At 44.7% G+C, this 63296-nt stretch overlaps 1 protein-coding gene across 1 annotated transcript; it reads right to left on the minus strand.

Annotated features, from left to right (window-relative positions):
- Positions 1 to 218: 218 nt before the first annotated feature.
- pla1a (phospholipase A1 member A) lies at positions 219 to 30646 on the minus strand. Its single transcript, XM_080204322.1, has 10 exons — positions 30414 to 30646; positions 29384 to 29561; positions 27271 to 27379; positions 26095 to 26196; positions 24688 to 24780; positions 20468 to 20635; positions 16495 to 16584; positions 5865 to 5979; positions 4164 to 4328; positions 219 to 297 (listed from the first exon to the last, which is right to left on the minus strand). Exons 1-10 carry the CDS (start codon positions 30644 to 30646, stop codon positions 219 to 221), a joined length of 1332 nt encoding a protein of 443 aa, XP_080060448.1.
- Between the last annotated feature and the right edge of the window lie 32650 nt (positions 30647 to 63296).

A 63296-nucleotide genomic window follows, 5' to 3' on the forward strand; every position in this document is an offset into this window, starting at 1 on the left:
TCTAGTATGTTATAATAAATTCTAACAAACTTCATATTCAATTCAAATGTCCAAATTCAGGATTCTTCCTTGCTCGTAATCTACCCAATAAACTTGGGTAGATGTGATAGCCTGTTTCTTTTCCCTCGGAAGGAATACTTCAAGTATTTCACCCAACTGTGTTCATCTTTAAAGTGTTGTCTGGCAGCTTTGTTCTCGAAGTAAAGGCAATTCTGCTCCTAAAGACAGCTAGCAAACATCGCAAAAAATGCTTTTTTGTCGATGACAATATTATGGATACAGCTGGGTGGCCTCTCCCTAAAAGGGAAAGAAGATTTCCGTTAGACAGGACAACACTGTGCATTACCATTGATCATTTAACAGTCACAAGTAAGGCTTACATTAACACTGCAATGAAGTTACTGTGAAATTCCCCTAGCTGCCACCTGTTCAGGTTACTGCACCTAACCAGCATGTCTTTCAGACTGTGGGAGCAAACTGGAGAAAACCCATGCAGACACAGGGAGAACGTGCAAACCCCACTCAGACAGTGACTCCAGCCAGGAATGAAACCCGGGTCCCTGCCTCTGTGCGGCAGCAGTGCTAACCACTGTGCCACCCTAGCTGCTCATAGCTTGCCACAGCTGTTCAATGTACAACCAGAGTATAACTAAAAGTTAATTCGAAAGCAAAAGAGATGGACGCCGGAAAGATGAAATATAAATGGGAAATGCTGGAATTGTTCAGAGCATCTGGTAGCCTCTAGAAAGGTAGACCTTTTGTTTGAAGGACAGAAAATTAGAGCCAGTACAGAAATGGGGAAATATGGGAGGGGTGATAGAATAAGAAAATAGCTTGTGATAAGAGAGGAGAGAGTAGAGATTAATTAACAAAATAAGAACATAAGAACATAAGAAATAGGAGCAGGAGTAGGCCACCTAGCCCTTCGAGCCTGCCCCGCCATTCAATAAGATCATGGCTGATCTGTCGTGGCTCAGTTCCACATTCCCGCCCTCTCCCCATAAACCTTAATCCCCTCTCTTATCAAAAACCCATCAACCCGCGTCTTAAATATATTTAGCAAGGCAGCCTCTGCCACTTCAACGGGCAGAGAATTCCAGAGATTCACCACCCTTTGAGTGAAGAAGTTCCTCCTCAACTCCGTTCTAAACCGCCCCCCCCTTTATCTTGAGGCTATGCCCCCTAGTCCTACTATTCTTTCTGAGTGGGAAGAGTCTCTCTACCTCTATCCTATCCATCCCATTCATCATCTTATACGTCTGAATGAGATCTCCCCTCATTCTTCTAAACTCTAACGAGTACAAGCCTAGTTTATTCAGCCTCTCCTCATAGCTCAACCCCCTCAACTCCGGCATCAGCCTAGTAAACCTCCTCTGCACTCCCTCCAAGGCCAAAATATCCTTGCATAAGTACGGCACCCAAAACTGCACACTGTACTCCAGCTGCGGCCTCACCAATGCCCTATATAGCCGCAGCAAGACCTCCCTACTTTTATATTCAATCCCCCTCGCTATGAAGGCCAGCATCCCATTAGCCTTCCTGACCACCTGCTGCACAAAAAATGGCTGGTGTTGGAAGACAAAAAGGACTGATTAAGGGACAAACAATTGCTGATTATTTCCAGCATGTTGTGTTACATAAAAACTGCCTTTTAAATATGCAGTGGGTATTAGTATCCACTTAGTGTTGGGGGACTAGCTAAGTAAATGCATGGGGTTATGGGGATAGAGTCTCGATAGGTTTGTGGTCAGCGCAGACTCAATGGGCCAAATGGCCTCCTTCTGCACAGTAGAATTCTATGAGGTTTCTATAACCTCTTCATTTTGCATGTCCTCTGCTTTTGTGGGAACTGTATGTAATTCTACTCACCAAATCCGACAACAAGCTGCTTGAGATTGAGAATTATTTGCGTATGTAGATGTGTGTAATTTCCCAAATTCATGACATGCAGGATTGATTGCCCATGATCTGCTTTTCTATGACTAATATCAGATCAGATTTCAATAACAACAACAACAGTTTGCATTTATATAACACCTTTAAAACGATTAAAGATGCTAAGGCACTTCACCAGGACTTTATCACACAAAATTTGACACCATGTCGCTTAAAGGGACATTAGGACATTGGTCAAAGAGATAGGTTTAAAACTGCGTCTTAAAGGAAGAGATAGAAATAGAGGAGTTTCAGGCACTTTCAGAGTTTAACAATGATGCAGCTAAAGGCATGATTCCCAGTGGTAGAACAATGGAGGTTGGAGAGGTGGGGGGGTGGGTGGAAGGTGGTAGGAACGAGAGAGGTGCTGAGATGCAGAGAGTAGTAAGCTCAAGGATGTGGAGTTGCTGGTGTTGGACTGGGGTAGGCAGGGTAAGTAGTCTCACAACACCAGGTTAAAGTCTGACAGCACGAGCGTTGCCCCTTCATCAGGTGAGTGAAGAGTTTGGTTCACAAACGGGGCATATATAGACACAAACTCAATTACAAGATAATGGTTGGAATGTAAATCTCAAAAGGTAATCAAATCTTTACAGGTGTAGACAGTGTGAGTAGAGAGAGGGTTAAGCACAGGTTAAAGAAGGTGACAAGGCTGGGGAGGGACTTATAAACAAGGATCAGAGTGATATATTCCAAATGTTGTTTGACCACATGTTGGTCAGTTGTTGGTCTGCAAACACTGGGGTATTGGATAAATGGAATTTGGTTTGGATCTGCGAATGGGCTTTTGGTTGAATTCAATATCATGTCAAGTTGAATGCGGTAATACAACCCAGGAGAGCACTGAAATAGTCAGGCCCAGAAATAACAAAAACATGGGCAAGGGTTTCAAGTGAGCTGAGACAGCGTTGGAGGAAAGTACAAATAAATGGTCTAGGCAACAGAGCAAATATGTCGTGAGAAACTCAACTTGGAGTTAAATTGTATTGACCTGATTCATCTCCTATAGAAAAACCAACTTTTCAAAATATTGCTTTGGTCAGGGAGGCACATTTGTTAGGGTACAGAGGAGATTTACAAGGATGTTGCCTGGACTGGGAGGCATGCCTTATGAAGTTAGGTTGAGGGAGCTGGGACTCTTTTCCCTGGAGAGACAAAGGTTGAGAGGCGACCTGATAGAGGTTTATAAAATGTTGAGAGGAATAGACAGGGTGGATTCTCAGAGGCTATTTCCCCGGGTTGAAATGGTCGCTACGAGAGGACACAGGTTTAAGGTGCGGGGAGGAAAGTACAGAAGTGATGTTAGGGGTAAGTTTTTCACTCAGAGGGTGGTGAGTGAATGGAATCGGCTGACGTCAGTGGTGGTGGAGGCGAACTCGCTGGGGTCTTTTAAAAGACTTCTGGATGAGTATATGGGGTTTTATGGGATTGGGGGTTATAGATAGGTGTTGATGTGATCGGCGCAACTTGTGGGCCGAAGGGCCTGTTTGTGCTGTAGTGTTCTATGTTCTATGTTCCACAAAATCTCCCCTTAGCCACAACGGTGCCAAACTACAAAGAACTTCAGTATGAGCCCCACAGTGGCACAGTGGTTAGCACTGCTGTCTTACAGCACTGGGGACCTGGGTTCCATTCCCAGCTTGGGCTACTGTCTGTACATTCTCCCTGTGTCTGCATGGGTTTCCTTTGGGTGCTTTGGTTCCCTCCCACAGTCCAAAGATATGTAGCTTACATGAATTGGCCATGCTAAACTCTCCCTCAGTGTACCTGAACAGGTGGCGACTGGGGAATTTTCACAGTAACTTCATTGCAATATGAATGTAAGTCTACTTGTGACTAATAAATAAACTTTACTCCCTAAGAGCTCAATGAGCAAATTCACTCAGTGGTGCAATATGGCACTTTAAAGACCATTATTGGGGCAACAATATCCTTAGTGTCCTTAAGCTAGGAAGAGGAAAACATAACTGAGTTCCATTCAACGAATACTATCCAATGATTCCTATGGGATAACAGACAGGTATAGGTGTTGGAGGAGAAGAGGATTGGATCTCCAAATTAGAATTCCTATTCTAGTCAAACAGATACCAATTTTCACATAACAAGTGTGGCCACTTAGTTGAGAGCTGCCTGTCCCATGTGGAATCAGGTCCCCGAGTTAGTCAACTTGGGACAAGAAAGCTTACACCGTGATAATATCTTACCTAGCAACAGACAAAACTGTTTACCTGTCATTCAAAGGGAGCTCGCTAACGCGTAATTTCTCAATGTGAATTTCATATCTTTTTCTTCGCCAGCTGGACAGCTGTTCAATAGTGATGGCATCCATGTTCCCAAAGCGGGCGTACGGTATGACTTTTCTCAATGTCCTTTCATTCGATTCCTTATTAGGTCTGTAAGGAAAACATGACAGTGAGAGGGCTGGGAACGTTTAAGAGAGCTACTTCAGCAAAGCATTTTCCTCACCTTTCTTTATAGTTACCCAAAGTGGGCTGTGAGGTAAGAAATGCACAAACTATTTTTCAGTTGTTTTCCAATTATAACTTTGATTTGGCTGAAACGCTGGGTGTACCAATTTCCTCGGAGCAACTTCTGCTCCGTCATTGTAACCTGGCCAGAATTGTGGTGGAAACCCCGTCCACACTACACTTCCAATGAACTTATGTCATGGTAGGATAGCTTATCTACCCCAATATAGGAATCAAATTTATGTGAGTCAGATGAGTGCCTTAACTATGCAAGGAAACAGTTAAAATGGCTGCCGAGTGATAAATGAGGAGGAAATTTTAATTCCTTCTCTGCCAGTTTCCTTTGGGTGAGGGAGTTCCAAACACACTTCTCAATGATGAGCTTCACTCACTATAGTTAGCACCGCTGCCTCATAGTTCCAGGGACTGGAGTTTGATCCCCAGCTTGGGTCACTGTCTGTGCAGAGTCTGCATGTTCTCTCCATGTCTGTGTGGGTTTCCTGTGGGTGCTCTGGTTTCCTCCCACCTTCTGAAAGACGTGCTGGTTAGGTGTGCATTGGCCATACTAAGTTCTCCCTCAGTGTACCCGAACAAGCACCAGATTGTGGCAATTAGGGGATTTTCACAGTAACTTAATTGCAGTGCTAAAGTAAGCTTACTTGTGACAGTATAAATAAACGTTAAGTTTTGTCACTTCATCTGAACCATTTCACTTCTTTGGGTCAACAAGGGAGTCAAAGGTAATATGTGATAGGCAGGAAAGTGGGCCAAGATATTATTGAATGGCAGAGTAAGCTTGAAGGGCCAAATGGCCTACTCTGCTCCTTTTTTTTATGTCCTTTTGTTTTTATTGTATTACATCCCTGTCATTACATTTCACTATGAAGTTATGCGTGTTTCAGTTCCAACACGACTACTAAAATAACTATCACACCATAGCAAAAACCTGGTGAAAAATGAATTGATATTTGTTGCAGATTTGCATATCAGTGGCACTCTGTCCAAAACTGCTGCATTTAAATTCATTTATTCTGTGGAGCTGCCTGGTTAACGTCCAAAGACTCAAATACATTGGAAACCCTTTACAAGGAGAGATTACCATTAAAGTTTATTTATTAGTCACAAGTAAGGCTTACATTAACACTACAATGAAGTTACTGTGAAATTCCCCTAGTCGTCACAGTTCAGCACCTGTTCAGGTTAATACACCTAACTAGCAAGTCTTTCAGAATGTGGGAAGAAACCAGAGCACCCAGAGGAAACCCACACAGACACAGGGAGAACATGCAAACTCCACACAGACAGTGACCCAAGCTGGGAATCGAACCCGCGTCTCTGGTGCTGTGAGGCAGCAGTGATTGCACTGATTGCAGCTCAAATCAAGCTTCTTCAGCTTTCCAGCAAACAGGCCAATAACAAAGTGTGCAATCTATGTTAAAACAGGATAGACTAAACACTTACATTGTTAGATGAAGATGTGATATGTTGGATCGATTGCTGCTCAGGAATGTTAGTTCAATAGACTGGTCATATGGTCCGAGCTGTTTAAAAAATATTTCTACCAGGAAATGTTTCACTGGTTAAAGAAAAAACAAAAAATTTAGTCAGTCAGACACGTGGAAGGGTTTTCTTTTGATCTTTCTGCCTTTTGTTCACATTCTGAGGCGCATTTTGGTTTTTATACTTTGCGATTGTTTACGCTATGACTTCCTATCAATGTTACATTTTGGTGATGGGGTGGACCTGTCAGGATCTTTGTTATACTGTCTAGTCAGTTTTCCAGAACCATCGAGTACAATCCCATAGAATCCATACAGTGCAGAAGGATACCCATCCCATCTGCACTGACTCTCTAAAAGCGCAGCTAACTCAATGTCACCCTCCCCTTGCCCATCCCTGTAATCCTGTGCATTTACCATGACTAATCCACCTAACCTACACATCACTGGACACTAAGAGGCAATTTAGCATGGCCAATCCACCTAACCCTCACATCTTTGGATTGTGGGAGGAAACCAGAACACATGGAGGAAACCCAGACAGATGTGGGGAGAAGGTACAAACTCCACACAGTCACCAAGGCCAGAATCAAGCCCAGGTCCCTGGCACTGTGAGGCAGCAGTGATAACCACCGTGCCACCCATTGAAAGTGCACTGAGGCCATGGATTTTCCATGGGATCTATCTATGCCCACGCTATGAAGGGTAAGGAAGGCTGAGAAATGGAAGGGGCTCAAGTGTTGAAAGTTAGACTGAGACATCAGAGGTGGTTGCTGCCCCCTGCACACAGGTACCAACCTACCTGGGTTTTCAGATCAAGAACGCATTACTTCAATTTCTCTGTACTTGGCTTCTTCAGAAAGCAGTGCTGCCCCAAAGAGGTCATTGCATGACTTGTCAATAACTAGCTGAAGGCCTGTGGCCCACTTCCACCAGGAATAGTTCCCTGCTGCTTTGTATTTCTTTGAAACTAGATCATGGTGGACAGCACCTGGTGGTCTTGAGTTAGGCAGTAATACACTGCTGCACATAGACTAATGCTGTACAAATAGCTATGAAATCCATTTCTTTCCCAGTGAGAGCAGGAAAACCAAAAACAAGCTCTGCAGTCCCACAGGGTATTTACAGATGCAAAGGACATGTGAGAGAATGCACGAGTGCAAAAATATGAACAGGTAAAGCTTACATTTGATCAATGTGCAGCAAATCCAGTCACTTTCTCTAGTATATGAATGCATGTTACATAATTGTAACATTTAACTTTTAACATGTGACGATCTATAATACAGTAAGAAGTCTGACAACACCAGGTTTAAGACAATCCATAATGCCAGTTCTCATGATATTCGTTTATGATGATGATTGATTTCTGTCCTCTCTGCCCTTTTTTCTGAAAGTAAAGTTTATTTATGAATCACAAATAAGGTTTACATTAACACTGCAATGAAGTTAGTGTGAAAATCCCCTAGTTGCCACACTCCACACTTGTTCGGGTACATTGAGGGAGAATTTAGCATGGCCAACGCACCCAACCAGCACATCTTTGGACTTTGGGATGAAACCGGGGTACCTGGAGGAAACCCTCACAGACACAGGGAGAACGTGCAAACTCCACACATACAGTGACCCAAGCTTGGAATCGAACCCTGGCACTGTGAGGCAGTAAAAAGTCTGACAACACCAGGTTTTAGTCCAACCTATTTATTTGAGGCAGCAGTGCTAACCACTGTGCCACCGTGCCGCCCCTGCAATGCCAATAAGGTTTCCATGGACGGACAGATCTAATGACACTCATGCCACTATAGAGCATTCTGAAGTGTTTTGTCAATAAATCTGGTGGAGCCCTGAAATACAACCACCGAGACTCTCCAAAATCTCTGTAACCTGCTGCAGCAAGAGAAGAGTCAATGACGGAAGATTTACTGTTTCAAGGAACACGGATGGGATAATGATGAAGACAGAGCACTGCTTAAGGAGCATCCACAAACCGGAGGGGATATTGAAAAGGATCATCAACAGTGAAAGGACGGAAGATGTAATTTATAGCACAGTGCCTTCATATCCATTTCTTCCCACACCCTCACAAAATCACCCCCTGTCAGCGACCTGCCAATCTCCTTCTTAAGATGGATGTTTACATTTTCCCTGCTATCATCTAGCTCACAAAATTTGCAGGCGTACGCAAACCCTAATTCAACGTTCTACGTGATGGAGCTGTATTTACAGAACGACGGTCACTAAAAGGTGCCAGTCAATCCATTCACCTTATCTACATCTTAAAGCGATGTTTACCCTCTTTGTGCAAGCTATTTGTTTTTGCTCCTAGCCCATTTCTTCCATCAGATGTTTTCTGCGTGAGAGTTTTTTTTTAGTGCTGGATGGCTGAGGAAGTTCCCTTGGATGCACAAAGGCTCGAGGCAGCTGCTCTGCAATCTGCTTTTTACCTGGAAGTGTGAAGGGCTGCTGGATACTGAAGCTTCATTGGAGGGAGTGAGGGTACAGGCTGACTATTAGCTCCCACGGATAAGGCAGCAATATCTATGACCCTTCCTTGTTGTACACTAGTGCAGGGCTCAGGCTCAAAAGGATCACTGCTCTGCTGTCAGCACAGAGCCAGTAGCCTCAAGCAGGTTTTGGAGGTCCTGTGAAAGTGCCCCCTTCAGTTGAAGCAGTGGTCGTCATGTGGTCACTCAAGGTGAATATCGCTTTCTCAGCAGCAAGGACTGTAGCTTCAGGAGACAAGGAGTTAGCAGCAAAAAGGACTCCGAGATTCACAGACCCATATACATATATAGGTATTGCTGTCTTATGTTCGGGCAAGATGCAATCATCCATTGGATCAGGTATTGGACATTGAAGACAGGAAGCCCCTGAAGAAGGTGGCTCGGGCTTTTTGGAGGGAAGTTACAAAAGGCGTCTGTGCAACCATCCCCTCCCACCACAGCAAGGGAGGGACCACATACACTGTGCTGGCCTACTTGAGGGAATGTTGTGAGCCTGAACCAAGCTTCCCAGACTAACTGAGATCCCTGAACTCTCTCTGCCCCGAATCAATGAGCTCCTTGGGGAATTATTATGTACAATAATGTGGATTGTTACCTCCTCCCATTTACTACAGCTGACTTTCAAGCTGCTTTTGTAGCACAGCAGGCCAGAAGACTGTAGCAAAGGCTGTATCGCGGGCTTCCTGCTGGGCTAGTGAGCCCAGAGAGTTCAGTCCCGGACCCACTAATGATATTTAAATATATTAACATTCTCATTTAAATAAATTATGCGGTTTCGCATCGAATTCCGTCACAGAGCTGATGGTGCCGGAAATCCGACTGCCAGAGATGCACGGTGGCTGTGGTGCCCAGCAGGAAGCCCGGGGGTCATGGGGCTGGCCAGTGATCAGGAGGCCGGCAGTGCACATACACCGTTCTCAGTGCTGCCAGATTGGCGCATGCGCAATGGCGCTCTCAGCACTATGCTGCAGGCTTTTCCATCAGGAATAGGCCCCATCTACAGATTTCTGGAGTGATTGACGCTAGGGCACTCTTCAGTGCTCAGAGTGTGGGAAATTCATTTTAAAACTCCACTGAACAAACAAGGCGATTTACTCCAGATTTTACGTGAATTCAACCTCCTGAGACACATCAGCTCTAACAGTGACAACAATCTGGAATCTTGGAACTTGCCATATCCTTTCTTCAGCCTCCTCCATAAAATGCACATCTGAAAAAAGTCCAGGTACAGTCTTTCAAACTCTCCAGGATGCTGGATTCCAATACATGTATTGTATTAGAGAGCTCATCCAACTGTTAAGCAAAGAAATGAACATTGCACCCAAAAAGCATGCTTTTTTTCCAATTTAATCATCTAGCTGAGAAAAGACTCATGCAAGTGTCTTACCTTCAGAAAACCTGATTAGTATGCCCCTCACAACACTATGTATCAAATTGTCCTCATATACTGATCAGAAAACACCATCACTTTGCTTGTACGCCAGACATAAGCAGGCTCTGAAAATGTCAGGCTGATTGAAAGTGGTCTAGAAGACAATGAAATATATCACAGCACGGTGGCACAGTGGTTAGCACTACTGCCTCATAGTACTAGGGATCTGGGTTTGATACCCAGCTTGGGTCTGTGTGGAGTTTACACATCCTCCCCATGTCTGATGGGTTTGCTCTGGTTTCCTCCCCCAGTCTGAAAGACAAGCAGGTTAGGGCGCATTGACCTGAACAGGTGCCGGACTGTGGCGACGAGGGGAATTTCACAGTAACTTCATTGCAGTGTTAACGTGAGCCTTACACGTGACTGATAAATAAACTTTAATTTAATCGAACGTCTTAGCTATGAGGAGAGATTGGATAAACTGGGGTTGTTCCCTCTGGAAAGGCGGAGAATGAGGGGAGACCTAATAGAGGTGTATAAAATTATGAGGGGTATGGATAGGGTGAACAGTGGGAAGGTTTTTCCCAGGTCGGAGGTGACAAACACGAGGGGTCACAGGTTCAAGGTGAGGGGGGGCGAGGTTTAACTCAGATATCAGAGGGACGTATTTTACACTGAGGGTGGTGGGGGCCTGGAATGCGCTGCCAAGCAGGGTAGCGGAGGCAAACACGTTGGGATCGTTTAAGGCTTATCTGGTTAGGCACATGAGCATACTGGGAATGGAGGGATACAGAGGAATGGTCTAGTTGGACCAATGAGCGGTGCAGGCTCGGAGGGCCGAAGGGCCTGTTTCCTGTGCTGTATTGTTCTTTGTTCTTTGGATTGCAAATAGAAACATAATCAGATTGCACACATCTAAGTGTGACCCCCTAACTGCAGAACCACACCATTAAGTAAGAAAACAATGGGCTACATTTTCACCTGGGTCTGGAGGTACGATTTGCTGCATGGATGGCCACACTTAGCTTATTTTCTGGAGGAAATCTAATCTTCCTCCACATTCCCTACCTCGCACTGTTTTCCGCTGGACTTTATTGTGTGGCAGGAATACCCAGCGTGCAAAAACACACGCCCAACTCCACAGAGGTCTGGCTCCCCATTTCAAAACCGGGATAAAAATTTCAGAGGACATGGAGTTGGGGGTAGGGTGTTAGCGTGGATAGAGGATTGGTTGTCAAATAGGAGGCAGAGAGTGGGGGTCAATGGGTGCTATTCGGATTGGCGGTTGGTGACTAGTGGGGTGCCCCAGGGGTCGGTGCTGGGGCCTCAGCTATTTACCATTTATATAGATGATCTGGAGGAGGGAACCGAGTGCAGGGTGTCGAAATTTGCTGATGACACCAAGATTGGGGGAAAGGCAAATTGTGCGGAGGGTGTGGAGAGTCTGCAGAAGGATCTAGATAGGCTGGGCGAATGGGCCAGGAAATGGCAAATGGAATTTAATGTTGGCAAGTGTGAGGTGGTCCACTTTGGTAGGAAGAATGGTAGGAAGGACTATTACTTACGTGGCGAAAAACTGCAGCAGGCGACGGTGCAGAGGGACCTCGGGGTCCTTGTGCATGAGTCGCAAAAACCCAGCCTGCAGGTGCAGCAGGTGGTCAGGAAGGCGAATGGGATGCTGGCCTTCATAGCGAGGGGGATTGAATATAAAAGTAGGGAGGTCTTGCTGCAGCTGTATAGGGCATTGGTGAGGCCGCAGCTGGAGTACTGTGTGCAGTTTTGGGCGCCGCACCTGCGCAAGGATATTTTGGCCTTGGAGGGAGTGCAGAGGAGGTTTACTAGGCTGATACCGGAGTTGAGGGGGTTGAGCTATGAGGAGAGGCTGAATAAACTAGGCTTGTACTCGTTAGAGTTTAGAAGAATGAGGGGAGATCTCATTGAGACGTATAAGATGATGAATGGGATGGATAGGATAGAGGTGGAAAGACTCTTCCCGCTCAAAAAAGACAGTAGGACTAGGGGGCACAGCCTCAAGATAAAGGGGGGGCAGTTCAGAACGGAGTTGAGGAGGAACTTCTTCACTCAAAGGGTGGTGAATCTCTGGAATTCTCTGCCCGTTGAAGTGGTGGAGGCTGCCTCGCTAAATATTTTTAAGAAGCGGGTTGATGGGTTTTTGATAAGAGAGGGGATTAAGGGTTATGGGGAGAGGGCGGGAAAGTGGAACTGAGCCACGACAGATCAGCCATGATCTTATTGAATGGCGGGGCAGGCTCGAAGGGCCAGATGGCCTACTCCTGCTCCTATTTCTTATGTTCTTATGTTCTTATGATGGCGTGAGATTTTGGCAGTTCACCAAGTGCCACGCCAGGTTTGAGATTTTGTGGAGAAAATGGAAAGCTTGCTGAGGAGTCTGGAACAATTTGAAAGGAGAAGTGTTTTCATTGCCGTGAGAGCTCACTGTCTTCATCACGTACAGGTCCTTGTTACGATTTCCACAGAGACTGATAACTATTCAAAAAGATTCACGTTTCCAGTTACTACCTGAAGTAATGGCCTTATAGGATTTCACATTTAGTCTTACAAAAATTACTAAAAAAAATTGACTAAACACTATTTTCTTTTTGTCGGCAACATATACTTTAACTACAGAAAAAGGCATTACTGTTGTATGCTCAGCATCCATCATACTCCCAAATAGATACACTCCTTTAACAAGCTATCCACAGTTGCTTCCAATTTCCAAAGGGCTCCTGTATCCCTGTTTCCCTGACTAGTGACTTTGAGTGACCATCCCCAGGCTTTCCTCAGTTTTCCAAGAGTTCCCTAAATCCACCATCAGCAGCAAGGACCATTTCAATGCCTTTCCCTTCTTTGGCTATGCCAGGACAAATCGCCTGAATCCTGAGGTAGCTGGAGGCTGCATCTTTTCGACCGGAGACCATGTTCCTCCCGCAACCTCAAGCAACCTTTTTTCTCTGTTGACCACACAGAACATTTGCAGACCGACTGTGGTATTCATCGATTTATAGGGAAGCCTGTAACCTGATCACAAAAAGTGACTTTCTCTGCCTGCTTCCAGATGACCAAGTGAAACACATTGGGTGGAACTCCTCCCTCCATTCTGCGGTGGGTTTGGTGGCAGGCAGGGTGGAAAATCTAGCAGGAGCCAAGAAAATTGGAAATCTGCTGGTGTAAAATCGTGATGCAATTCTCCTAGTGAAGGGCAGGTCAGTCTTCCCACTGACTGGTGGTATGAAAGACATTAGTATTCATATGCATCTCATGAATGCTAATGAAAACAGCTATCTGCTGGCATCCCACCAGGCTGCCAATCTTTGTGTCATGCCAGCAGGAAACTGTGTCGGTCTAAAGTCTAATTGCTAAAGAGTGGCGTGCACAAGGTGGTCCTCAGCTTACAAGGGACTGCATAGTGAGTGCAACATCTGTGCTGCTCCTGCTGTGCTGTCTGTCGCTCTGCCGGGACACACTGGTTCCTGTTCTCTATTTCCATGCTGAGCTGGTCTTCATGGACAGCACTGTGCTGCCAGGCCCATGGACCCTCCTGTGTCACCGTCTCAGGTCAGTACTGCGCTAGGGTTGGGAAGTATAGGGATCTCCTTCACCTGGACACACGAGTGTCCACCTGGACAGCACTGTGCCACTGCACCATGCAGCACTGCAACAAAGGTCTGAAGTTCAACCGGGGATGAGTGTGAGGTATGGCTGTTGGCAGGGGTTGGCGGGGGTTGGCGGGGGGGGAAGGAGAATGGCCTGATGGAGAAAAAGGGGGGCAATGTGAAAGGAGGACTCTGCAAAGCGGGAGAAGAGAGAGAGTTCACAGTGACAAGCAAAGAGAAAAGGAGGTGAATGAAAAGATGAGTCATTAAGGGGTAACAGGGGCATGGACAGAACAGATAATCAGAAGCTATTTCCCAGGGTGGAAGAGTCAATTACTAGGGGGCATAGGTTAAGGTGCGAGAGGGAAGGTTTAAAGGCGATGTACAAGGCAAGTTTTTTTACACAGAGGGTGGTGGGTACCTGGAACTCACTGCCGGGGGAGGCAGTGGAAACAGATACAGTAGTGACTTTTTAGGGGCATCTGGACAAATACATGAACAGGATGGGAATAGAGGGATATGGTCCCCAGAAGGGTAGGGGGGTTAGCTAAATCAGGCAGCATGGTTGGTGCAGCTTGGAGGGCCAAAGGGCCTGTTCCTGTGCTGTCATTCTCTTCGCTCTTTGGAAGGGGTGGAAAGCTGGATTCTGATGAGGCTACATGAAGAGCTCACACACAAGAAGGTCAGTGATGTGGAAGCCTATATTTGATGATGAAAAGTTTATTTTGCATAAAATATTTTCCATTTCCATGAAATCATAGTGTGTACTGGGTGTAACTATGAAAGAATTGCGAAGGGACATAGAGTGGCTCAGGGTGCCCATGCAAGTTTGGTGGGGGTGAGGTTTAGGGGCTTTTAAAAAAGTATTGGAAGCTGGGATACGTTTTGTTCCAGAAGTGAGGCAGGCTTTTTAACTGAGCCACCTCTACACACCACTCCTCATACGCTCCATGGAGCCTCACAAGCTGCAAGCTTGGTGTGCAAAGTTATGAGTGGCGTGCAAAATTAAAAGTGGATTGGGTGTGCTGATTGCGAGCTGTAAAAATGCCATTGGGTTTTCTCAAGTCCACCGCCAACATCTCCACATCCTATCTTTTAACCGGCTCAGTTGCAATTGCTACTCCTTTTCCTCCAACAGTCCCTTCCCTCCCAGTGGAACTGGCAATGATAGTAGCCAATGTGTTTACTGAAGGTATAGAAGGAAAATAAGAAGAATCAATGTGGAAGCTGGACATTCTCCTTGTAATTCAGACAGTACAATGATATACCGATCCTGCCAGCCATTTATCCATTACGTGAGTACACTTCAAATCCTGCTACAGTGCTCCTGAAAGACCAGTCTTGTTTTACTGGGGTCTGCGTGAGATCTGCAAGATCAAGTGACATTGGGGTCCTCACTGCGCTCACCAAGCTCACGCCTGCCTCAGCCTTGCCTGACCAAAAGAAAAATTCCGTGGTTAAAATGGTCACTGGCAGGAATGGTTTTGTAAATACTGTTTCACGACTTTAACCTGTTAGCCAGACAGGGTTAAAATCGAACGGGGCCCGGATTCTCCAATCTCATTCGCCTCGCCACTCTTACTGGTGAGAAGGAGGAACTTGGCGCTCAGCCGAAACTCCATTCGTCGTGGCGGGATCGGAGAATCCCAGCCGCGGGCAAGTTTGGAGAAATCCAGCCCTAGAGTCACAGGAAACCGATGGGATCTATAAACAGAAAGCAGCCAGGTTCAGCAACAGCATGTGGGAGTAAGGTTGGAATTATTTAATTCATGTAAAGCAACCCACTGACATGCTGCCATTACTCTGTCTTACAACACGAGGAGAGTTCTACTGATTTAGGGGAGATGTATGGAGAAAACTTCTCACGCAGAACACACTGCCAGGGGAGGTGGTGGAATCAGACCCATTGGTAACATTCAAGTGGTATATTAATAGACTCGTGAAAGGGAGGCAAACAGAAGGATAGAAAGTGCGTATGGGAGATAAGTAGTGGGTCTAAATAAGGATTATGAATCAGAGCAGGCTTGGTGGGCCGAAGGGCCTGTTCCTGTGCCGCATTACTCTTTGTTATTTGATTTTAGTGAGTGTATTCAATCTCTTTGTTCATATGCTGTTAAATGATTGATATCTGCCTTCCACTTAACAGATATTTTAGGCATGGTAGCACAGTGGTTAGCACTGCTGCCTCCCAGCACCAGGGACCTGGGTTTAATTACCGTTTGGGTCACTCTATGGAGTTTGCACATTCTCCCCGTGTGTGCGGATTTCCTCCGGGTACTCCAGTTTCCTTGCGCAGTCTGAAAGATGTGCTGGTTAGATGCATTGACCCGAATAAGCGCTGGAGTGCGGCGACTAGGGGGAATTTCACAATAACTTCATTGCAGTGTTAATATAAGCCTTACTTGTGATTAATAAATTAAATATTTTCTCAGTCCATCTTTGACGCAACAGCAAGAGGACACGTAGAGCAGGCACAAATATCCAGGTTAGATTACAAGAAGACCTTCTTGTTACAACTCTGGGTGAGCTACTCGGTGTTAGAAAGTACAGGCACATCGCGAGATGTACAATGTTTGAGCATTTATGCGAGTGACTTGCCCCACTGTGCCGATAAAATCCTAAATTTGTAACATTTATACATGCACCAGCTATTAAAAAATAAATATTATGAATAATGCCCTCAGCCACTTCTTACAGTCAGGAAGCAAAACAGCTTTCAAAAAAATGATGGAAATTTTGATTTCTTCTGATGTGTCTCAAATTGAGTTGTTTGAGATTCTACTCTGCGGGTATAATAAATAAAGGACTACTCGCCAGTCATGGTGTATTACGAATCAATAAGTCCCAAAGCTACCTCTGAGTTGTATATGGATTAATAAATTGCTGGGACTACGTTACAATGTTGTAACACAATCAAGAGTTCAAATGACACCATAGATCATGAAAGGAAAGCTTATTGAGTTCACGCTGGCTCCAGGGCAATCCAGCATCATAATGACCTCTGCGAGGCACCATTATCCATCCATTATTAAAATGGATTCATGCTTGGAATGACAGAACACGCATACATCTGTGTGGAGGAACGATGCGCTCACTTACCACAGAACGGAGAGTCGCTTGATGTCATCAGGTATACTTTAACTTCCTTTGGCTGCTCATCTGCACTCAAGCCCGCGCGCTCCAGAAGTCCTATATCATGAACACATCTTAGCATTATATCTCACACAAATTTCCTATCGGAATTACATAAAATGTATAGATGTTAGAAATGGGTCAAAAAAGGAGCAATTTCAACTCTGCACAACCGTGGAAACTGGTGACAGCAAAATGATAGCCTGTTTTACTTCTTTCCTGATATTATGGGCGGCACAGTGGTTAGCACTGCTGCCTCACAGCGCCAGGGACCCAGGTTTGATGCTCGGTTTGGGTTGGTGTCTGTGTGGACTCTGCACATTTTCCACATGGGGTTCCTCCAGTTGCTCTGGTTTCTGCCCACTGTCAGAAAGCAGTGCGCATAAATTCTCCCTCAGTGTTCCGAACAGGCGCCCGTGTGTGGCAACTAGGGGAATTTCACAGTAACTTCATTGCAGTGTTAATGTAAGCCAACTTGCGACACTAATAAATTAACTTAAACTATTATCTTCACTGAATTCTGTGGAAATAAAAACAATTGACAGAGATGTGAAACATCTCTTGTCCATTTTAACCTACTGTATTGTCAAAATCTAGCCCCAAATTCTCAGCCCTATCCATTTCCAGCAAGGATTTTATTTAATTCTCTCCCACATCAACAATATGAAAACCTAAGAAAATTAATATTGCTGTCCTGACATTTCTGAGTGGTAAGCACTGCATTTAAAACATGTAATGGTCTAAAATGCTTTGAATCATGCAACATCCAGGCCAAGGGCCCACTCTTAGTAAGGGAATGTCTTGAAAAACGAGTAAAGTTTATTTATTACTCACAAGTAAGGCTTACATTAACACTGCAATGAAGTTACTGTGAAATTCCCCTAGTCGCCACATTCCGATGCCTGTTCGGGTCAGTGCATCTAACTGGCACGTCTTTCAGACTGTGGGAGGAAACTGGAGCACCCGGAGGAAATCCACGCAGACACGGGGAGAATGTGCAAACTCCACACAGACAGTGACCCAAGCCGGTAATTAAACCCAGGTCCCTGGTGCTGTGAAGCAGCAGTGCTAACCACTGTGCTACAGAAGTTCAGTTCCAGTTTCTAGAATCAGATGGAAACGGTGATTTCTGTTTCATACTGGAATTTGCATAAAATATTAACAGGAAAAACAGAAAAATGTTGTAGACATTTAGTTTTAGCTATGTATAAATTAAGTGCAACAAGTGATTGTCTCAGTAGAAGAGAGAGCAATCACAGAGTTTTTTTAAATAATTAACTCTATGCCTGTATAATAACGCTAATTATTGTATAGTGAGATGTAATAACATTCTCAGCTTGCATCAATGGAATGGGCTCCCAGGAGTGCCTTTTCTGACCATTTGCTGCTTTGTTACGAAAGGTTCATTGCCCTATTTTTACTCTACCCTCTGGGTGGAAGCTCAAATCTTTGGTTTTTTAACACAGATGCTAATTTGCTCATGTTAAGTAATTTCACATTTCTGCAAAAGCACAGAGGGATATCGTTTGAAAATGTTTATTCCTGTGGGAACACCAGATGGTCACTCTGTTCGAAGCATCCTCCAGTATCTCTCATGCGCGTTCTGTAAGAGTCAGTTTTAGAGGCAGCAGGAGAGGGCAGCTGGGCACTTCAGGAAACACGAGGCGGGATTATATATTCGCCACCTCAACAGGAGCACTCAGTCACGGATCAGTGTCAGCTGTACCCCATATGCAGCATCTGGATGGCACTCAGGCGAAGCAAAAATGACCAGTCCACTAAATTGCTCCATCATCTGGCACATTCAACCAATAACAGGAGGCATCACTCAGTTCAGTCAACATGCAGGTCACTGCTGCATGGCTGAAGGAGCAGGCCCCTCCATTATGTAGCTGTAGACATTGTGCAGCTCCACCTGGGGCAGAGTAATAGGCAGGGTTTCTGCTTTCTGAACATTTATTAGTCATGGTGCCTGCAAAGACAGTGCTCAATTTTTTTATTCCCCAACCCGCTGCCTGCCACTTCTCAAATCCTCAATCCAAGCAGGGCTAAATCCAGGGCGTAGTTGTCTTTAACGTCACTAAGTGCACTGAGTGTAAAATAAAGCAGGTGGTACCTTTACATTCACCTTTCCTCTTCTCATAGAACCCCGACAGTGCAGAAAGAGGCCATTCAGCCTATCAAGTCTGCACTGGCTCTCCAACACAGCAGTTCACCCAGGCCCTACTCCTGTAACCCCACACAGTTACCCTGTTAATCCCCCTAACCTACACATCGTGTGACACTAATGGGCACTTTAGTATGATCAATCAAACTAACCTGCATATTGAGTCATAGAAGTTTAAATCATGGAAACAGGCCCTTGAGCCCAACTTGTTCATGCCACCCAGTTTCTACCACTAAGCTAGTCCCAACTGCCCACATTTGGTGCATATCTTTCCATATCCATCTTACCCATGTGTCTTTGGAGTGTGGGAGGAAACTGGAGAAACTGGAAGAGACCCACACAGACACAGAGAGAATGTGCAAACTCGCTCAATCACCCGAGGCCAGACTTGAACCTGGGTCCCTGGCGCTGTGAAGCATCGGTGCTCACCACTGTGCTATCACACCACGCTTAAGTGGGAGCTCCAAGCTGGTTGTGTCCGGAACAAGGGAGTACCTCATCAAACAATGCGAGTGTCCTTTGATGACCTTAGGATGTCTATTCAGTTTTTGAGCCCCAGTAAAAGGGGCATTTTCCATGCATACACCAGGTATTGGTGCTTGGATAGAGCAGCCTAACTAGTGATTCTTAAATGGGATCCACACAGGCAGTTCAGAAGCAGGTAAATTAAATACCGCGAATGCTGGAGCTCTGAAATAATAACAGAAAGTGCTGGAAAAACTCAGCAGGCCTAGCAATGTCTGTAGGAAGAGAAACAGAGTTAATATATCCAACATGACTCTTCTTCTGAACACAGGTTAAGTAAGTACTTTGAATGATTTCTGTGAGGGAGAATGAACGATATTATTAGTAAACATGTTGGGCGGAATCTTACCAAAAGTTCTTCTAGGTCTCAGGCTCAGACAGAAAATGGATATGAAGCTCTCTGGTGCCACAAACCAGTTTTCTCTCCAGATTTAAAGAGCCTTAGCCTTTAAAAAAATGGGTGGATGTGGTTTACTGTGGCAAGGTGGGGCTTCTCAGAGCTGGCAAGACCGACTGTAGAGATATTGGGGCAAACTTTTTAACTCAGAGCAAAATATAACCTCCCCCCCCCAACCTCCGCCACGACAGAAGTATCGGAGGCTCTCCCCCCACCCCACAATCATTGCTGGCATCCACACCCTCACCCGTCCCACGGTCATCGCTGGCATTTCCATCCTCCTTCGGTGTTCGCATTCACCCCTGCCACCACCAGGCAGTGCCAACCTGTGCCAGGGGGGAGTGTCAGGTCACTGCCAGGCCACGTGTCTCCCCCTCCAACCGCCCCCCCCCCCCCAGGGGTTATATTTCCCTTGGTGCCCCTGGGGGAACCTCCTTGGTAGGTTTACATTTTTAAAAACCTGTCAGGAACCTCGCTGACGTAACGCCGAGTCAGTGAGGGATGAATATAATGTAAGGGGGGAATAACTTAGCAAGGGATCTGCCTAATCTTATTCAAATTTATTTAAATCAGGTTCCCGCCCACTATGATCACATGGCCAGGGAGAGGCAGGGAAAGTCGGAAACCTAAATTTTGCCGCCAAGATTCATAATTTCCAGCTCTCTCCACTTTTGTGCCATACCACGCACAGAGTAACCAGGCTCAAGGTCCTGCTCACTATAATAATGGGGTTTTGATGCAAGGTTACTGAGCTGAAACATACTAACTCTCTGCCCTGCTGCTATCCGACCTGCTGAGTATTTCCAGCACTTCCTGTTTTTGCTTATTACGCTAATAAAACATGTCCGTACCTATGCGGGGACAGCTCTGCAGGGAGTGATTATTGCACTCGATGCAACCCCCGCTGCGGAAGTGTTCGTACGTCTGACAAGGGAAACCGACCAATGGGCAATGATGCTTGATGGAACTGATGTACAGATAAATTGCTCTGGTGTGATCACAGATTAAATACTTGTACACTGAAAAAAGAAAGCGACATTTGTAAGTAGTGACAGTATTTTATTGTATCACCATTATTTTGAAACTTAACTTAATGCGTTTATCACACTCTTTCACTTAAAATTCCTGCACGTTGTACATTTCTTTTTGACAATTATCCAAATTTGTCAAATAAAACATAGGAGGATCTGGGAAAATGTTGTTTGAACAAAATAAAATGTGATTTTTAGCAGTATTATATAGAACATAGAATCCCTATAGTGTAGAAACACGCTCTTTGGTCCATCAAGTCTGCACTGACTACAATCCCACCCAGGCCCTATCCCCCTACATTTACCCACCAATCCCTCTAACCTACACATCCCAGGACACTAAGGGGCAATTTTAGCATGGCTAATCAATCTAACCCACACATCTTTGGACTGTGGGATGAAACTGGAGCACCCGGAGGAAACCCACACAGACACGAGGAGAATGTGCAAACTCCACACAGACAGTGACCCAAGCCGGGAATCGAACCCAGGTTCCTGGAGCTGTGAAGCAGCGGTGCTAACCACTGTGCTACCCTGCCACCCAACTTCACATACAATTTTCCTGAGAAAGTGAGCTGTGTAAAACCCAGAGAATTCTCTGAGCCAAGGGGGCAATAGAAATGTTTTAACTGGCCTCAGGACCCCTGGGCTAGTGAGAACAGGAAGAACAAGCCAGCTGTTCCTTGTCACCATCTAGCTGAGAAGTGTAAGTGTATGAACAAGTGAGAAGACGTGAGTGAGAAGAGAATGGAATACAGCTGTATTGCCCTCTATATACCAGATAGTCTGCTACATTTCAAATCAAGACTCACACCCAAAGAATAAATACTTAGATGAACTTCTGGACAGCTGACAGTACCTTGGAAACTGCACCCCAACCGAAGAGGTGGGGTGGATAATTGTAAAAAGATTTCTGATGATAATACACACTTTCATTCCATAATAGCTTCCAAATTACAATTATGTAATTAATTATTATAAAACCATGGCTTTCTCAAGGGCATTTAGGGATGGGCAAAACACACTTATCCATGAGAGAGTAAAACTTATTAGTAAGAAATTGATTGGGTGCAGTTGGTTAATAAGTCCTTTGTTTATGAGTGGCACAGTGGTTAGCACTGCTGCCTCACAGTGCCAGGGACCAGGGTTCGATTCCCGGCTTGGGTCACTGTCTGTGTAGGAACTGCACGTTCTCCCCGTGTCTGTGTGGGTTTCCTCCGGGTGCATCGGTTTCCTCCCAAAGTTGTGCTGGTTAGGTGCATTGGCCATTTAAAATTCTTCCTCAGCGTATCTGAACATGACTAAGGGATTTTCACAGTAACTTCATTGCAGTGTTAATGTAAGGGCACTAATAAATAAACTTAAGAAACTTATTTACAAGTGATTGATAAAATGTTGATGTTGTACCATAAGTTAATGTATATACGTCCTCCAAACTTGAGCATAATCCTGTCTGCTGCAAGATACCTATATCTTAAATCATTGTTCAAATGAATCCATTAGTATGGCTAATGGATAAAAATAAAAATTCATTTAATATGAATAAAAAGTAAAGTGAATAAGAAAAACAATAGAAAACAAAAAGTAATAGAAACTAGTGTAAAGGAAAAAACAATAGAAAAGAAAGCCAAATAGAAATAAAGTTAATTTATTAGTCATAAATAAGGCTTCTATTAACACTGCAATGAAGTTAATGTGAAATTCCCCTAGTCACCACACTTTGGTGCCTGTTCGGGTCAATGCACCTAACGAGCACATCTTTCAGAATGTGAGAGGAAACCAGAGCACCGGGAGGAAACCCACACAGACATGGGGAGAACATGCAAACCCCATACAGACAGTGACCTAAGCTGGGAGTCAAACCCGGGTCCCTGGCGCTGTGAAGCAGCAGCGCTAACCACTGTGCCACCGTGCCACCCCACAGGGAGTAATAAAACTAAAGCCTGAGAAAAGATGTTTGTGATTATATACAAATGATTATCAAATAAAAAGATATTTGGATTGCATGATATGTGTGAACTTAAATATGATTGTGTTATTTACCCTTGTTTAATTTACCTCAGCCCTAGTGTTCCAAGCTGTGAATAGCTGGTCTGTAGTAAGCACACTACCAAGATCTAGTGGTCAAAAATAGCACTGCATGAATATTAAAGGAAAAAAATGCCCAAAAAAGACCAGTTGGTTATAACAAGCAACACTTAAATGTTTTAAACTTGGCTGCTATAAACTTTGCCTTCTTTAACTAAAGTGAAAACAAAATATATCATAACCATTAAATTATACCACAACAGTCAAATATTAATCTAAAATTTACAGTTGGCCATATTATTGGGGGAATGCTTAATGCATTTATTACGTGCCAATACTTTACCCGTAAGAATAAAGGTTAAAGTCACAAGTAGGCTTGCATTAACACTGCAATGAAGTTACTGTGAAAATCCTTTGGTCACCACACTCTGGCGCCTGTTCGGGTACACTGAGGGAGAACTTAGCATTGTCAATACATTTAAGACTGTGAGGGGCAACTGAAGCATTCAGAGGAAACCCACGCGGGCACGGGGAGAACTTGTAGACTCCACACAGACAGTTGCCCAAGTTGGGAATCAAACCTGGCATTGTGAGGCAGCAGTGCTAACCACTGTGCCACTGTGCCCAAAGGACTGTTAGCTGAACGTATTTGGTGACTCTCCGTTAGTATTGCTACACAAATGAAAAACACTTGGGCGCTATTTGCCTCCCATTGCTGTTTGTTAATAATGGCAAATTAAATACCTCAAACCTGATATTTGTTGATATGGTACAGAGAGCTGTTTACACCATTCTAACACATTTTAGTGGGTATTTAATCCAATAAGACAATTAATTTAAGATATGCAATGCAGATTGTAATATCAGATTAATGTAGGGTTTTTTTATTTGTAGCTGAATAGGAGAGGAAGGAATTATGCAGAGCTTTCAAAGAACAAAGAACAAAGAAAATTACAGCACAGGAACAGGCCCTTCAGTTTCTCCAAGCTTGCACCACCTATATTTCCTCAGGAAATAAAAAGGGTGAGTGACTTTATTAACCAAATGTATTTTTTTCCTTCTATGTTCCTTTATATTCCAGTTAATATGAAGCAAAAGAATGCCCAGTATAATCTTTGGTGAGGTCTTGTATAATTCCACAATATTATGCATTAAACATTGTAAAATTCAGTAATCGGGGGAGAATTTTACATTCCCGGCCCCCAAGGTGGGTTCTGAGGCAGAGGGGGAGTGATTGGACAGCACTCCCCCCACGCACCCCCAACAAGGAACCCACCTGTCCCCCTTGGGAACCCACCTATGCCCCCGGGAGCCCCCCACCACCCCCCCCTCCCCCAGAACCTGCCCGCTCAAGCCCAGAAGCAATTTCGCACTTGGGCAGACAGGGCCTTAACCTGCCCATTCACCAATTCAGGCCCCCATTGACCACTTAATGGTCACTTAATGGCCTTATCCAATCCAGCCTCAATTTCTAGGCTGGCAGGAGCAGGTGTGGGAAAGAGGCATTTACACTTCTCTCCAACTGGGGTGAGAAGGCGGGGAAGGCTCCCTCAGAGTTGGGGTGCCTTCTTGCCCATGACTCTGCAGCTCCCACATCTTGGACTAGCTCCCGACACTGGATTGTCCCCCTCATCATCCCGAGCCCTCCTGTTCCCGGGCCCCTGGAGTTTACCTTTTCAATATCCTGGAAGTTAGTCTCAGACAGAGCGTCGCGGCACTGCCTCTGGCCTCTCACGGGTGAGACTGGCTTCCCAGGGTGGTCCCAGACATCACCAATAGTGCTCGAGTGAGCGATAAATGGCAGTGGGATTTAGAGAGTTGGCAACTGTACCTTAGGCACCGACGCTCGGAATGGTCACTCACCATTCTTACAATTCTACCTCATGTGTTTTTTGAATCTATAAAATCCTTCAGGAATAAGATTTCTTCTTAGTCTCGGGTAACAGAATCAATCATGTCCATGAGGCTAAACCTTTCTTATTTAGGAATGCTTCAGCACACTAAAATATTACCTGAAGATGAAAAGGGACGAGAACAGCCAGGTTGGTCTTGTCCACCATTTAGGTAGAAATCAATGTGCCCAACTGGTCGAGAAATTCCAAAATCTGTAAGTTACCAAAACAATACATGAATACTGGATTAGCTACTGGCCAGAACATTAGAGAAAGGCACACACTCGTACTTAATATCAGGCTTGTTAAAAGAAATGATATCAGGAGTTAACAACTGAAAATTTACAATTCCTGAAGTCGATGACAATCTCCCTCATTTTGTTGACATTGAGGGAGAGATTATTGTCACCGCACCAGTTCACCAGATTCTCTATCTCATTCCTGTACTCTGTCTCGTCATTATTTGAGATCCGACCCACTACGGTGGTGTTGTCAGCAAACTTGAAAATCGAATTGGAGGGGAATTTGGCCGCACAGTCATAGGTGTGTAAGGAGTATAGGAGGGGGCTGAGAACACAGCCTTGTAGGACCCCGGTGTTAACGATGATCATGGAGGAGGTGTTGTTGCCTCTCCTTACTGATTGTGGTCCGTAAGTTAGGAAGTTCAGGATCCAGTTGCAGAGGGAGGTGCCGAGGCCCAGGCCACAGAGTTTGGAGTTGGGTTTTGTGGGAATAATGGTATTGAAGGCTGAACTGTAAACAATAAATAGGAGTCTGACATTGGTGTCCTTGTTATCTAGGTGGGCTGAATGGCCCCATTCTGCAATGCAGGAGTCTATGATCTATGATAACTTGCAGGACATGATTTGGATCCATCAGGATTGGATTGCCTCCATTTCCACCTCGGCTATTTTAGTTACCGCAGTTCCTGGGATTTTCTGGTGAAAAGTACTGGCAGGCCCATCATAGCGGCAGTAATGGTCTGGCCGTACTGAAAGCAACGCACAAGATCATGTGCTTCCTCCAGTCTCGTCCACCATTCGCTTAAAGTTTATATTTATTAGTCACAATTAAGGCCTCCATTGACACTGCAGTGAAGTTACTGTGAAATTTCCCTAATCGCTACAGTCTGGCCCCTGTTCGAGTCACCTAACCAGCACGTCTTTCAGTCTGTGGTAGGAAACCAGAGCACCCGAAGGAAACCCATGCAGACATGGGGAGAATGTACAAACTCTGCATAGACAGTGACCCAAACCAGGACTTGAAGCTGGGTCCCTAGCATTGTGAGGCAACAGTGCTAACCACTGTGCCACCCTAACCAGTGTTACCTGAACGGAATGAAGATTAAAATCGTTCTCCAATGGATTGGCAATTTCATCAGATTACCATCCAGGGTGAAAGTGACGACCTTAGTTACTGTAGGCTTTGTTTTTACTCGTTTTGGCACCCATACATTCCCGATACGAAAAATGCCACATGTGATCCACTCGACTCCACAGAGGGGAGAAGAACACTTCTCACACTTACGATCAGAATCACTGTGAATGGCTTCAACGAACAGCGCGTCACTCGGATCCAGACGCTCATCCACACTTGCCTTTGAAAACTTGGGCCCAGCAGGATCTAAACCTAAACAAGAGAAATTAGGGCAATAATGAGATTTTTCAAAAGCTGGAACTATTATTGTTTTTCCAGACCCATGGGGGAAGGACAAATAATTTCATTATATTTAATTACACTGAACATATACAGGCCATTCAGCCCATCCAGGTTCATAGATTCATAGAAACCCTGCAGGGCAGAACAGGGCCATTCAGCCCATCGAGGTGAGCAGTTTCAGGCCCCATATCTAAGGAAGGATGTGCTGGCCTTGGAAAGGATTCAGAGGAGGTTCACAAGAATGATCCCTGGAATGAAGAGCTTGTTGGGTGAGGAACAGTTGAGGACTCTGGGTCTGAACTCGGGAGATTAAAAGGATGAATTCTGGGATTTTGACCCAGTGACTATGAAGGAATGCCAATATATTTCCAAGTCAGGATGATGAGTGGCTTAGAGGGAAATTTGCAGGTTGTGGTGTTCCCATGTATCTTCTTGATGGAAATGGTCATGGTTATTTGCAATAACTTGTATTGTGCAAATTGTCACAACTGCTTGACATGACAACAGAGACTATAATTTAAAACAAACTTATTGGATGTCAAGCACTTTACTCCATCCTGAAGATGTCAATATGCCAACATGCTATGCAACATGAGGGTGGCATGGTGGCGCAGTTGTTAACACTCCTGCCATACAGCTCCAAGGAACTGTGTTCGATCCCTGGCTTGGGTCACTGTTTGTGCAGAGTGTACACATTCTCCCCATGTCTGTGTGGGCTTCCTCTGGGTGCTCCGGTTTCCTCCTACAACCTAAAGACATGCCGGTTAGGTGCATTGGCCATGCTAAATTCTCTCTCAGTGTACCCAAACAGATGCTGGAGTGTGGTGACTAGCAGATTTTCACAGTAACTACATTGCAGTGTTAATGTAAACCTACTTGTGACTAATAAATAAATGTTAATTTTGCTTTTCATCTCCAGTTTCTTTTTGTATAGAAATATGTGCCTGTAATTGAAATAGCATTTAAAATGAGGAAAGGAATGGAATTGGTGGCGTATTTTCTCACGATGAAAGGGTTGGTTACATTTTCCATGTATAAATTTACCTGTAATTTGTCCGAGTTTTCCATTGAGCATCCGGCCCACAAATCCGGCCACGTGTGCCCCCAGACTGATCCCAATCAGATGGAACGACTTCTCCGTGCTTCCACGTGACTGGAAATACAGAGGTTCATCATTTTTATTTCACCATTTTAACAGGAATGTTAAAAAATAAATTACATTCATAAAGTTTATGACCATCTTCATAATTTTGCTGCAAGCTGCAAATAACTAATATTTAACAAAGTACAGGGTGTTCAAGGAGGAGAACGTAATTTAATCTGATTTATTATTATCACATGTATTAGTATACAGTGAAAAGTGTTATTTCTTGCGCGCTAAATAAAGTATACCGTTCATAGAGAAAGAAAGGAGAGAGTGCAGAATGTAGCATTACAGTCATAGCTAGGGTGTAGAGATAGAGCAGCTTAATGCAAGGTAGGTCCATTCAAAAGTCTGACAGCAGCAGGGAAGAAACTGTTCTTGAATTGGTTGGTACGTGACCTCAGACTTCTGTATCTTTTTCCCAAAGGAAGAAGGTGGAAAAGAGAATGTCTAGGGTGCGTGAGGTCCTTAATTATGCTGGCTGCTTTGCTGAAGCAGTGGGAAGTGTAGATAGAGTCAATGGGTGGGAGGCTAGTTTGCGTGATGGACTGGGCTTCATGTTAAGGAGTAGTCGTAAAATTAGTAGGAATGATCAAAAATGTGGTCGAATGTATAGATTGTGAGATAGAAGTGCTTACAGACATTGTTTCAGTCACTGAGCCTCCAGGTTCTGCTTATGATGGTGGAATGGAGAGAAGGAGCAATTAGACTTACAAAAAGTAGGGATTGGGATGGAATGTTAGAGGAGAGTGCAGAGCTGGGATAGTGCAGTACCTTGGGAGGGATTTGGATTTTTGTTGAATTTAGCATGGTCAATCCACCTAACCAGCACGTCTTTCGGACCGTGGGAGGAAACCAGAGCATCCGGAGGAAATCCACACAGACGCGGGGAGAATGTGCAAATTCCACACAGACAGTGAGCCAAGCCAGGAATCGAACCCATGTCCTTGACACTGTGAGGCAGCAGTGCTAACCACTGTGCCACTGTGTTTACTGTAAATAGAAATGCTAGCTCGGTGGGTCAATATATATCTCTGACTGCATCAGAGATCAAAGTTATAAATCATCAGTTTTATGGGGTATTGCTGTAAATGAAATTTATCTTCTAGGAAATAGATGGTAATCTGGCAGTTGTCTGACAACACCAGGTTAAAGTCCAACAGGTTTATTTGATAGCAAATGCCACTAGCTTTCGGAGCACTTTGTCAGGTAAGTGGAATTCTTAACTCCGAGAACAGAACCCCCACTTACCTGACGAAGGAGCAGCGCTCTGAAAGCGACTGGTGTTTGCTACCATATAAACCTGTTGGACTTTAACCTGGCGTTGTGAGACTTCTTACTCTGTTTACCCCAGTCCAACGCCGGCATCTCCACATCGTTGTCTGACAAAACAGGGTGAGTAGGCAAGAGTAAACTGAGGAAGGGTGGGTGTTTGTTCCACATTTTCGACATGTTTCTGGCCCCATCTTTTTCACTGGTTTGACTGAAGGCAGAAGAAGGCTGTCTACTCCAAGGGATAATTTAAATCGCAAAGTCCCAAATCCGTCACTGGAACACACACATCAGTTTAACTTACCATCTATCTGGAACGGCACTGGGGCACAGTGGTTAGTATTGCTGCCTCATAGTGCTAGGGACCTAGGTTCAATTCACCAGCTTGGGTCACTTTCTATGTGGAGTCTACATGTTCTCCCTGTTGTCTGTGTGGGTTTGCTCTGGTTTTCTCTACAGTGTGAAGGACGTGTTGGTTAGGTGCATTGGCCATGCTAAATTCTCCCTCAGGGTACCTAAACAGGCACCAGAGTGTGGCGATGGGGGGGATTTTCACAGTAACTTCATTGCAGTGTGAACGTAAGCGTACTTGTGCCACTAATAAATTAACGTTAACTATTTGGGGCAGTAATCTAGTTTCAGTACGGGATTCAGCTGTTGATGATGCTTTAAAATGGTGCACAAATAGCTGCTTAGTTTGGACGTTACACTTTCAGTTAACATCTTTGTTCAGGTACTTACAATCAAGTTTTTTATGAGAATAGAAGCCTTCAATCCAAGCAGAGCTGAATTCTGCACTGCATTGTGATATAAAGCTGTCGAACCAATAATCCAATCGACAACAATAACATTCACATCCATTGCACGAAGGAGTTCTTGTGCCATGGTATCAGCCCAAGACGGTTTGCTTCCCATCATCCTCAAAAACAAAGACAAAATGAGGAAATCACGGAATATCAATGTAAAAGTGTTCAGACAATGAGCTGGTACGGTGGTACAGTGGTTAACACTGCTGCCTCATAGCGCCAGAGACCCAGGTTCGATTCCTGGCTTGGATCACTGTCTGTGCGAAGTTTGCACATTCTTCCCGTGTCTGCGTGGGTTTTCTCCGATTTCCTCCCACACCCCAAGCATGTGCAGGTTAGGTTGATTGGTCATATAAAATTACCCCTTAGTGTCCCAGGATGCGTCGTTTAGAGGGATCAATGGGATGAATGTGTGGGAACAGGGTCTGGGTGGGACTCTTGTCGGTACAGACTCGATGGGCCGAATGACCCCCTTCTGCACTGCAGGATTTCTACGAATTATACCTGAAATTGCAAACTGTACCACTAATGAATAAACATTGAGGGGACAATCTTACTAAAAAGATTCTAAGTGGCAAATTTCATTGTAGTGGGGTGGCACAGTGATTAGCACTGCTGCCTCACAGTGCCAGGGACCTGGGTTCGATTCCCAGCTTGGGTCACTGTCTGTATGGAATCTGCACGTTCTCCCCGTATCTGTGTGGGTTTCCTTCCACAGTCTGAAAGATGTGCTGGTTAGATGCATTGACCTGAACAGGCACCAGAATGCGGTGACTCAGGGAATTTCAGAGGCACTTCACTGCAGTGTGATTGTAAACCTTACTTGTGACTAATAAATAAACTTTAAACTAATATTTTGTTATGATTTTGGACAATTGACACACTGAACAATGACTTTCTTGGTTTGCCTGTGGGTATATCTTACCAGACTTCACCAACGTAAATATGAAATGTTCTCTGGTTACCTGTAACCATGCATGATTAGCTTGGTGGGCAGACTTGTGTTAAAGTTTGAATTTTCAATGTCACTGTTGTTATTGACAGGCTGGGCACAATCTGGGTTCCTCCTAGTCAGCAGCATGAACTGGACACTGAGGTCCAACCTTTGTAAAATATTCCTCCAGGAAGAAGTATGAAAGTCGGAACAGTTCGACGAAATATTCCCATTAACTGCAATGAAAACAAAAGTTTTCCTCATTTTTTTTCTGAGCTTTCTAGAAGGCATTAGAATCTGGTCTGCCGGTGTGCACAACTAGCTAGCTGGGGACGTGTTTTGGTAGTTAAGATGGATCAAGATTAAAAATTCTGTTCCAATTTTAGGTAGCTCTGATTTCAAGAACTGCAGGTTCACTAAATTGTTACTTCAATAATGCAACAGTCAAAACCAAGATAGAAGACTGGCTGTAAAAGCCTCCTAACTAATAAATCACTGTCAAGTTAGTATTCCGATTAGCTTATTAGCAAGCACTGCTGAAACTTGTCACCAACTTAGCTTTGCTTCCCCATGTTCATTTGTGTCAAGGTGCTTCCTTCAAATAGATATAGCCCCTGCTCTGCCCAAGACCACAAGAAACTACAGAAGGTCGTGAATGTAGCCCAAACAGCCTCCCAGTTATTAACTCTGTCTACACTTCCCGCTGCCTCGGCAAAGCAGTGTTAATGTAAGCCCTTACTTGTGACTTGAAAAACTGTAAAAGAACTTTTCATTGAAATGAAACAGGCGTATATCCATTGATATAAGATGAAGAAGTTTACAAGTTTTATTTTTAGCACACCACCTTCTCCAGAGCAATGAGGGATGGGCAATAATGCTGGCCAAGCTAGTGACCCCCACATCACGTGAACGAATAGATAATAAAAAACAAAAGTCATTCACCAATTCGGGAAATCCGATACAGTGAGAACTCATTAAATGGAGAAAACTGGGCAAAGTCATGCACGTATGTCCATGTGCCAACTATGAAGTTTATTTATTTGTGTCACAAGTCACATTAACACTACAATGAAGTTACTGTGAAAATCCTCTAGTAACTACACTCCAGTGCCTGTTTGTGTTCAGTGAGGGAGAATTTAGCATGGCCAAAGTGCCTAACCAGCACATCTTTCAGAGGAAATTGGACAAAACCCATGCAGACACATGGAGAACATGCAGACTCCACACAGACAGTCACTCAAGCCAGGAATTGAACCCAGGTCCCTGGCACTGTGAGGCACCATGACATGAAGCGCGTAGGTTAAAGAATTTTGACTATTACAAATTCCAGTTCACGTTGCAGAGCTGGACTATTGTTCCAGTTAAGAAAGCAAATGGTAAGCTGACTTTCACTTCCAATGAATTCATAAGTCATTGGCAAATAACGAAATTTCCCTCACTACTACTGAGTTCTAGGTCAATGAATTGCATGAAACCACATATTGTTTTGTCATGTTTTCCTCCTGATTTTCTTGCTGGGATTTGCAAATCTTGCACTCCACAATCTGAACAATGGTGGGTGACATTCAGTGTGACATTCAACATAAGTCTTGGCAACATCAGTGGAAACAGTGCTGAGAGATGTTCTGCGCCTGTGTGCTTGCAATAACTCCTGTTGGATTTACTGATATTGTATACTACTCATTGTTATCTGCAGAACATGGAATCATTTACTTCCTGGGCAGTACAATCCACATCTATACTCCTTTTGATTAAAACAAACTGACTAATTAAACCAAACCAGTTAAACCAAGGACAAACGGTGGCACAGTGGTTAGCACTACTGCCATACAGTGCCAAGGACCCAGGTTCATTGAGTCATCATCTGTGTGGAGTCTGCACATTCTCCCCGTGTCTGTGTGGGTTTCCTCCCACAGTGTGAAAGATGTACTAGTTAGGGTGCATTGGGCATGAAAAATTCTCCCTCTGTATACCTAAACAGACACTGGAGGGTGGTGACTCGGGGATTTCAGAGTAACTTCATTGCAGTGTTAATGTAGGTCCACTTGTGACACTAATAAATAAATTTTAACTTTAAATTCTACATCTATAGGAAAGCCATAGGTTATATAAGGAGGTGACTGAATGATGCCCACTTGTAGTTTTCAACTACTTCTTGTTTAATAGCTGGTCTGTAGCACTAAATGGTGTTTATGTTGGTGCCACAGCAGCCCAGTGCATCACTCTGTTTTGCAACAATTTCTTTGATGCTATCTTATGGCCCAAGACAAATAATTCATTTTGTCTTTCTCCTTCCAGATTGCTAAATTATTCTCAAAGTGTGTGCATCTGTGCTGGTGCCAGCTTTAAGTCATGATGTGGTGAGGTGTGGTGAAGATTCAACTTGCTGCTGTGGCGTGTATACCTATAAAAATAAGAAATAAGCACATGAGAAATACATAGTTCCTGCAGCACTGATAAGATATGTTATATTTCTAGATGCAGCTATCTCGAAATTACACCTACTGAAACATTTTGTTTGGTTAATGCACGCAATGATATTCACATGGAGCATAAGTGTGATTATTTCTTCTAATCCATCTTACTTCTGGCCTTTGACATCTGAACTTTCATTATGGTCTTGTCTAATTGAATAAGATGTTTGACTGCTTCATGCCTATTTGGCTTTGATAACTGTGAGCTGAAGTAATTGGACAAAGGAACGACAATAGAATATAGAACACTACAGCACAAACAGGCCCTTTGGCCCACAAGTTGCGCCGATCACATCTATACCTACTAATCCATAGACCTATCTATAACCCCCAATCCCATTAGATCCCATATACTCATCCAGAAGTCTTTTAAGAGACCCCAGCGAGTTCGCCTCCACCACCGACGGCAGCCGATTCCATTCACTCACCACCCTCTGAGTGAAAAACTTACCCCTAACATCTCCTCTGTACTTGCTTCCCTGCACCTTAAATCTGTGTCCTCTCGTAGCGACCATTTCGACAATGGAACAAACATTTATTTTTACTGCCTATTTTAGGTGGCACTGTAAACTTAGAGCCTTTGTATAGTTTTGTATCTTTTTTTTAAATGCATCCGTGGGACGTGAGTGTCGCTGGCTGGCCAGCATTTATCGCCCATCCCTAGTAGCCCTTGAGAAGGTGGTGGTGAGCTGTCTTCTTGAATCGCTGCAGTCCATGTGCTGTGGGTTGATGCTGTTAGAGAGGGGATTCCAGGATTTTGCCCCAGTGACTGCAAAGGAACAGAGATATATTTCCAAGTCAGGATGGTAAGTGTCTTGGAGGGGAACTTGCAGATGGTGGTGTTCCCATTTATCTGCTGCCCTTGTTCTTTAAGATGCAAGTGGTGACGGGTTTGGAAAGTGCTATCTGAGTATCTTTGGCAAATTGCCACAGTGCATCTTGTAGAACGTACACACTGCTGCTACTGAGCGTCCCTGGTGGAGGGATTGAATGTTTGTAGATGTGGTGCCAATCAAGTGGGCTGCTTTGTCTTGGATGATGTCAAGTTTCTTGAGTGTTGTTGAAGCTGCACCCATCCAGGCAAGTGGGGAGTGTTCCATCACAACATTGACCGTTTACGAAGCACATTTCCTGCAGAGATTTAGAGAACTGGCTGGATTTATTGGAATTGTATTAACAAACAATTATAGTCAACCTATCCTCACTGAACCTCATCAAAGTCAAAGCGCTGTGTATTCTTATGAAGGAGGTGATGGCCAAGTGGTATTATCGCTAGACTATTAGTTCAGAAACTGAGCTAATGTTCAGATTCAAATCCTGTCATGGCAGATGGTGGAACTTAAATTTAAAAAAAAATCTGGAACTAAGAATATACTGATGACCATGAAACGATTGTCAGAAAAAACCCATCTGGTTCACTAATGCCCTTTAGGGAAGGAAATCTGTTGTCCTTACTGGTCTGGCCTACATGTGACTCCAGATCCACAGCAAAGTCCCACCTGTCCCCCAGGGGCAACTAGGAATGGGTAATAAATGCTGGCCAGCCAGCGACACCCATGTCCCACAAATGAGTAAAAAAAAGGTGCAAAAACAGTGGGAGAAGATGTAACTTCCAGGTAACACATTGACTGTGATTAGCGGTATTTTCATCCCGTCCTCCAAATATTTGCTGAGGGCAAAATCTCATCAGAGAAGATAAACTTTGTGTGCTGTGTGTATTGCAATATGTAAGCTGTTTATAAAGAATGTGGTTCAAGTTGCTTCCCTTGCTGATGGAAACCAAAGATATCAGTTCACCACCACTGCAGGTGTGTTTAACTTGGTGGGAATATAAAGCGATACAGGAACTAACTGTTAGATCAACAAACAGCAGGTCATATTCATGGGTTAATCTCCCCACTTTATCAGTTTCAGCAACAAGTCATGGCCATGTTATTGTTAATCGGTGAATACTTGGTTCTGCACCAGGTTCTTAATCCACGATTAGTCTTCTAATTATAAATATACCATTACAATGGCCTGAAAAGCTCTTGAGTGGAAACATAGAAATGCTACAGTGCAGAAGGAGGCCATTCAGCCCATCAAGTCTGCACAGCCCCATCAGGTCCTATCACCACAATCCCACACATTTACCCTGCTAATCCCCTCTAAACTGTACACCCCGGGACACTAAGGGGCAATTTAGTGTGGCCAATCAACCTAACGCGCACATCTTTGGGTAAGTCTTGCCAGTTCCATCTGTTGCTTCCATGGCCTGAATTTTACCCGCTGGGTGCACTCAAGGTCAGTGAAGCCGGAAGCAGATGTGAATCCCACTCCCAGTTGACGCTGTTTAACTAATGTGATGGTACAATGGGCTGTGAGACCTGCCCAGCGTGAAACGTCCCTGCCAATTGGGCCAACAGTGCACAAGGATGGGAGCGTGTCCGGCACCTGGTACACCAGGACCCCACTGACAGGGTGTGATTAGAGATGGAGGAGGCAACTCCCTGAATGCTTTCATGCTGTGGGAGAGCCAGAGGGAGCTCTCTGCAACTATTATAATAATGTCCCTGTCATCCAGCAATAGCCTCAACACTTGGTGGTCATGGAAGGCAGGAAGTTGTGTGGGCACTTGGCACCCCGTTTCACTGTTAAGTGCCCGGCGATCCTAATTGAGGAGGTCAGTGCCAGGTGAACATTCTCTTGCCCATGGATGGCAAGAGAAGGCTGCCCTACTGATCAAGAGGGCCTAGTCAGAGGTCCCTGCCCAGGTCAATGGGCACTGCATGTGGCTCTAGAGCTGCAAAAGGTCCAATGACCTTCTGCAGCTGGCAAGGGTAAGTGCAGAGATGGCACGGACCTATGCATTCCTTGGGACACTCAGGAATCTGAGTGTGTGTGTGGACCTGCCTCGCCTAGGCTGGGATATCAGCACAATAGGCCTCAGTGCACTGGGGGGGGGTTTGCTACAATAAAATGGCCAGTTTAATGCCTGGGTAGGGGATCTGGAATGGACCTTCAAGGAGAAAGAGCACAAATGAGGCTTCTTCTAGTTCCCGGTCAACAGAAGATAAGTCACAATGTAACAGAGTGTCACAGAACCAGTTGGTGATTCCCAAATCTGTTCTGGTGCTGGGCTATCAGTGGCCAACACACTCTGCAAATCATAGTGAGACAGAGGTCTGGGTTGAAGGTAAGAGTGCGGGTCCAAGATCGCAGCGTCTGCAGGAGCCTCCGAGGCCCGAGGCCCTCCCCCAAGTACCCAGAAAGACATCATTCCTGCAGCAGCAACGCACAGTCTCTGAGAACCAGGTAGCAGCATTAGGCTGTGGGCTCAGTGGATGTTGCACAGTGGTAAGGGTCCATCACACTCACACGAGGAGGTAGCAGAGGCAGAGAGGTCCCAGGGCATCGATAATTAAAGCACTGCTGGAGACTGGGATCACGATGGAGTTCCAGACAGAAGGTGATGATGGATGACCAGTGGGATGTGTAGGGGGACCATCTGATGGACATACATGAGAGTCTTGTGTACCATGTTCTCTGTCATAGAGGAGTCCATGTGGAGAATGAGCCCTGCGTTGCCTGTTACAGATGAGGGCACCATCTCCTCCATAGAGAGTGGCAGCTCTCAGTGACAGGCTGTTCCAGGAATTGAATCAGGGTTTTCAAGGATGGTGCTTGCACTGGTTGGGCACACCCTCTGAGGTGAAGCCTGCTGAGGCATGCCCAGCCCTGTGGCTGAGAATCCTGAGTTGTCACAGCATTATGGCATCAATATATGTAAGTGTTAAGGTGCTCACAGAAATGGCAGACAGCTTGTTCACCAGCGTGAGGTGTGTTTGGACCTTCCTGCTCACCCCTCCCTGATGGAGGGACACCCTGCAGAGATACCTCATGCATCTCTCACACTGGCAGTGGTCACATTCTGTGTGCTGGTTTGCAGGTCCGAGCACTACCCTTGAAAGCCCTGATTCAATTCCTGGAGGTACCTCCAATGCTGCTGCTAGTGGATGCTCCACAGGCTGGTAACTGCATGGCAGTGTTTGGTGATGGAGAGTTCTGGGTGGGGTTCTTGTTTAATGATCATTTGCAAAGGAAGCAATGCCATTGGCTTGAGTAAGCAGCGAGACCTTGGATGTCTGGCTGAAGATTTGCAGTTTCAAAGCACCTCTGGTGTCTCTGTCCCCTGTATGTTCCCGTCCACTGTCTCAATCCTGCGCATCTCCAGGCTCTTCCTCTAACCCACCTCTACTTTAGAACATAGAACATAGAACACTACAGCACAAACAGGCCCTTCGGCCCACGAGTTGCGCCGATCACATCAACACCTACCAACCTACAGATCTATCTATAACCCTCAATCTCATTAAACCCCATATACTCATCCAGAAGTCTTTTAAAAGACTCCAGCGAGTTCGCCTCCACCACCACTGACAGCAGCCGATTCCATTCACTCACCACCCTCTGAGTGAAAAACTTACCCCTAACATCACTTCTGAACTTCCCTCCTTGCACCTTAAATCTGTGTCTACTTTCTCAAAAGGCTAAGGAAATTTGGCATGTCAGCTACAATTCTCAGCAACTTTTACAGACACACCATAGAAAGCATTCTTTCTGGTTGTATCACAGCTTGGTATGGCTCCTGCCCTGCCCAAGACCACAAGGAACTACAAAAGGTTGTGAATGAAGCCCGATCCATCACACAAACCAGCCTCCCATCTATTGGTTCTGTCTACACTTCCCACTGCCTCAGCAAAGCAGCCAGCATCATTAAGGGCCCCACGCACCGTGGACATTCTCTTTTCCACCTTCTTCCTTCGGGAAAATGATACAAAAATCTGAGGTCTTGTCGCAACCCACTCAAGAACAGCTTTTTCCCTGCTGCTGTCAGACTTTTGAATGGACCTACCTCGCATTAAGTTGATCTTTCTCTAATACTATGCCTATGATGTAACACTTCATTTTGCATTCTGTCCTTTCTTTCTCTATGAATGGTATGCACTGTCTGTATAGCACGCAAAAAACAATATTTTTCGCTCTGTGTCAATACATGTGACAATAATAAATCAAATCAAATGAAAATCATCACTGGAATCATACTTCCTGGCATTGGAAGTTGTCTCGCTTCCTCAACCTCCATTAGATTCCCCTGGCGAAGAGCCAGTTTGTGTAGAGCATAGCACGCGACACCTGAGGACGCCATGCTCTGGAGAATGCTGGAAAGCTCCCCTTGATCAGTCTTCAGGTGGGTCACTGATGTTCCTGTCTCCACCTCCGAGCTCCCTGCCTCAGGGTGACTATTTGTCTCTTGTTTTAAGGGATTGTCCCTTATTTTAACTGTCTCATGTCTCTTAAGGAACTCGTATTGTCCCATATTTCAGAGACAGCCTATGGGAGACTGATCCTTGGGACCTTCAGGGTAGGTTTGAGTGATTCGAGTGGGACTGCAAATGGTTGAGTTGCTCAGTCAAAAGTTGATAACTTTGAGATTCAACAAGCAAGTTTTAACTTTGAACCTCACCCCCTCCCGCACTGTTACAGCCTCAGGAGGACTGTGAGAAGAAGGCATTTCTTCACTCAATGGGTTGTGAATCTTTCTAATTCTCTTCTCCAGAGGGTTATAGATACTCCATCACTGAATGGATTTAAGACTGGAATAAATGACGTTTTGGTCTCTGGGATGGCACAGTGGCACAGTGGTTAGCACTGCTGCCTCACGGTGCCAGGGACCCGGGCTCGATTCCCGACTTGGGTCACTGCCTGTGCAGAGTCCGCACGCTGAATGTGTGAGGAAACCGGAACATCCAGAGGAAACACATGCAAACACATGCTCTCCCCATGTCTACATGGGTTTCCCCTGAATGCTTCAGTTTCCTCCCACATTCAGAAAGATGTGCTGCTTAGGTGCATTAACCCGAACAGGAGCCACAGTGTGACAACTAGGGGAACGTTACAGTAATTTCATTGCAGTATTAATGTAATCCTTACTTCTGACTAATAAATAAATTTTACTGTAAGGATATGGGGAGTGGGCAAGAAAACAGAGTTGAAGCCCAAGAGTTGACAGGATCATATTTAATGTCGGGGAGGCTCGATGGCCTGTGTGATCTGTGTGGTTTCCTTAAATAAGAAAGGCTATACTTACCATAGATTTAGTGCATCAGCGGTTTACCACTGGCCGGATTGTCGTATGAGGAGAGATTAGGTCGACTAGACCAGTTTTCACCTGGCGTTTAGAAGAATGAGAGGGGATCTAATTTAAACATGTAAAGTTCTGACACAATTTGGACAGAGGAGATGCAGGGATGATGTTTCCTGTGGCTGGAGGGTCTAGAACAAGGGGTCACAGTCTCAGGAAATGGGGGAGGCCATTTAGGACTGAGATGAGGAGAAACCTCCTCACCCAGAGATAGTGAACCTGTGGAATTCTCCACGACAGAAGGCTTTGGAGGCCAAGTCACCATTTATCCTTAAGAAGGAAATATATAGATTTCTGGGGCCCGATTTTACCATCAAGTTGCACCCATTTTCAAGCGCGAAAACTTGGTAAAATTGGCGTGAGGCGAGGAGTGTGATCCGTGCTCACCTCTGCACCCGTTCCCCCTTTACCAAGGCCCAAAAATGGCATTTACATTGACTTAATGGGCTGCACGCCCAACTTTACCAGCACTTCCCCCCCCTTTTACCACTGCATTCGTCCGTCCAGATTCAGAACAAAATAGGCATGGTCCACAAAGGTCTGATTCGGGTGTTCCAGCTTCTGAGGACATAAGTTCCAAGCTTCCGGCTGCTCTCTCCGGATCAGTAACCGGGGGGATGGGCCCGCGATTAATCTGGGTGGCATAGGCCATGGAGGGATAAGGAGTCAGTAATGTTGTGGGGCAATATCTATGGGGGCCAAGGGGAAGTAGCAGGGGAGCAGCATTCTATCTTTTTTATCTGCGCACGCACAGCTAGAGGCTCCGATCGGAGCTGCAGTGTTTTGGGTGCGTTACGTCCTGCCCACAGGCTCGTGCGGTGCAATTCAGAATCGCTGCTATTTTTTCAGGCAGAGTGCATGTGGGGGTGCCTGAGAATGGGTTAAAAGTCAGATCTGAAACACTCCCAGTTTCAGGTCCGCCCAGCACTTAGAATCGAAATGGTAAAATGGTGTAAAGGGGCATGGGGAGAACACAGGAGTGCGGCATTGACATAGAGGACCAGCCGTGATCATGTTAAATCATGAAGCAGCCTTGCAGGGCCAAATGGCCTACTATGTTACTATGGGACTGGAGAAGCAGTACATCCCCCCCTAACCCCACCCCCACCTCGCCACCGCTCCAGCAATCAGTGTGAGAGTCACATATCTCTGAGTCTAGCCGGAGAAAGCCCATGGCTGAGAGTGAGTAAAACCTGCGTTCTGTAAGTAGTTACGTACACATAATAACAGCAATCAGACATACCTGTGTCTCCACAACTGTACAATAGCTAGTTAAAACCAACATCCAGCAAACATAACTTACGCAGAGGACCGTCACTTAATTGACTATCTCTGGTCATTGTGATATATAAATGTCTATTCACCCAATGGAACAAGTTTATTTATTATTAGTCACAAGTACTCTGCAATGAAGTTACTGTGAAAATCCCCTAGTCGTCACACTCCAGCACCTGTTCGGGTACACTGAGGGAGAATTTGGCCATGGCCAGTGCACCTAATCAGCACGTCTGTGGAGTGCGGGAGGAAACGGAGCACCCGGAGGAAACCCATTCAGACACGGGGAGAATGTGCAAACTCTGCACAGACAGTGACCCAAGCCGGGAATCGAATCCGGGTCCCTGGCTCTGTGAGGCAGCTGTGCTAACCCACTGTGCCACTCTACAGCTTCTCTTTGGATTAGAATTAGACCTTTTGAGTAATTTTCACAAACTAAAGTTTTCCTACAAACCAGCTGGACATTTATATTCACAATGGAAAGTGTGGGGAATATTCTCTTTAGACAAAGCTTCCCATGGGCAGCTTTCGATGAAGAGTACTAAAGTATTTTTTGCACATGATTCAATTGCTGTAACACATCCTGTAATAATACTTCACAGTTATCAGAGCTACAGATTTAAATATTTACTGCCTCCTCCAAGTCAAGAAATTCACATTATTGAGTCAGCCGCAAAAATCCTCGACAGACTTCGCAAAAACCTGAACCAAATCATGTTTGCAAACATGATTTCTTTTCAATCCTGTGAAACCACAGCACTCCACTCACTTGTGCCTAATGAAAAGGCTGAGTTATTTAAATCAGAGGAAGCAGACATGGTGAAAGACAGACAGATCACAAACCTATTTCAATGTAAGTAGCTCCTTCTGCATTTTGAAGAGATTTAAGATAGGCTAGGGTGGGTGACTTAGTATTTCTCTCACTGGCTTTCTCTTGGCTGGCACAGTGGTTAGCACCACTGCCTCACGGCGCCAGGGACCCATGTTCGCATTCCCAGCTTGGGTTACTGTCTGTGTGGAGTTTACACGTTCTCCCTGTGTCTGTGTGGGTTTTCTCCGGGTGCTCAGGTTCCCTCCCACAGTCTGCGAAAGATGTGCGGGTTGGGCTGATTGGCCAGGCTAGTGTCAGGGGATTAGCAGGAGGAATGTGTGGGATTATGGAGGCAGGGTCTCGGTGGGATTGTTGTTGGTGCAGGTTCGATGGGCTGAGTGGCTTCTTTCTGCACTGTAGGCATTCAATGAGCCTTTATTTCTAACTGCTTTTCATGTGTGGTTCCATAGATAATAATCAATGCCAAGTTTTTCGTTTAAAACATAAAGGGCAAAATCTGATCAAAAAATGGCAGAGGTGGTTCCAGTGAGAAAATCGACATGTTTCTGTTCAATCTCACCATATTCTGCAACAAAAAAAAGGAAAGAAAATTACAGCTCAGGAACAGGCCCTTCAGCCCTCCAAGCCTGCATTGATGATGCTGCCCGACTGAACTAAAACCCCTTATCCTTCAGGGACTATATCCCTCTGTTCCCATCCTATTCATGTATCTGCCCAGGCGCCCCATAAAGTTCACAATCAGACCTGCTTCCATTACCCCTCCCGGCAGCGAGTTTCAGGCACCCACCACCCTCTGTGTAAAAGAACTGTGTAAAAATACCTGTCCTTTAAACCTTGCCCCGCTCAACTTAAATCTGTGCCCCCTAGTGATTGATTCTTCCAGTTTGGGAAAAAGCTTCTGACTATCCACTCTGTCATAAGAACATAAGAACTAGGAGCAGGAGTAGGCTATCTGGCCCCTCGAGCCTGCTCCGCCACACAATAAGATCATGGCTGATCTTTTCATGGACTCAGCTCCACTTACCCTTTGGGGCAGCACAGTGGCATAATGGTTAGCACCGCTGCTTCACAGCTCCAGGGACTGGGTTCGATTCCCGGCTGGGGTCACTGTGTGGAGTTTGCACATTCTCCTCATATCTGTGCGGGTTTCCTCCGGGTGCTCCGGTTTCCTCCTACACTCCAAAGATGTGCAGGTTAGGTTGATTGGCCATGCTAAAATTGTCCCAAGATGCATAAATTAGAGGGATTAGCAGGTAAATGTGTAAGGATATGGGAGTAGGGGGTAGGGTGGGATTGTGGTTGGTGCAGATTTGATGGGCCAGATGGCCTCTTTCTGCATTGTAGGGTTTCTATGATTCTATACCTGCCCACTCACCATAACCCTTAATTCATTTACTGTTCAAAAACTTATCTATCCTTGCCTTAAAAACATTCAATGAGGTAGCTTCAACTGCTTCACTGGGCAGAGAATTCCACAGATTCAGTGAAGAAGTTCCTCCTCAACTCAGTCCTAAATCTGCTTCCCATTATTCTGAGGCCATGTCCTCCAGTTCTAGTTTAACCCACCAGTGGAAACGACTTCCCTGCTTCTACCTTATCTACTCCCTTCATAATATTATATGTTCCTGTAAGATCTCCCCTCATTCTTCTGAGTTCCAATGAGTATAGCCCCAGTCTACTCAGTCTCTCCTCATGAGCCAACCCTCTCAACTCTGGAATCAACTAGTGAATCTCCTCTGCACCCCCTCCAGTGCCAGTATATGCTTTCTCAAGTAAGGAGACCAAAACCGTACACAGTACACCAGGTGTGGCCTCACCAGCACTTATACAGCTGCAACATAACCTCACTGTTTATAAACTCCATCCCTCTCGCAATGAAGGACAAAATTTCATTTGCCTTCTCAATTACCTGCTGCACCTGCAAACCAATTTCTTGAGGTTCCTGTACCAAGACACCCAGGTCCCTCTGCACAGCAGCATGCTGCAATATTTTACCATTTAAATAATAGTCCATTTTGCTGTTATTCCTACCAAAATGGATGACCTCACATTTACCAACATTGTACTCCATCTGCCAGACCCTTGCCCACTCACTTAGACTATCTATATCCCTTTTCAGACTTTCAGCGTCCTCTGTCCATACTCCTCATAACCTTGTAGACTTCTATCAGGTCGCCCCTCAACCTCTGTCATTGCAGTGAGAACGACCAAGTTTCTCCAAACTTTCCTCATAGCCAATGCCCTCCATACCAGGCAACGTCCTGGTAAATCTTTTCTGTACCCTCTTCAAAGCCTCCAGACCCTTCTGGTAGTGTGGGACCAGAATTGAACACTACATTTCAAATGCAGCCTAACTAAGGGTTCTATAAAGCTGCAACATGACTTGCCAATTTCTAAGCTCAATGCCTGGCCGATGAAGGCAAGCATGCCGTATACTTTCTTGACTATCTTCTCCACCTGCGTTGCCACTTTCAGTGACCTGTCTACCTGTACACCCAGATCCCTCTGCCTATCAATACTGTTAAGGGTTCTGCCCTTTCACGACCTCAACGTGTTGGCAAAGCCCGACTGCACTGAGATCAGGGCACCATATTTAAAGGGCACGCCCTTAAGCCTACTTTAAGGGGCATCCCTGTAAGCCTAATGTGAGCTTACTTGTAACAATAATAAATTTTTAAAAAGATGGTCTGAGCTCGACGTATTCAAACAGGCTGAACAAAATCCGCTTTCAAATTTGGCCAAGTTCACCTCAGTCAAATTTAGCCCATTTCATACGAAAAACAGTCTTGCCACTTCTGTTGCGTAAGATATTTTATATAATCCAGGTGAAAAAATACTTGAATCATTACACGGGATTAGATGGTTACGTTTGCAGACCTGTGACCTGCAACTTTTACTGACTGGTGAGGAGACCCTATTATGTGAGCTATTCTGGCTACTTCACTGGAAGTAGTTATGACTGCAAAGCAACAGTGAATAATACCAAGCAGCTTCTGTGTTGTTTTCGACCTCAGATGTCACGTTACAATAAAGATGTCATAAAGAGTCTGGTGGGTGTAGGATAGGAAAGATGTCTGTTTTAAAGCAGTCTGAAGGTACTCTTTAAATCCTTTAAATTCTTTAAATCCTTTAAATTCTTTAAATCCTGGCCGTTTTGCACAACAATCTGAATACCCAGTTGCAGAACCTCTTGTAAATTCATCTGTGATGTGACTTTAACTTTCCCAGAGAGTGAGATTAATTTGGGCTTATGAATCAATTTTGATGCTGAAAACAAACACTTTTCTGTAAAGTGCACCAACTCTTGGTGCACGCAGACATTATTTCCAATTTATGAGGGAGTTTCCTTGCAAGCCTGGTACATCTTCACCTCCCACCACCCTGTGTCATCTTTCAAGTCTACCTTATCCCACTACTGATAATGAACTTGTTTTTCAGTGGTGTGCATTAGTGAAGATTTGTGTTCATTTTACTTACACTCAAAAATAGCTTTGGGTAAATATGCTTGGATAAATATTTACTACTGTTATCGGATATAGTTTGTAAGGTCTTTACGTTGTGTTTTATGGTTTGTAAGAACATAAGAAATAGGAGCAGGAGTAGGCCATCCAGCCCTTCGAGGCTGCCCCGCCATTCAATAAGATCATGGCTGATCTGAAGTGGATCAGTTCCTCTTTCCCGCTTTCTCCCCATAACCCTTAATTCCCCTGTCTATCAGAAACCTATCTACCCGTGACTTAAATATATTCAGCGAGGTAGCCTCCACCACTTCAATGGGCAGAGAATTCCAGAGACTCACCACCCTTTGAGTGAAGAAGTTTCTCCTCAACTCTGATCTAAACTGCACCCCCGTATTTTGAGGCTGTGCCCTCTAGTTCTGCTATCCTTTCTAAGTGGGAAGAATCTCTTTACCCCTACCCTATGTAGCCCCTTCATTATCTTACTTGTCTCTATAAGATCCCCCTTCAGCCTTCTAAACTCCAATGAGTACAGACCCAGTCTATTCAATCTCTCCTCATAGGCTAACCCCCTCATCTCCGGTGTCAGCCTCGTGAACCTTATGTTCACTAACCTAACAGGGTTAAGTTCTGTAGAACCAAGGACCGGTGTAATTGATATTTGATTTTCAGCATCTTCCAAAAGGTTCAATTTAAAGGGGTAAATCATGGCGGGGGGGTGGAGGGGTTCAAAGCCATGTTGTGCTCCTCTTGCTCTATGTGGGAAGCTGGGAACATTTTCCAGTGCCCAGGCAGCATTTGTGCACCAAGTGTCTCCAGCTGCAACTCCAGGAAACCTGGATTTCAGAGCTGGTGTGGTGGCTGGGGACACTGTGGAGTATCCATGAGGAAAAGAGTATCATGGACAGCACATATAGCAAGGTAATCACACCACAGGCTAAGACTCCACTGACAGGAAAAGAATGGATGACCACTAACGAGAGGTAGTGCTGGAATCTCCTGGGGCCATTACCCTGAACAAAACAGGCATATACTTTAGATACTGTTGGGGTGAATGGGTTCTCAGAACAGCCAAATTCATTGCACCACAGCTGGATCTGCTGTTTAGGAGAGGATTAAATAGTGTAGGAATGCATTGGCCATTGGGAGTTTAATTGTCAGGGGATAAATCCATACCCAAGGGATGCATTTATGCGTTAGCAAATGAGGCTCTAGGCTGGTATGTTGTCTCCCTGTTGACAAGAATGTCTCAGAGCTTTTACAGGGCATTCTGGAGGGGGAGGATGAACAGCCAGTGGTTGTGATATGCATCAATACCAATGACATAGGTAAAAAGAGGGATGATGTCCTGAAAACAGAATATCAGGAGTTTGAAACTAAGTTGATAAGTAGGACCTCAAAGGTAGCAATCCCAGGATTACTACCAGTGCCACACATTAATCAGAGCAGGAATAGCAGAATATGTTATAATTTTGTACGTACTTCCAGGCAATTTTATACTGAGGATCTGGAACTGGATTGAGAATCCTCAAAGTAATTTCATAAGTATGGTAGGGTTTTCAACCAATCATTCTGGGCTAAATTTGCACTCAAATTCTAAAAGAAAACAGTAGTTTAGTTTGCAAAGCTGAATAGTTTGTCTCAGTCGAAGGCGATCAATACAGTTGGCTGGCTGTTAATGCGAAGATTTAACTGGCATTTGGATGTTAGTGAGCAGAACTCTTCACTTCTGAATCAGAATGTATCCTGGGGCTGGACAACAGCACTAAAGTTAACCAATACTTACTGTCATGTTTACATAGCCACTACATTTAATATCATTAGCTTCAGTCAGTATTAACCACATAAGTGCAGAGCTAGAATCTGAACCGAAGTTCCAACTGACTGTTCAAGTGCACACACAAAATATTTTTCTATGCATGGGTATCACTTTCCACCACATGTGCCGAGGGTTATGATATTTGTTATGTGAACAGTTCCCACTTGTGGTTTGAGCCACAGTGGAAAATCTAAATACGTTTTTCCAATCATCAATATTTTTTTAGTTTATAAAAATGGAACTACTGGATACCCCACAATATAGGGTCTGAGACAATATTTTTTCACAGCTGTTCAGATCTTGTTTTTTTTAAATTTTTTCATGGGATGTGGGTGTTCCTGGCTAGGCTGGCATTCATTGTCCTTCCCTAATTGCCCTTAAGAAGAGGATGGTGAGCAGCCTTCTAGGGGTGACACGGTGGCACAGTGGTTAGCACTGCTCCCTCACAGTGCCAGGAACCCGGGTTCAATTCCTGGCTTCAGTCAGAGTCTGTATGGACTCTGCACATTCTCCCCATGTGTGCATGGGTTTTCTCCGGTTGCTCCGGTTTTCTCTCACATTCTGAAAGATGTGCTAGTTAGGTGCATTGACCCAAATAGGTGCCGGACTGTGACTTCATTGCAGTGTTAATGTAAACCTTACTTATGACAGATAAATAAACTCTCGATGTTACTTTTCTTGAACCTCTGCAGTGCATGTGGTGTAGGTACACATACAGTGCTGTTAGAGAGGGAGTTCCAGGATTTTGACCCAGCAACAGTGAAGGAATGGTGAAATATTTCCAAGTCAGGATGGTGAGTGGTTAAGATGGGAGACTCCATGTAGTGGTATTCCCAAGTATCTGCTGCTGCTGTCCTTCTAGGTGGTAGTGGTCCTGGCTTTGGAAGGTGCTGCCTAGGGAGTCTTGGTGAGTTCCTGCAGTGCAACTTGTAGATGGTATGTACAGTTGCTACTGTCCATTAACAGTGGTGGATTGAATGTTGGTGGGAGAGGTAGCATTCAGATGGGCTGCTTTGTCCTGGATGGTGTCAAGCTTCTTCAGTGTTGGTGTAGCTGGACTCACCCAGGCAAGTGGATACTTTTCCATCACATTCCTGACTTGTCGATAGTGATGTGGAATCGCATTCCAATCATTATTCTGTAAACTGAGTTTGTGCCTTTATATGCCCCGTTTGTGATTGGAACTCCCATTCACCTAACGAAGGGGCAGCCAGCGCTCCAAAAGCTAGTGGCATTTGCTGCCAAATAAACCTGTTGGGCTTTAACCTGGTGTTGTGAGACTTCTTACTGTCGATGGTGGACAGACTTTGAAAAGCTTCAGGGGATGAGTTATCCACCCCATGGTTCCAGCCTCTATCTTGTGCTTGTAGGCACAGCATTTATATTGCTGGTCCAGTTCAGATTCTGGTGAACGGTAACTCCCAGGATATTGGTAGCAGGGGATTCAGTAATGATAATGCTGTTGAATGCCAAGGAGCAGTGGTTAGATTCCCTCTTGTTGGAAATGGCTACTGCCTGACACTTGTGTGGCATGAAAGTTACTTACCACCACCAGACTAAATATTGTCCAGGTCTTGTTGCACTTGGTCATGGATTGATTCAGTTTCTGAGGAGTCGCGAATGATATTGGACATTGTGCAGTCATCAGCAAATATCCGTACTTCTGACCTTATTTGGAAGAAAGATCAAATTCCTGAAGGTGGTTGCGATTAGCATTTATGCATTTAAGCATTTTGTTTTCAAATCCCATCCAGCAACTGACTCCTTCACAAGAAAAAAAAGAACTGCCATTATTGTATATAGTCTATTGATAGATACAATATCTTTCTGGTAACTATTAAAGAGGAATAATTAGCTTTGGTATGTCTACCTAATCTGAATTTCTATCTCTATAGCAACGATTCGGAATGATTATCCCCAGTTAACAGAGATTCTTTTAAGGAAGACACTATTTTGAAAATATTAATTAATTTTCTTTACTTTTTAAAGAGTTTCTTCTAAGTACTTCATAAATCAGCACCAATAAATAGAATTTGATTTCCACTGGTGTCGCAGTATTAGATTTTTAATGCAATGCCTGTTAAAGTAAATTTAGAATGGATTTCTTCTATTCTCAAAGACAGGGGTAATTCTAACTATCTGCATAGCAGGTCTGTAAAATTGCCCGAGAGACTGATATTCTGCTCTCACCCTGCAGTCTTTAATACTAAATTGCTCCCAGACCTTCTCTCTCTTGGCTTCTCATACTGTGTGGCCCTGCCGAGAGTTGGGGGATTATTCAATTGATGCCTGGCAGAATACTCCTGCCAGCTGACACCACATTCCCACTGCCAGCCAACTGTCTCTTCTTGCCAGTTTGAGGACCGCAATTCCAGTTAAAATTGATTAATTGGGCCTTGTGCTACACCCCTGTGTCGGCAACTCCCCCCCCCTTCCCCCACCACCCCAAAACCCCGCCCGGCTGATTAATGCTTCAAGTTAAAGCCACGGGCTTCGGACATAGCAGATCTTCACCCTGCCTGTGTTAACAGAGTCATAGGACCCGATCTTACCATCAAATTGCTCCCGTTTTTTGGCAGATCAGGCCTTTGAGTCGGGTGATCAACCATGATCGTAATAAATAGTGGAGCAGGCTCAAAGGGTCAACTGGCTTCCTGCTGCTCCTATTTTCTGTATTCTCTGAATGAGGAATTTAAGTAAAGTTTATTTATTAGTCACAATAAGGCTTACATTCACACTGCAATGAAGTTACTGTGAAGTTCCCCAAGTCGCCACAGTCCAGCGCCTGTTTGGGTCAATGCACCTAATCAGCACGTCTTTCAGACTTTGGGAGAAAACTGGAGCACCTGGAGGAAACCCACGCAGACACGGGGAGAATGTGCAGGCTCCGCACAGACAATGACCCAAGCCTGGAATCGAACCCTGGTCCCTGGCGCTGTGAGGCAGCAGTGCTAATGACTGTGTCACTGTGGGTCTAGGACATGCAAACATCCAGACAACACAACATCACTTACTTGTATCATCTATATTACAACTGGAGTATGTTTTTGACAGACAACGTGAGTTCTTTCCAATGAAATTAGAGTAAGCGACATTTCTAGTCATTGCCAGCTAATGAAACATACGTGCAGGGGTTGTTATGGTGTCATGGAATTTTTAATTAAGCAAAAACAATTCTACTATAACGCAAATCAAAGGTTCGTTACATCATAAATTATGCATTTTACAGATGAAAGCTAAAAATGCTATCCCTTTCAAGCTTTTATTTCATGTGTGGCATCACTAGCTTTTATGTATCCATTTTGAAATATTTTGAAATTGCTTTCCTCTTTCTCTGTCAGAAATGTTTTGTTTTTAAGTGAAGCTTCTCTCGACATTGAGGTTAATGTGCTGTTTTTTCTCGCTCCTCTACTTCCTTTGTGAGAGATTTAGCATGTTCATAAGTAGGGAGAAAACCACTGCAATTTAGTGTAGTTCCTGAAAGATGTTGCGACTTATCTTGCACTTTTTGTCTGTGTGAGGCAATTTTGCAATCGATTTCTTGCAGCTGTCTGTCCATAGGATGTCATTGTAGAACATTGTCCATGGTTATTCAACTCTCTGTCCCTCCATCTAAATCATTACGTTCTAAATATTTGAGATGCCTGTCACACGCCGCCAAAGAACCAACCCTTTAACTTTGCTGTGTGCCTTCTAACGTCCAATAAATTACTGACGCACGCCACCACCAAGGGAGTTGGTTACGGACAGCACAATGGCACAGTGGTTAGCACTGCTGCCTGACTGTGCCAGCGACCCGAGTTCGGTTCCCAGTTTGGGTCACTGTCTGTGTGGAATTTGCACCCATGTCTGTGTGCACGTCCAGGTTTCCTCCCACAGTCTGAAAGACATGCAGATTAGGTACATTGACCTGAACAGGTGCCGGAGTGTGGTGTCTAGGGGAATTTCACAGTAACTTCATTGCAGCGTTAATGTAAGCCTTACGTGTGACTGATAAATTAACTTTACTTTTCCAACGGACTTCCAAGTCTGTTGTCGCAAGCGAGCCAGACATTTCTTTTTGTTTGTTTGAGAGAGGACAAATGGCCAACTTGTGCCCGCAGCATTTCATTTTGCACAAATGGGGGTAATTTCTTCTCCTCTAAATGCAAGTGCTCCATTCTGGTGAAGGGAAGATCTGTACTGCGTGAGTCACCTGTTCATTCACGTCTCCCTACTCAATTTCCATGGCACAGTCACTGACTAACCCATAGTCCAGACCATTAGGTTAAAAAGAACAGAGGAGATAAATAACATGTGAGAGAAAATAAGTCATCAATCAGATGTAACCTGGTGCCAGGTATCAGGAATTTTTTCTCAAAACTTTACTGTTTGTTGACCCTTTTAATATTACTCCAAAACAACTCCTACACCAATGACACATTAACACTTAGGATTTCTATCTCAGGTTTGAGTGGGAGAGCAGAAAAAAATTGCACTTAGTTACCGGTAATGCAGATTTTCCTATTTCAGGTCTCTTCACACAGTTCTGTGGGCTCTTTGTTCCAGAGATTGACTTGGCTACAGCAATGGAGAGAACCCACAAAGGCAGATTAGAGGCTAACATGTAGGATGCGCTGTTACTTGTTGCCAATTATGATGCTGAGGATTCATGCCCAGTATACAAAAATATTCTCCTGTCACTTGAGTTAAAATATCGGTCAATAGCGAACAAGTGCACTGGGTGACAACCATTCCAGCGGGATACAAAAGGACAATAATTCCAATAACAATCCTCACAACTGGAGGTAGAAAGGAACTGGAGGCGATCTTGTGATTGATAAGAGTAACTGACGTTTGACCCCAAAATCACCCAAAGTAATGAGTTGCATAACTCTTTCATATGTCGCAATCAATACTTTAGTGTTGGCTGTGTCACCCATGTTACCCCTGGCTTACAAATCCTGATGTTGTGCAAGAACAAATATTGGAAAACTCGAATGTCCACAAGTTATGACTGAACACAAACACTGGAAAGGTAAAGCAGGAATAGGAATCTCTGTAAATTTAGAATTCTTGTATTTTTTTTTACATACCAAACTGAAGGATGGCAACCTCTTTGCCCTTTAGCAGACTCAACTCAAGCCCAAGAGATTAGGTTAGGGCTGTGCTGAGAATAAAACAGTGACATAATGAAAGAAACAAACTAACAAAGGCTGGCGATGTGTTTTACTGAGATAAAGTGACTGCAGAGCAGTCCTGTTGCCAAGGTAACATTGACCCTGACGACCAAACATGATTTTATACTCGTGCGTTTACCTCAAGAGGTCAACATCAGCAATTTTTTTACTCACTGCCGGTTCTGGATTCAGTACTCCTGTTCTCTGAAGATTCACTTTGAACTCCAGTAGATAGCGTCTTCCTGTCAGACTGTGCCAATTGCAACTGCCAAACATTGCTAAATAAGTAATCACAGAGCAGAACGTGTCCAAATTGTTATGATTGGGGTAAGATACCTCGGCAACCTGATGGGTAATAGCATGGTGAATGCCCACACTTCAAATAATTGGGTGCCCAAACCTGGGGCCAGGGCACTGAAAGGTCAGAGTTCTCCTGTTCCCGGAGTGGAAATCTGAGAGATCAGGGGTTGTGATGAATGAGGTGGGGGGGGAATTTCATAGAGACTTATCCCATTCTAACAGGATTAGACAGGGTAGATGCAGGGAGGATGTTCCCGATGGTGGGGTGTCCAGAACCAGGGGTCACAGTCTGAGGATTTAGGGTAGACTATTTAGGATGGTGCTGAGGAGACATTTCTTCACCCAAAGAGTAGTGAGCCTGTGGAATTCATTACCACAGGAAGTAGTTGATGCCAAAACATTGAATGTATTCAAGAGGCAGCTGGATATAGCACTTGGGGCGAACGGGATCAAAGGTTATGGAGGAAAAAGCAGGATTAGGCTATTGAGTTGGATGATCAGCAATGATTGTAATGAATGGTGGAGCAGGCTCGAAGGGCTAAATAGCCACCTCCTGCTCCTAACTTCTATGTGTTTCTACGTGAGGTGTGGAATCCCAGGAAAACAATGGGAAGCCACATCAGGGTGGTTCTCCGAGACACTCCTGCCACCAGGGAAGTTTCCCAGGGAAGCAGTCAGATATGGATTGTGTGCCCACCAGAATGGTGGTAGCCAGCTAGATCGACAATCAAAGGCCTAGAGGCTCCATGGTTCAAGAGGGCGCCATGGATCAAGAAGGCCCTGGCCCACGGCCCAGTGAAGCATCCGGAGAGTGGCTGCTCAGACTCTTTGGTTGTACTTTATTCACCTCTCCGAGGACAATTCCATATTGAGCTTCTCTCGCAATCTCGAGCTGCCTCAGCAGTGACCAGCTCTCCTGCTCAGGTTGCTAAGGCTGTAGGACCCTTGGCTTGGGCCTGCAGCATCTACACCATGCCTACCATCTTTAGTGAGCCTTGAGGAAACCAGTCACCTCTAGTAAAATTGTTGACTGTGTCCTGTTGCTGGCACATATGGGCTCAGAATTCCTCGATCCCAGTGTCGGTGTCGAGATGCCCAGGGGCAAATCATACCCAGTGACCCCAGTGCAAACAGCAAGTTCAAATGTGGCTGAGAGTCACCATATTTAAATTGGACATTTTTAAATTTAAAAACAGCCTAAGGCACCATTATCCTTTGCTGTCTGGATTAAAGTTTAAAGTTTATTTATTAGTCACAAGTAGGCTGACATTAACGCTGCAGTGAAGTTACTGTGAAAATCCCCTAGTCACCACACTCCAGCACCTGTTTGGGTACACGGAGGGAGAATCTAGGATGGCCAATGCACCTAACCTGCACATCTACCGAAATGTGGGAGGAAACTGGAGCACCCGGAGGAACCCATGCAGGTACAGGGAGAAAGTGCAGACTCTGCACGGACAGTGACCCAAGTCGGGAATTGAACCTGGGTCCCTTGTGCTGTAAGGCAGCAGTGCTAACCACTGTGTCACCGTGGATGAGCCAGGAGACGTCAAAATGCATTCTAAAGATATATACATGATTCAGAGACTTCACACTCTTGAAGAAATTGGAATCAAAACTTAGGGAACCCTGAGGCCCATCTGAGCTTTGGAGATTCACTGCACACTGTGTTTGTGGCAGAATCTGAGGTAATTTTATGAGTCTAACATGAGGACCCCACTTATTGGAAATCTGGGGACACACTCCACCATTGAAAAGCATTGGCAGTGTATTCTGTTATGGTTCCATGGTTATAAACAGGATATTCTCCAGCCTCTCATTAGCAGCACCACAGAGACCTTGTAATTTTCAACAGAAATGCGCAAAGATGATAAGACTGATTCTAAACTCCTGAATGTCCATCCAGTCCTGCTCTCCCTTTTGGATCTCGCCAGCATTCCAAATAATTGGAAATGTAACCCTTTCCGGAAAGTATTCTTCGGAAAATATTTAATTAAATTAGAATTAGACAAAATAATGTTGAAATGAAGTTTTAGTCCAAATGTTTTATTCCTGTACCTCCATTACAATATTAACAAGATTCTTTGTAATCCCATCGGGAGGGCACATTTGCACAACTATCAGACTAACCTACAAATGTCCTCCTGGGGATTTCCTGCTGTTATGGAGTCCTCCTCATGACAGGGATGGGAAATGGCTGTGATAGGCTGCAATGTATCAAAGCCTCCAGGGCACCCAAGAGGGATATTTTGTTGTTTCAAATTTAACTGGAACAAGTTCGGAACGGAGTTGAGGAGGAACTTCTTCACTCAAAGGGTGGTGAATCTCTGGAATTCTCTGCCCGTTGAAGTGGTGGAGGCTGCCTCGCTAAATATTTTTAAGAAGCGGGTTGATGGGTTTTTGATAAGAGAGGGGATTAAGGGTTATGGGGAGAGGGCGGGAAAGTGGAACTGAGCCACGACAGATCAGCCATGATCTTATTGAATGGCGGGGCAGGCTCGAAGGGCCAGATGGCCTACTCCTGCTCCTATTTCTTATGTTCTTATGTTCTTATGTTCTTATTGCAATTGATTCAACACCCTTTTAAATGTAAAGCCCTTTTCATATCAGGAATGCATGGGTGGTTCTAGTACTCAAGTTGACAGAGCACAAGTGATGAGAAATTAAGTTTATTAAAGTTTTTTAGCCGCAAGTAAGGCTTACATTAACGCTGCAATGAAGTTACTGTGAAATTCCCTTAGTCGCCACAGTCTGGCCCCTGTTCGAGCTGGCTAGCTGAGGTTAGTGGAATATCCTGCAAGCAACAGAGAAAAGCTGGGACACATCTCATCCTGGGGAGTATCACACCATCAGAAATTTGTGTACAAGATGTGGCATTTTGACAAGTGGTTAGCGGGGACTTTTGTTCAATTCCGGCCTCAGGTCGCTGTCTGTGCAGAGTCTGCGTGTTTTGCCCATGTCTGCGTGGCTTTCCCCCGTGTGCTCCGGTTTCGTCCCACAGTTTGAAAGATGTGCTGTTTAGCTGCATTGACCCGAACAGGCGCCGGAGTGTGGTGACTAGGGGAATTTCACAGTAACTTTGTTGCAGTGCTAATGTAAGCTTTACCTGCGACTAATAAATAAATTTTAATATTTTTCTTTAAGCATGAGTGCATGTAAACTTAGCTGGTTATAGTAATATTGTAAGTGCACTAGATTAGATAAGCTGTAACTGTATTTGAACTAGAAATAGTGAATGAACATTAAATTCAAATTATTTAATTTGGGATTTAAAAAATTCAAGGTGGACAAATTAACCATTTCGGAAATTACTCCAGTACTTGCTCCAGAATCTAAAATATAACCAGTGTAAACTGCATTATGGTTGTAACTGAGGAATGTTATTTAGCCCATCAGATTTTCTCAAATAGATAGTACAGAAAGAAACAGACATTGGCAGAAAATGATATCTGTAGGTGTTGTGTGAAAGCAAAGAAGTGTGGTTGGAAAATTGGGTTGTCTAGTGCAGGCTAGGTGGATTGGCCGTGCTAAATTTCCCCTTAGTGTCAGGGTAAGTATGTGGTGTTAAAGAGTTAGGGCCTGGGTGGGATTGTTGTTGGTGCAGGCTCGATGGGCTGAATGGTCTCCTTCTGCAATGTAAGGATTCTATGATTTTATGCACATTTTCTTAACCCAAAAAAAGTATCTTGTGCAATCGCTGCAAATTGTTTTAGATCCATTTTGAAGAACCTCATTTTGTGCAAAAGAGAGGCTGACCTGAGCAAAGCAGGCTCGCATTCAAACCTTGTTTCTACATAATTGTTGGAATTACCAACAATTGTTGGCACAATTGCCTATCAATGACCAAGAACAACTGCTGAAGCCTGCTCTGAGCCAGTAAAATTTTTCCAATTACGGGGGAGGCGATGGCCTAATGGTATTATCACTAGTCTATTAATCCAGAAACTCAGCTAATGTTCTGGGGACTGGATTCAAATCTCCACCACAGCAGATGGTGGAATTTACCTTCAATTTAAAAAAGTCTGGAATTAAGAATCTACTGATGATCATTGTTGGAAAAACTCATCTGGTTCACTAATGTCCCTTTAGGGAAGGAGAACATAAGAAATAGGAGCAGGAGTAGGCCATCTAGCCCTTTGAGCCTGCCCCGCCATTCAATAAGATCATGGCTGATCTGTCGCTGCTCAGTTCCACTTTCCCGCTTTCTCCCCATAACCCTTAATCCCCTTTCTTATCAAAAACCCATCAACCCGCGTCTTAAAAATATTTAGCGAGGCAGCCTCCACCACTTCAACGGGCAGAGAATTCCAGAGATTCACCACCCTTTGAGTGAAGAAGTTCCTCCTCAACTCCGTTCTAAACCGCCCCCCTTTTATCTTGAGGCTGTGCCCCCTAGTCCTACTGTCCTTTCTGAGCGGGAAGAGTCTTTCCACCTCTATCCTATCCATCCCATTCATCATCTTATAAGTCTCAATGAGATCTCCCCTCATTCTTCTAAACTCTAACGAGTACAAGCCCAGTTTATTCAGCCTCTCCTCATAGCTCAACCCCCTCAACTCCGGTATCAGCCTAGTAAACCTCCTCTGCACTCCCTCCAAGGTCAAAATATCTTTGCGCAGGTGCGGTGCCCAAAACTGCGCACAATACTCCAGCTGCGGCCTCACCAATGCCCTATACAGCTGCAGCAAGACCTCCCTACTTTTATATTCAATCCCCCTCGCTATGAAGGCCAGCATCCCATTCGCCTTCCTGACCACCTGCTGCACCTGCAAGCTGGGTTTTTGCGACTCATGCACAAGGACCCCGAGGTCCCTCTGCACCGTCGCCTGCTGCAGTTTTTCGCCCCGTAAGTAATAGTCCTTCCTACCATTCTTCCTACCAAAGTGGACCACCTCACACTTGCCAACATTAAATTCCATTTGCCATTTCCTGGCCCATTCGCCCAGCCTATCTAGATCCTTCTGCAGACTCTCCACACCCTCCGCACAATTTGCCGTTCCCCCAATCTTGGTGTCATCAGCAAATTTCGACACCCTACACTCGGTTCCCTCCTCCAGATCATCTATATAAATGGTAAAAAGCTGAGGCCCCAGCACCGACCCCTGGGGCACTCCACTAGTCACCATCCGCCAATCCGAATAGCACCCGTTGACCCCCACTCTCTGCCTCCTATTTGACAACCAATCCTCTATCCACGCTAACACCCTACCCCCAACTCCATGTCCCTCGACCTTCTGCAATAACCTCTTGTGAGGCACTTTGTCAAACGCCTTCTGAAAATCTAGAAAGACCACATCCACCGGCTCTCCTCTATCGACCGCCCTAGACACATCCTCATAGAACTCCAGTAAATTTGTCAGACATGACTTCCCTTTAATGAAACCGTGCTGTGTCTGCTCTATCAAGCAATTCCCTTCAAGATGTCTCGCAATTTCCTCCTTAATGACAGATTCTAACATTTTACCCACCACAGACGTTAAACTAACCGGCCTATAATTCCCCGCCTTTTGCCTGGCACCCTTCTTAAACAACGCCGTAACATAACCTGCCATCCTTACTTGATCTGGCCTGTATGTGACTCCAAAGCCAACTGCCCTTTGAAAAAAGGCATTAAATACTGACCAGCCAGTGATGCCCATGTCCCACGAATGAATAAACTTTTAAAAACTGCAGCAAGAACACAAGTTACGACTTTCACTGCCCTCAGCTGTTAGAATTGTGGATCATTCCTAGCTAGTCTTGAAATATTAACTAATGTAGTACACACCTGTGGATAACTAACACGTCAGGTAGCGCTTCCAGCAAATTCTTTTCTTTCCCATTAAGTAACATGAACGTATGAGAGGACAAAACATTCATGCAGTATGTTCGATAATCAATGACCCATCTCTACAAACCATGTCAGGTTGTTGAAGGAGACCGCTTTTTCTTGCTTCAATTTCACCGCAGTAGCCATCTGCTATGGGGTGACAGACAATCTCAAGGACAACTCATAGCTGTGAAGGTCGCAAACTTATTAAATTTTCACAAAACAAAATCCTTCCTGACTTCTGCTGGGGACATTTTGCAGCTAAGCTAGTTTGCAGTGCACACCAAAATAAGGTACGTGATGTGCCATATTTTCCAGGAGAGAAACATTTAACACTTTAGGGGAGAAACAAAGTTTTATTGTCTGCATTTTTCCCAAGAGTCTGAAGTGTTATATGGAGAACCAGTTTGGCTTGTACAATGAAATGTGAAGGAAGATTACCATGTTAATTTGGACAGGTGGTTTCAAACCAGGCCATGTTCTACACATGAGATCCCATTCCCATGGCACCCTCTTGTATGAGTGCAGGAGACGCAAGTCCTGACCCTTTACGTCCTCCCTCCTGACTATCGAGGCTCCCAAACTCTCCTTCCAGGTGCAGCAGTAAGACCTTATTTCAATCAGGCCTGCTGTATTTGCTGTTCACAATGTGGTCTCCTCTACACTGTGGAGACCAGATGCAAATTGAACCAATACTTTACAGAACATCTCTGTTCAGAGTCCAGGGGTGGAACTTTCCCCTCCTGCCTGCCACGGGAATCGTAGCGGGTGGGACACGGACCATTGCAGAGGCCTCGGGCGGGATATTCCGGTCTTGGGGTGAGCGCAGACAGAAAATCCCGTCCCTGGTGTGTTCCTGAGCTTCCCGTCAGCTGTCATTTTAATTCTCTGCCACATCTCACTGTGACCTCCCTGCGCCCGGTCTCCTGTACTGTCCAAATGGAGTGCCACTGAAGCTTGCGATTAAGCACTTTACAGCCTCCCAGACTCAACATCGAATGCATAACTTTCAGGTCACAACCAACTCTCCAGTTTTTTGTGGACAGAACTTGTTAGTAAGAAATATTGCTGTTGCCATTTATACCTTGACCAGGCCTGCCTAATGGTGGCATTTCCCAGCTTTTCTCAAAGTCTTGGAGTGGGAAAGGTGGAGGGCAATAATGGAGGCCCACCAGCTGCCTTGCTGGCTCTTCCCGCCAAGTTTTCAAGAAAGTAATGGAAGAGGGAGGACCCACAATATCACGTTAGCAGGGTGAATTCTGAATGTGGCCACTCCACCAGTAAGCTCAGCCCCTGACAGATTGGAGTGAGCTTTTTAAAGGATGCCCTGATCTGAATAAAATAGAAATAAAAGACAGGTTCTCCCCTTTGGCACAGGACCCTCCACTATGGACTGCTAGGGGGCAATGCTGGGCAGTGCCAGAGGTTAGTGTATGGACGCTGCCACGGTACTGCCCAGCATGACCCTCTCTCCCCAGGAGCTCTACTTATCTGTGCATCCTGACCAGGTGAGTCAGGGGTTGTTAACCGGACTGACATACCTTGGCATCAGCAGGGATAGGTTCCTAACGTGGGTGAGAATGCAGCAGGGAAGCTTGCTAATAATATTTAAACGTATGGTAATGGGGTTCCCGATCTTTCATGGCAGGGACGTGCATTACGTCATTGTCAGAGAGAGGTGGGGACAATCTGAATGGGGAATCCTGCCGGCATTAAGGAGATCTGGGGACTCCCGTTGGATTCTCCATCGCACGGCTGTCTCGACAGCTCAAAATGGGGATGGAAGATCCCAGCCAATGCCCTTATTTGTCCTATTATTAACTCCTTTTTATTTAGCAATCATCCCTTTTACCATTGCATCTCTACTTTCCACCTTATCTTCGATCATGCCCCCCTTCCCCCCCAGATCCAAACCATAAAACTGTTACATCTCTAACTTTCTGATGAAAGGCCGTTAACCTGAAATGTTAAACTTTGTTTCTGTCTCCACAGACGCTTCCTGAACTGCAAAGTGTTTCTCACATCTTGTTCTTAATATGTGCTACACCTTCTTATCAACTAAGATCAAAGTGCTGAGATCCATCAGAAGGAAGAGGAGGCCTGATTGAGAAAGTTTTCTTGGGTTCTTTCAGCAGACCCACCCTAGGCCTTCTATCACCTTCCACCAGGCAGTCCTGGGGACTGACAGTAAGAGGCAGTCGAAAACTGGGCAAGGATGCAACCTCTTTCTTAATAACTAATGTTAGTTAAGCTGAATGGAGCTCAGTGAGATAATCTTCCTCCTGTATCACCTCCATTTGTTCCTTACGTTTCCTCATACACACAGGATGCCAGTTTTGGTGGAGTGTAAAACTGTACTGTTGTCTTCAATGACACTTGTCCTCATCTGAGGAAGAAGTCATACTTTACAATATTATATCTATGAGCCATTCCCAATACTACTGATGTATTCATGATCCATTATGCTGAATTCCAGAATATGTTCAGAAATGTAGTATAAAGGGTTAATGTCAAATATGCAAACAGTTTACATCATCAGTGGTATAGGATGATATGACAACAGAATATGCTGGGAGATAGTTCCATATGAAGCGTTGTGTTAATTTGTACTGTATATAGTTAGTAGAATGTTCACCAAAAGATAAAGTTTACCAACAGCCTTGTCTCCAGCCGTCTCTATCAATCCTAGCCAAGGGCAACCTTATCTAAGACCCACAGCAATGATAACAGAGAAAAAGTGCCAAGAGGCAAAGGGTGGAACACATGCCATCTATGGATCATGCCAGCCATAAGACGGCCAACTAAGGGTGTAATTCTCCCATGCTCCCATTGATGAGTTCAGTTTGGCAGGAGTCACAAGATTTGATTTCAACCCAGTGTGAAATTCCAGCAAATCTTCTGTAACTGTCCACCATGGCAGATTGGGAATCCCATTTGCCAGCATAAAACTGATCTGCGTCCCACTAATGGGGTGCAGATGAAAGCCCAGCTGGATCTATCACTGTGTCCGATTCTCTGCGACATCAGTGGGAAAATAAGCCATCCAGAACATGTCTAGACCAGTGTGGTGTGCAGAAGTTGTAAAGTTTTAAGTTTAAAGTTTATTTATTAGTCACAAGTAAGGCTTACATTAACACTGCAATGAAGTTACTGTGAAATTCCCCTAGTCACCACGTACTGGCACCTGTCAAGATCAATTGTTTAAACAGCACGTCTTTAAGATTGTGGGAGGAAACTGGAGCACCCGGAGGAGACCCACACAGACACAGGGAGAATGTGCAAACTCCACACAGACAGTGATCAAAGCCAGGAATTGAATCCAGGTCCCTGGCGCTGTGAGGGAGCAGTGCTAACTGCTATGCCACCATGTCCACAAGTAGGTTGACATTAACACTGCAATGAAGTTACTGTGAAAAATCCCCTGGTTGCCACACTCCAGCTCCTGTTTGGGTTCACTGAGGGAGAATTTAGCATGGCCAATACACCTAACCAGCACGTCTTTCAGACTGTGGGAGGAAACCGGAGCACCCAGAGGAAACCCAGGCATCCAGAGGAAACCCAGGCAGACATGTGGGAGAATGTGCAAACTTCACACAGATAGTGGTTCAGGCTTCAGATCATCTCCAGCTGGCTCTTGCTCATTGGGATCAGCCTATGAAAATCTATCTATCCTATTACCTTCATTGCTGATTGGTGTAATATTGGAGCCTGGTAGTAAGCTGCGTTGTGCTTTTTGTTTCTGGCAGTATCCCTTTAAGGAAGTGCCCCTTTAATTCATCCCTCAGTTTATTTTATTTGGTTTCTTGGATAGTTGATTTCTTCACAATAGGAGTAGGCTGGGTTGAACTGTGTGTTAATCCACAGGATGGTGCAACCTTTATGGAAATACAGAATTAGATGCATGGGAATGGGATTTAATTTTTAAAAAACTACTTTAAGTCACAAGAATTATAAACCTGCTTCAATAAGCCAGTATGAAGGCAGTTATGTGAAAAATAGTACTGCACAGTTATCCTGAGAATGTTTTTATGGATGATCTTGATTCACTGCAGCCCTTGTGGTCACGGTACTACAGTGATAATCTTAGGTATGGAACTCTAGAGAGTTGAACTACTGACAAAGAAGGACTAGTACTCAATGTCCAAGTCAGATCGACGTGTGACAAGTTTTTAAATTTAAAGTTTATTTATTAGGAGGAAATCGGAGCACTCGGAGGAAACCAACACAGACACGGGGAGAATGTACAGACTCTGCACAGATAGTAACCCAAGCTCGGAATCAAATCTGGGTCCCTGGTGTCATGAGGCAGTAGTGCTAACCACTGTGCCACCGTGTCGCTCGACAAGAGGAGGAATTCATTATTGTAGAGTTCCTGCATGCACCATGCACTTAGGCCCTCAAAATGAGGCTTACCTTTAACTTCAAATTCTGTTTAGACAAAGATATATTTAACGCTGTTCACTTATAAGTTGAATAAAAGAAAGAATTCCTGAGTTTCACATGAATTGTGAAGAAGCATATCATCACAGAATCCCCAGAGTGCAGAAGGAGGCCATTTGGCCCATCAAGTCTGCACTAAGCACAATCCTCCCAGGCCCTATTCCCATAAGAATATAAGAACATAAGAAATAGGAGCAGGAGTAGGCCAACTAGCCCTTCGAGCCTGCCCCGCCATTCAATAAGATCATGGCTGATCTGTCGTGGCTCAGTTCCACCTTCCCGCCCTCTCCCCATAACCCTTAATCCCCTCTCTCATCAAAAACCCATCAACCCGCGTCTTAAAATTATTTAGCAAGGCAGCCTCCACCACTTCAACAGGTAGAGAATTCCCCCTGCTGCTCCTCCGACACCACGAGGCAATTTAGCATGGCCAATCAACCTAACTTGCACATCTTTGGACTGTGGGAGGAAACCGGAGCACCCGGGGGAAACCCACGCAGACATGGGGTGGGGAGAACATGCAAACTCTACACAGTCCCCCAAGGCTGGAATTGAACCTGGGTCCCTGGCACTGTGAGGCAATAGTGCTAACCACTGTGCCACTGTGCTGCCCTAACCACTGTACCACCCTGCAATACCACAATATGTGGGATCCACCTGCAATACTTTTTAGTCACGTTAATTTGTTTCCTTTCTGAACCTTTCCCATTTTGCCAATTATAAATAAAGAAAATGGAACCTAAAGTTTCTTGAAACACTTACAACGTGGGGAAACAATAGAATCGACAGTTAGTTCACACTTGAGGTTAACAGCATTGATTTTACAACTCATAATGTTTGAATTTTAAATATGTGGAACTTAATCAATATTTGGACCACTTCTGCTGACTAACCTGTCATTACAGATACTAAACATCAAAATTAAAAATTGTGACAAATATAACACATTTGCTGCCATCAGATTTTTGAATGAACCTACCTCGCATTAAGTTGATCTTTCTCTAGACCCTAGCTGTGACTGTAACACTACATTCTGCACTCTCTCCTTTCCTTCTCTATGAACGGTATGTTTTGTCTGTATAGTGCGCAACTAACAATGCTTTTCACTGTATACTAATAAATGTGACAATAATAAATCAAATCAAATCGTTTATGTACTTTCAT

This window comes from Carcharhinus amblyrhynchos, chromosome 15, assembly GCF_965287045.1.
Source record: "Carcharhinus amblyrhynchos chromosome 15, sCarAmb.v2.hapA, whole genome shotgun sequence".
In the NCBI taxonomy this organism is placed as follows: Eukaryota; Metazoa; Chordata; class Chondrichthyes; order Carcharhiniformes; family Carcharhinidae; genus Carcharhinus; species Carcharhinus amblyrhynchos.

Coding starts and splice junctions, on each gene's coding strand:
- pla1a (XM_080204322.1), bottom strand. CDS start 30,646: ATGAGGAAAACTTTTGTTTTCATTGCAGTTAATGGGAATATTTCGTCG. Junction 26,197..27,270: donor AAAACTCGGACAAATTACAG/GTAAATTTATAC, acceptor TCTCTTGTTTAG/GTTTAGATCCTGCTGGGCCC. Junction 16,585..20,467: donor GCAGAGCTGTCCCCGCATAG/GTACGGACATGT, acceptor TTCATGATATAG/GACTTCTGGAGCGCGCGGGC.